Below are 72,089 nucleotides of genomic sequence, written 5' to 3' on the forward strand. Positions count from 1 at the left end.
CAAATCGAACGCTCCAACTGCTTTAAGTGATCTGAGGCCAATAAGTGTGCTGCCGGTGTTGTCAAGGGTTATGAAACGAATTTGAAACAAATAAATAGTTATGTGGAAGATAATAATATTCTATCCGTAAACCAGTCCGGTTTTAAACGTGGATTTAGTTCTACTACAGCACTAATTCACATTATCGATGATATCCTGCGGGTAGGATGACGGTACTCTGTTTGCTGGATTATTCCAAAGCATTTGACACAGTTGATCATGAAACACTCACAGCAATACTAGGTTATATTGGTTTGGAATATAATGCAAAAAAGTTATTAAATGATTTTCTAACAGGTAGAGAACAGGCAGTATCAGTGGGGGTTGATTGCTCTGATTTTTTGGAAGTAGGATAGGGGATACCGCAGGGATCGACTATTTCCCCTATTTTGTATGCATTATACACATCAAACTTTATCAAAGCCATTTCACGAACAAATGCATACAAAGGGCGTATGGGAGTTTGAAGGTTATCTACTCGAACAGACATTATTTGAACCGTAACACAAGGAAATGTCTCTGTGAGAGTCTGGTCCCGTCACTTTTTAAGTATGCTTCTGTACTCTCCTTTTTTGTCCTATGTCTTAAAAGCAAAAATTCAAAAAACGCAAAATTCCTGTATACGTTTACTGTTTGGTCTTCACCGAAGTGATTATGTAAGTGATAAGTTGCCGGAATTAAAATGGTTAAACATGCAGGGAAGAAGGGCGCTGCACTCTGTATGTCTCTACCACCAGATCCTCCATCTTTATAAGCCACCTTACCTTTATAACAAAATAAGCTTTCGCGGGGATGAACACACTGTAAATAGTAGATTTAAAGGGAGATCACCTACTTTTCATACTGCTTTTTTCAAAAATTCATTTTCCTATGAGATCGCTAATACAATGAATGAACTTCCTCTTGAGTGGACAGTGTGTGCATCATCAATAATTTTTAAAAGACACATGCTAAATTATTTGCATGGGCGGCAGTGATCTTCACGTTTGTAAAAATAGCTTTGCATCTGCATTAGGTTTTTTCTTTTTGTTGTATGTTACAGTTAATGCGCATTCTATTAATGTTTAAATTCTCTATGGTATGGTGGAAGGACACCATGAGTTGAACCATGCCATAAGATTGTTCTCATGTATGAATTTTTTTATTTTTCTTATTGGTAACGTAGAACGCTTTGATTCTACCGCTACCAAAGGTATATGAGCCTCTGGATGTTTCGGATTTTATAAGTATCCTGCCTGTGATGTCTAAGATTGTCGAAAAGGTTATGTTTAACCAACTTAATGATTTTGCATCACCAGACAATTTACTGCCCGCAATACAGTCTGGGTTTCGTGCGGGTTTTAGTTGTGTCACGGCGCTTTTGAATATTGTTGATAATATAGTTGCACAAACTGACAGAGGGAATCTCACAATTGTTTGCCTTTTAGACTTATTCTAAGGCGTTCGATCGTATTAATCACACCATTATATCAGCAATTTTAAAATATTACGGTATGGATAACACAGCTCTACAACAACAAAATTTTTTTTTGTTGCCCTGGATATCTTTGCAAATTTTTATGTTTTCAAGTGCCCAGATTACGAATATATTCATGAAAGTACTGCATGTGCTCTTGTTTTTTATGATTTTTACATATCTTATATTTTGAACAATTATCGGCTTGGTACTTAACAAGCCCATGACATAGAATAAATTCCAAAAAATTAAAAAAAAATTTCCTGCTTGTGGGCACATCGAGACAAAAAAAACCGTAAATTTCCGGTCACCAGTGATAAAGACAACGAAATAAATATTTTGTCATATTTTATTGCATTGATATTTTAAATTTATATTTTTCATCCAAATAAAATTTTTGTTTTCATTGTTTCATTTATATCTTCTTCTGTTTGTTATTTTTGTTAAATAAAAGCTAGTAATCTAAAGGATTATCAAACGTAGTAATTGTATCTTCTAATAAAAATATAACCGGTTTCCGGTATTTCCTGCATGTTTTGATAAATTTCCCAATACGAGGAAATCTACAGCAAATAGGTATAGAAAAGTTTATACATGATTTGTAGAGAATCCCTTTCTAGTAGGCTAATAAAATATGGGTCGTTGTGCAAAATCATTTAATGTTGACTATGTAATGTAAATTTAACTAATTATTTAAAATCGCAAAAATTTATATTAACTACTTCAACACATGTTTAATTATCTTTCATAATCTTTTACATTTTAAGATGTTTATGTTTTAATTCAAAAATTGTTAACGGTTTTTTCGAGATGAAATTAGTAAAGTCATTTTCGATACACCATCACCTTGGAAAACAAGGATTATCCAAACACAAAAAAAAATATATACTTTGTAAATTGTTAAACAATAGAACAAGAATAAAAAATAGATTTATTAGGTAACCAAACTATTATAAACTATTTTATCAAAACTTCATGAAAACTAACCAAACAATAGAAGATAATAGAAAAATATTCAAAAACTAAATTTATAATGTTGAATCAATTTTATATTTACATAATGAATTTAAAAATAGTAAATTGTTAACATTATTTGGCCCCAAACGATTTCTTTTCTCGGTAATTAAATTTCCCGCCATAGAAAATACTCGTTCAGAAGCAGCACTGCTCGCAGGAATAGACAAAATTTGAATTGCAATTCTAAATAAATTGGGATATTCCGTTGCATGGTTATTCCATCATTTCAGTACATCAAAATTTACATCTACACTAATTTTTGATGTGCTATAACGTTGTACTTCGTCCTCTATTACTTCTCTATTGGACAGTTTACGCTTTTCAATTTCACTTGAGAAGAAAAAATTGAAATCCTCATCTTGTCTTTTAGTATTATTTTCAGAAATTGAAGAGTTTGTATGTATAATGTTGTCATTACATAAAATTGTGTCAATGCAAAAATCTTTCACACTGTTAATTATATTTGGTTCTAAGAAAGAATTCGTTGGAGGATAAAGGAAGCAAGCTGCTTTGTGGTAGATGCTTAAATTTGGAAGCCACTTACTTTCAATCTGGTTCAAAATATTTTCTTTTAGTTTTCGTATAGGTGGGGTGTGTTCATTTACTTGTGTACATGTTTGTCTTAAACTATTCATTGAAAGGTATACATAATTAATGGTTACATAATTTACTCCTTGCAGTTTCCTATTAATTATGTCAAATTTATCAAAAAGTTCAATCAAACTGTTTAACATTGGGAAATGTATATCTGTTAATCTATACATTTCATTGTTACCAGTAAGTATTTCATTTATTTTGAACCAATTTTTAAAATTTACTTGAATAAATTGTAGTAAGAATTCCAACGTGTAGAGCAATAGTTCTTTAATGATGTGTTTAACAGATGCTGCAAATTTGATTTTTTAAAATATTTGATCAATTTTTTACAGGTCTCAAATATTGGATGTAGCTCTTCTGTATTTTGGAATGCAGCTTCCAATACATTGTTAAACAAATGATTAGCACAGTTTATGCGTTCGTGGTCCTTTAACGCTTTTATAATGTTGGAACTCCGATCACTTACAAATATCACATTTCTCATATCTTTAATTTCAAAATCCGATAAAAGTGATTTGATTTTTTTTGAAATATTTTCCGCGGTACATCTGTCCATATCCATTGTTTTGGTTCCTAGAACTAACTCTTTGAGGTGGCTATTTTCGTGAAAATGTAAAGTGGCGTATAAAAAGTTTCTTTTAACAAAATTGTCGGTCCATAGGTCACAAGTTATTGATACACCTTCGGCAATAATAGGGCGCAAATCACGAGTTATTTGTTTTTTTCTTTCCGTTGCCATGTCGTTTACATAACGTGATACTGTTGTTGAATTCGGAATCAGGTCATCAATGTTAATATTACTTCCATACTTTGCCCCAATATCGATCAATTTTTGAACTATTTTTTTGAAGCCCTTTCCATCTACCGATGAAAAAGGCCGACAATCTTCAATCACCCACTGAGAACAGGCATGCAGTACACTCTCTGTGTTTTCAGTATTTACATGTGTTATTTCTCGTTCGCCAATATTATAACTTTCAATATAACATCTATGACGAACGAGGTTTGAGGTTTGCTTGCCATTATATTTTAAAATTTGTCGCACTTTCGGCAATAAACAATTCCATCTATTATACTGTCATCTTGTTTTTTAATAAGGCCAAATAAATTCCAAATTTTACTCACACTATTTGGTTTTGCTATTATATGATAATCACCAGTATTGATTTTTATAATTATTTCAACTGTCGCCATATCCATATTGATTCACAACCAGTGATGGGCGCTGGGTAAATATCCGGCGGGTAGGTATTTCTAAAATGGGTATTTATCCGGGTATTTACCCCGGCCCAGGATAAATACTCAAACAGTGGGTATAAAAGTGATACCAGTAAAAATATATCAGATTCCAAAAAAAAATGAAGAGGAAGATGATGAGGACGTTGAAAACGAGGAATTCAACAATCAAAGACGTATTATCATTGGACGAATCTGTCGTAATTTAGATTAGATCAAGTTATTATGATTATTATCATCAAGCAGCCCTCTGCGTCCATTGTTGGATATAGACCTCCCCTATTCTGTTCCATTCGATTCTATTCTGTGCTGTCTGAATCCAATTGTTGGTCATTCTTTTGACGTCTACTTCGTCTGTTCGCTCGCGGTCTCCATTCAAGCAATCGTTTTATCCACTGCTCATTCTTCATTCGCGCGACATGACCCGCCCAGTTTCACTTAAGCTTGGCCACAATGTTGACCAGATCATTTACGCTAGTTCTTCTTCATAGGTCTTCATTTCGTATGTAGTCCCTCAGAGTTAGACCCAGGATCGACCTAGGATCGAAATCTATCTTTGTGTTACTTGGACCCTCCTGGCAGTGGCTACCGTTAATTTTAAAGTTTCGGAGCCTTATGTCATGGCCGGAAACACGTATTAATTGAAAGCCTTTCTTGGCCTTTTCTCTTGAAGATGTCTCTAAGTTTCCCGTAGGCTGCGCATACGAGTGTGATCCTTCTGTTTAATTCGTTTGTGTGATTATCTCTCGATACACGAACCTCATAGCCAAGATATACATAGCTGTCATCCTCTCAATCTCATTATCCCCAATGTTGATGTTAGAGCTGGGAACAAGACTTATCATAAATTTTAATTTCTCCTCGTTGATATTTAGCCCGACTTTTGCACACACCCCCTTTAAGTCGTTCAGCGTTAGTTTAATCTCTCTAAGGCTATCCAAAATAAGAACTATATCGGCCGCGTAGCGCAAATTACTTAAGCATTTGCAATTAATGTTTATGCCTTTTTGGGTCAAATCCAGTTGTTTAAATGCACTCTGAGGATTGTGATGAACAATTTGGGTTCAACAACGTATCGCCTTGTTTTACTCACAATCAGTGCTACTCTCTTCAGTACTTTTATGCAATTTTACCGTCATTGTAGCATTCTTGTAGATGTTATAAATAAGTTTGGTATATCGATAATTGACTCTGAATTCTTGAAGTGCTTGCAAAACTGCCATCAACTCAATTTAAATTAAATTTTATAAATACCTCTAAATACCCATCTTGGGTAAATACCCCCGGGTATATATCCAGGAAATTTTCCCTTGAAAATAAATACCCGGGTATTTAACAACACTGTTCACAACACACTCGTTTCTTGAAAAAAACTTCTTCGCTAATGACAATTTCTCGATGAGAATTTAAGGAACTTAGATAAAGTCACTACTGGTCACTACCAATTGACATTTCACAGCGTACTGATTGACACTCTTTGATTTAAATTAATAAAATAAACTACACAAATTTGTAACAAAAGTAACTAGATTTGTTAATATCATAGCCTTCTAATAGTGTCATCTATTAGATATACATTTCTTTTAAGTTCCGATTTCTTGAAAACGAATTTTTAACACTTTTTTTTGGTTAACTTTGAATAATTTTAAACAATTTCAGATAATATTGCACGTGCTTAGACAAGTTTAAATAACTATAGATATTTTGCGCGGAATTTAGATAATTTTAGACACAATAATTTCAGACATTTTTGTGTATGTTTAGCCAAATTTAGATACAATTTAATTATTTCAGGCAATTTCATAAAATTTTTCAGTTTTGAACAACTTTAGACAAATTTAAACAATTTTAGATAAATTTTGCGCTTTTAAATAATTTTGAACAAGTATACCTACATAATTTCAGTAATATTTTAAATATTTTTCACTGGTATTTTGTAAAATTTTGATAATTTTAGATATAAATAATTTAGACAATTTTGTACAAGTTTGGCCAAGTTTTGATAATAATAATAATAAATCCCTTTATTTCTATAATGCTTACATGCATAGAAAACAGTCAAAAAAACAAAAAACCTTTACAATTAAGTAAATAACATTAATTAATTAATTATAATACCAATAAATTTACAAATTCAAATACAAAAAATCTAGTACAAAATAAAAATAAAAGATGTTAATAAACATATTTCTTAGTGGGTTGAAATATTTTCGAGAAAAAAATCATCTACCCTGTAAAAAGCTTTCGCGATTAAGAATTCTTTCAATCTTTTTTTAAATACATGTGATGGTAGAAATACATGCTTTCCAATCAAACGGTAAGTAATTGTGCAGTTTTATACAAAAATATAAAACACTTTTCTGTATTTTAGAATAATTAGTCTTCGGTGGTAGTAAAAATAATCGTTCAGTGCCTCTCGTTTGATGTTGATGAGATAATTCATATTTTGAGAAAAATTCATGGTAATTAGTTATAACAAAAAGTGCACATTCTAGAATAAACAAACATGGGAACGTGAGAATATTTTGTTCTGCGAAAAGAGCTCTACATGAGTCACGCGGACCCAGACCTAAAACCGTTCGTACACACTTCTTCTGAAGGATGAAAACACGTTCCGAGGTTACTGCATTTCCCCAGAAAATAACTCCATATCTCAAACGCGATTCAACACACGCATAATAAACACTTAAAGCGACTCTCTCACCTACACATCGTGACACTGTTCGAAGCGCAAAACATGTTCTGGATAAACTAGTTGTCAACCCATCAATGTGTTGACTCCAGGAAAGGCGGCAGTCCATCTTTAAACCGAGGAACGTCACCTCCTGTTTATAGGTGAGTAGTTGTCCTCCAAACATTATTTCCATCTCAGGTGTTTTATTTGCAAAAATCATAAAAGTTGATTTTGCTATATTGAGCTGTAGATTATTTCCTAACAACCATTCGTTTAGTTTTGTTACATTCTCTCTGACCATTCCTAAGACTGCTTCTTCACTTTTTCCAGATACAACAGAAGTTGAATCATCCGCAAATAATACCAGTAAACTATCAAGTACATCAGGCAAATCATTAATGTCCAGAAGAAACAAGAAAGGTCCCAAGACTGACCCCTGAGGTACTCCCTGAAATACTTCTTTCCACTCAGACCTAACTTCTCCTCCCGAATCGCTGTATGACATAACACACTGGCTTCTGCCGTGTAAATAGGATTTTAACCAATCAAGGACAACGCCGCGGAAACCCATTTTTTCCATTTTATTCAGAAGGATTTCATGATTCACACAGTCGAATGCTTTTGTTAGGTCCATAAAAATACAACCAGTGATATCATTTTCATTGATAGCTGATGTATTTTTATCAAGTATCTGAAAAATTGCACGTGACATTGATCGTCCTTTTATATACCCATTTTGGGTATCATTTAGTACTTTGTTTTTAATTACAAAATCCATTATTCTTCTCAATGCAATTTTTTCAAATATTTTTGCAATATTTGATATCAACGCAATAGGACGATAGTTTGAAAAAACCGATCGATCTCCTTTCTTATACAATGGTTTAATTACTGTTTTGTTAAGGCTTGCTGGAAAAACGCCCATAGAAAAGGACAAATTGATAACATTACTCAATGGTTCAGAGAGAGCATCAGAAGAGAACTTCAATAAGGCCACCGAAATCTCATCAAAGCTTACCGCTTTTGTATCATTTAAAGATTGTATTGTTTTTTGAACTTCTATTGCATCACTTAAATAAAATGCGAAAGTTTTAGATATTTGAGTGCGGGAAGCTAGCCCCCCATTTTTTGATTTTTAAATTTTTAATTGTTGTTCTAGATTGTTCTAGAGTTGTTCTACATTGTTCCAAAGCGGCAAACCGAAAAAATAAAAAGTCCGCGAGAAAACCGAAAAAACGGGTTTTTTGGCTAGCCCTCCATTTTTGGAAAAATCAAATTTTCTTTGTTGTTCTGAGTTGTTCTAGTTGTTCTAGTAATTGTTCTAGAAAATCAAAATTATGGGTTACAGCGTTACGAAGTTATAACTAAAAATAGGTTTGGCCGCCGACATGTCTAGTTGATTGCTGTGACCATAGTTTTTCTATTATCAATTCCATATTACAAATATATACTTATTATAGCTAACGCAATCTGGAACAGCTATTATTTTCACTAGAACAACTCTCTAAAGGGCACTTTACTCTTTGAAAATTAAAGTTTTTGGAAGTTTCAGTCAGTAATTCTTGTGTCAGCGGTTTTATATTACACAATAAGAATTAAAAAACCTAGACCAATCTAAAATAACTCAAATTTTGCCGATTCAAATTGTTCTAGATGTGTTTTACGTTTAACAGGGACATTAATTTTGCAAAATCACATATTTTTTGTTGCTCTAAATTGTTCTTGTTCTTCTAGGTACTTAAAATGTTTATTTAATCACTGCGGCTTTAGTTCTTTTAAAGTTTCATATTAAAAATTAGTACTTATAACAATTAAAACAATTCAGAACAGCTGTTATTTTCACTAGAAAAACCTTAAATTTGAGTTGTTGTGATATCGGACAGGTTTTGTTGAATCAGCGAACCCAACCTTTAATATAATATAGTTTTAAATAATTAAAAAATATGGAATAATCTGACCATCTAATTTTCTAAAAATCACGTTTCTCTGTAAACCTATAATAATAAAACATAAGTTGCGATTTAAAGTGTATTTTATTTTGTAAAACTAAGTAATAAATAAACAAAACTAACAAACTAACAAAACAATAACTATTCTTTCACAAAAACTGTACAAAAACTTATTCTAATGTAAAGTATAACTAAATAAATTAAATCATCTAAATAGACTAATATCACGGAACTCATTTACACACATATATGCACATTTGTGCATTTATTTTTGTTGCTTCTTCAACTTGTATGGATTTTTTTCTTAAATCATTAAATAATAACCAATTGGCATTATTGGGCACAAATGCCGTGTAGTGTCCTACATCACTCAAAGAGTGAGTAACTTCTTAGCTGATGATACTTGCGAAGATATAGACTTTGTTCTGGAGTTCTAAATTGTGGGGGTAATCGAGTGCGGGAAGTTAGTTCCCTATATTTTGATTTTTAAATTTTTCATTGTTGTTCTAGATTGTTCTAGAGTTGTTCTACATCGTTCTAAAGCGGCAAATAACAAAAATAAAAACCAAAAAAACAGGTTTTTTTACTAACCCCCCATTTTTTGAAAAATCAGATTTTCTTTGTTGTTCTGGGTTGTTCTAATTGTTCTAGTTACTGTTCTAGAAAATCAAAATTATGGGATCCAGTATTACGAAGTTATAACTAAAAATAGGTTTGGCCGCCGAAATGTCTAGTTGATTGCTCTGACCATAGTTTTTCTATTTTCAGTTCTATATCACAAATGTATACTTATTATACCTAAGCAATCTGAAACAGCTAATATTTTCACTAGAACAACTATAAAGAACACTTTACTCTTTGAAAATTAAAATTTTGGGAAGTTTCAGTTAGTATTTCTTTCATAAGTTCATAAGTAAGTTTCATTAACATCTATTTCAATAAAAAATATATGCTTCAAAATACTTGTTATAGTAAACTATGTTTAGTTTACCTTAGAATAAGTTATTGTACTGATATAGTAATACTGATCGAATAGTTATTGTTTTATGTGTTAGTTTAGTTTATTTATTAATTTATTACTTAGTTTATACAAAATAAAATACACTTTAAATCGCAACTTATGTTTTACTATTATAAGCTTAAAGAGAAAGGTGAAACTTGTGATTTTTAGAAAATTAGGATGGTCAGATTATTCCATATTTTTTTAGTTTTTTAAAACTATTATTATATTAAAGGTGTCTGATATCACAACAACTCAAATTTAAGGTTTTTCTAATGAAAATAACAGCTGTTCTGATTTGTTTTAATTGTTGTAAGTACAAATTTTTAATATAATAATAATTACTATAATATATATATTGCTAAACTTAATTAATCCTTGACCAATTGGAACCGCCATCAGGTTACAATTATATGCTCCCTGTTCTTCCTGGCGGTCCGGTAAAAATTATGAGCTAATCGAACAAAAAGCAAGAAAGAAAAAAAAAACCACAAAAACAAAATTCACTAAGCAGAAAATAAAAAAAATAAAAAGAGGAAAGAACGACAAACCATCTACTTTAGTACTTTTAATCAAATAAATCTAAAATATCAATAAAAAGTAACAAAAACCCTGTACACATGTCCTTATCTATTATATGAAACTTTAAAAGAACTAAAGCCGCAGTGATTAAATAAACATTTTAAGTACCTAGAAAAACAAGAACAATTTAGAGCAACAAAAAATATGTGATTTTGCAAAATTAATGTCCGTGTTAAACGTAAAATACATCTAGAACAATTTGAATCGGCAAAGTTTGAGTTATTTTAGATTGTTCTATGTTTTGTAATTCTTATTGTGTAATATAATCTAAAGTGGCCTTTAGAGAGTTGTTCTAGTGAAAATAATAGCTATTCCAAATTGCGTTAGCTATAATAAGTATATATTTGTAATATGGAATTGATAATAGAAAAACTATGGTCACAGCAATCAACTAGACATTTCGGCGACCAAACCTATTTTTAGTTATAACTTCGTAATGCTGTATCCCATAATTTTGATTTTCTAGAACAATAACTAGAACAACTAGAACAACCCAGAACAACAAAGAAAATTTGATTTTTCCAAAAATGGGGGGCTAGCCAAAAAAACCGTTTTTTCGGTTTTCTCGCGGAGTTTTTATTTTTTCGATTTGCCGCTTTGTAACAAGGTAGAACAACTCTAACAATAAAACAATCTAGAACAACAATAAAAAATTTAAAAATCAAAAAATGGGGGGCTAACTTCCCGCACTCTAGATATTTGTAAGTTTCTTATTCTTAAGGGAACCGTATTAGAAATTTGTACACTATTTATAAAATATGTATTAGCAGCATTAAGTATATCTATATCATTTTCATACACTGGCCGAAATACGTTTAGATCAAAATAATTATTTGATTTTTTGCATCCCCTGAGTGCATTAATGGTTGTCCACGTAGCTTCAGCTTTATTTGCCGCATTTTCAGTATAGTTAGTATACGAAGCCCTTTTTGATCTTTCAATTTCTGTCTTTAGGTACTGACAGAAATTTTTATAATATTAGCTGTAGTATTATGACGACATCTAGAGGCGAAATTGTAGAACGCTCACGTGTTAACGAGTGCAACGACGATCAAGGACAGTCAACACACGACCACTAACTGAGAACCATCACCTAGCGCGATATAGTTTAAATGAAATCAAACTGTTTAAGCATTTAAGTTGTTTTATGTTAATAAACAATATAACATAGTTTTGAACATTTTTAAATTGTGCTTTATTATAATAAATAATAATACCACATAAATTGGCAACTAGAGAAAGCAAACGGAAACAAGTTATAACAGGTGGCGTGACGTCATAAGGCACATGGAAGAATCGAGAACGAAGGTGACGTAATCAAGAAACGGATTTAACGGAACAAAATGGAAACACAACAACAAGAAAAACATAAACATTTTAATTTTGAAGCTTTTAAAGAAGATCAAGAAGATTTTCATTATTACATACAACGTTTTGAAGTGGAGTTAGCAATAAACGGAATAAAAACAACGGACGCAGACGCACGAAACCTACTACTTTCAAAGGTAGGATCACAAACTTTTAAATTATTAGTAGATCACTATAGACCAGATAACGTTATAACAAAATCGTACAATGAAATAAAAGATGTTTTAAACAAATATTACGGGAAGAAATCATACGTTTTATCAGAACGAGTAACATTTGCGATGTGTATGAGAAAGGAAACGGAAACAGTAACTCAATTTATAACTAGACTTCGTGGTTTGGCAGGAAATTGCGAATTTGGTGCAAATTTAAACGAACGTCTGCGTGATCAATTCGTAATAGCAATTAATAACTCTGCGTGGCAACAAGAGATCATTCGGGAACATCCAAATAATTCTGCAACTTTGTCAGAAATTGAAGCTACAGCCGTGAAGCTTGAACAAGCAAGTATTCATTCGCAAAAATTAACGTCACTTACTCAACAAAATCAATTAGAACATGCATACCGGGTAACAAAACAAAACTTCAACAAACACAAAAACGAACAAAGGTCGGAAAGAATACCTAAATCTTTTGACAGAAAACAAAAATGTTTGTTTTGCGGTAATAAACGACACGAAAACGTACAAACTTGTCCAGCTAAGGATAAATCCTGTTCTTCGTGCGGGAAGAAAGGACATTTTGCAAAGGTTTGCATTTCTTCAGGAAAAATAAAATTAAGGGGGGAAATTCATTTAGAACCGTCAAAAAACTCAAAATTTTTTTTTCCATAAAAAGTTGCCTGAACATCTTAAGAATATGATAGCAAAATTTTAAAGCGAAATTCTAAGTACTTCCGTTAAAATAGCGTATTTTCCCGGTGCGCGTTCTTCGTGAAAATTATACATATAAACTATGTGACTCACGCGTGATTCACGTGATCATGCGTGAGTCACGTGATCAAAAAAATCGATTAATTTTATAGCAATATCTTGTTTAAGCTCATGATTCTATGAAGTTTTAATTTCAAATGATTTAAATTGTAGAAGTTATAAACCTTTAACAAGTACGTTATAGATAACAATCTACAAGTCTTCCCGGTTTTTATAACTCCGTATCTTTACTTCTGTGGGAATAAAACAACATAAAGAAAATTGCATAAAAACTCACGAGGGTCTGCCGGTAAAATGGAAGTCGATGCAATTGTAGAGATGTTTTTGAGATCCGAAGAAAAGTTTGGTGTAAAAAGATTCCAAAACGTTCAAAGCAATTTTAGAACAAAATCCATATGGCGACGATATTCCAGTAATTAAAAATGAATGTATTGGACATGTTGAAAAGAGGATGGGATCCCGACTACGAAACATAAAAAAAACATACAAACTTGGCGAAAAAGGAAAATTGACAGATACTCTAATCAGAAAACTTACGACATACTCCGGTCTTGCTATCCGTAGAAATATCATCAGTGCAGAGGACATGAAAAAAGCGATAATGGCTAGTTATTACCACATGTGCTCTACAGATGAACATCCAAATCACCAACATTGTCCGTCAGGATCCGAGAGCTAGTGCAAGTGGCAAAAAGCTAAATCAAATGGGTCGGATTCCTTGATGAAGCATCCAGTGCCATTGCATCCAGATGTTCAGACACACATATATTCAATTTATGAAGATTTATCCAGAGAAAATTTATTAATAAGATGTTTGGGGGGCCACACTCAAAATGCCAATGAAAGTTTCAACTCTACTATTTGGCGATTGGCTCCAAAGCACCTGAATTCTGGCTTAAAAATAGTGGATATTAGTACATATATTGTGGCTAGTTTATTTAATGAAGGAGACAGTAGCATATTGGAAATAATGAGTAAATTAAATCTAATTATTGGGAGGCAAGCCAACATATACGCTGAACAAATGGACGAACATCGAATTACTCGGCAGTAACGATGTAACGAATCTGTGTTTAAAGAAGCTCGAAAAGCACAAAAAGACCAGTTGGCGATCGAAAGTGAATTTTATGAAGAAGCTGAAGGTCTGATATACGGTCCGGGTATTGCAGACTAGCCAACAAGTTATTCGTGATTGAAAAAAATTTGTTTTTACGACTTGAAACTTTAACGCGCTTTTTCTCAAATCAATGTATTTACACCTTATAAGCACGATAACTAATAAACTACTTGACCGATTTTCATTAAATTTGTTACACATATAAATAGTAATATCACCTTCTATTTGAACCTCTAAGTATACATAAGTTATGTTAAAAAATTACTTTTTTATTAATTTATATATCAATATTTTCTTAAAAAGTTATAACATTATTTTAAAACACCTGTATTTTTTAAATGCTTAAATTTTTTAAACTTTTTTTTGGTTCACATAGAAGATATGAATGTTGGGAATAATTTAAATGCATTCGCAAGTAATTCTAACCACTGTAGCGAATGCTAGAATGTTTGAAACGGAACCGCTCACTCCGTAACGTTCCCCTATCTGATCACTATTTGCCGTTCGCCTATAAAAGTTTTAGAATATGTGAATACATATTTTTATAGTACAAAGCATCACTAAATAGTAGTGGGTATCAAAAAGGTTTTAAACTAATTTCAACTTCACGAAAAAATAACTTGAAAATGCGCTTATTTTATCTCGTCTAAATGTATTTCCCCCCTTAAACAAAAATCAAACTACAAACACGCGAAACGTAACAACAAAAACAAACGATGAGTCATCATCTGACAACGGAACAAGCTCAGATACTTTAACTATGTGTAACATACGAACATCAAAGAAAGTAATGTTAACAGTTAAGATTGAAAACAAGGATTGTCAAATGCTTTATGACCCAGGAGCTGCACATTCAGTAATAGGGAAAAAAGTATGGAAAAACTTGGGAAAACCTAAGTTACAACCCACGAACAATCTTGTAGCTTATACCGACATAGAAATCAAAACATTAGGAACAACCAAAGTACAAGTCACAGCATATGGAAGAACACTAACACTACCCATTTACGTGGTTGAGCAAGACGACACACCTTTATTTGGTCTCGATTGGTGCATAGCATTCAAAACACCATTACCTGAAGGAGCACGAATTTGTAACATTCAATATCAGAAAAACAACGACAAACAGATCGTATCAATTGAGAAAGTAGAAAAGCAATTAACGAAAATTTTAGAACAACATAAAGAACTATTTGATGGTAGCATTGGAACCATAAGGGGACACACAGCCCGCATACACATTTCCAGCGATGTAACACCAAAGACTTTTAGGCCTCGACCAGTACCTTTAGCCTTACAGAAGAATGTATCAAAAGAGATTGAAAGATTAGTTAAAGAAGATGTATTAGAACCAGGGACTAAAAACGAAAAGTATTTTGTTCGTTTCCGATCAGAACGAAAACGAAAAATTTCGTTTCCGTTCTTTTCGTTCACACCCAAAAAATATCGTTTTCGTTTTCGTGAACCGAAATGAAATAACGGTTAAAACCGGTTTTTTACTATTTTTCTAATAAAAGTATGCCAACATGCTTTTTTTTATTTTTTTTTGTATTTGACAAATAAGTCACTTGTCATAATTTTAATCATAGCTGGCAAAAATTACTAACATAAAATTTATGCTTTTAAAAACTTAAATGTTAAAAATTTCAATCAACTGCATTTTAAGTGGTGATGGCATTTTTGCTTTTTATAAATATTAAAAATAAAATTTAGAATGAATTGTTTGGGACCGTTTCTGTATTAGAGAGGCACGAATCTGTTTTAGTTTCTTTCATTTATTCTCATTAAATTTAGTTACTTGAAAACCATGCACAAACTGCTATGCAGTTTAGTGGTATGCCAGTGACAGATTTTTTTTGCTTCATATTTTAAATATTTGTTTCTTTTCTCTCTGATCTTGCTTTCTTTCAATTAACTTTTACTTATTTAAAAATTTTATGTCATGGTTAATTTTTGGTTATTTGTAAATAAAGTTATTATTATTATTAAAAATAAGAGAAAAAAATTGTTAACATATTTATTTTATACTAAAAATATATACAGGGTGATTTATAACATACGGAGGAGACTAAATGGGTAGGTACTTGAGGTCAAACTGAAGAGATTTTCTTAATAATGTTTTGTTAAAATCTTAATAGTTACATAGATATCGCATGTTAATTTTTTAAATAAGTTAGCGTCAACTTTTGAGAACCGCTGATATTCACTAAAGAACAATTAAAATACTTGTCAACGCCATCCTCATTTTTGAAGGAGCTGTCAAAGTAGACATTTTAATTGTTTAGTTTTAATACGTAATTTATGAAAAGAAATAATAGATGTTAATTTATGAAATGGATAAAAATAATGTTTTAAATGCAAAATTACAAAATCTCTAAAACAAGAAAATAACATAATAATAATAATCTCTTTATAACATATGTTCAAAGTGCTGTCCTTGCATTTCGACGCACAACTGCGCACGACGAATCCAATTTAACGATAATCGTGGAAATCGTGGACGTATGTCCTCTGTAGCGGCAGTGATGCGATGTCGTAGTTGGTCGATTGTATTAACCTCGGTGGCATATACTCTATCCTTCATGAATCCCCATAAAAAAAGTCCAATGGGTTAAGATCAGGACTACGTGGTGGCCATGGAATAGGTCCACCTCGACCAATCCATTTTTGCCGAAAAGCATTATCGAGGAAATCTCGTACATTACGACTAAAATGTGCAGGACAATCGTCGTGCATAAACCACATCTCACGTCGCATAAGTAGCGGAATATCTTCCAGGAGTACTGGCAGATTTTCTTGTAAAAACTGTAAATAGGAAGTTCCATTAAGAGTTCCTGGTAATTCGAAAGGTATTGTATTCCTATTAACGTATTATTCACAATTCCCGCCCATAGATTCACTCTGAATCGTTGTTGAAAAGAGCCTTGACGAATAACGTGTGGATTTTCGTCCGACCACACATGGGAATTGTGAACATTTAGAACACCATTTCTGGTACAACAGCATTCATCCGTTACCAGTATACTGTCCGCAAAATCTGCTTCTCTGTTGGTACGATTTAGTAGCCACTCGCAAAATTGCAACCGCAAAGGATAGTCAGCGGGAGTCAGTCCTTGCACTTTTTGAAAATGATAGGGGTGTAAACCGTTACTTTTCAACGTACGCCAAACAAAATTCTGGGATACCTCGAGTTGGTGAGAAATTTGACGAGTACTCGTGCTTCGATCCGCTTCCACAATTTCTAGAATTTCTTCTTCCACATTCACTCCATGTCTGTTTAGTCTACCGCCACCAAGACCTTTCTTAGGTTGCAAATTTCCTCTCTCTTGCCCGCTCGATTAACCGAAGAAAAGTATTTTCTGAAGGGATCTGTCGATTTGGATATCGTTCTAAATACAGACGTCTTGCGTGTGCAGCGTTTTCTCCAGCTGCTCCATAAATAATAAGCATATCTACGTATTCTTCGTTACTGTACATTACCATTGTATTTTTTGATTAGTAAAAATTCTAATTTTGACGTTAAATGACATTGATTATTAAAATTAAATGACATGTCCGTTGCTAGGTAACCAAGTCAACTGGATTGACAGCAATAAAAACATGGTATCAGCGGTTCTCAGAAAACAAACACCAGTTTTTGAGTGATTTAACAAATTTTTAAATAGCCGTAACTGCCATATTACAAAGATTTTATTATTGGTGCTAATCAGGCATTGCTTAAGTAACCCCGAAATATTCGCAGTTTGAATTTAAACGTAGTGTAATACCGTATATCGTAAGAAATGCTGGGCAATTAATTCAACTTTAATGCTCTATATCTTTGTGATTATTACATTGTAATCACAACATTATTAAGAAAATATCTTCAGTTTGGCCCCTAATACTTGCTCTTTTAATCTGCTCCGTATGTTATAAATCACCCTGTATACATATGTATAGAAGATATAGAATAGAAGACCCTTGCATCCCCGATATGTCTACTAGGAGTAGGTTACAAAAATATTGTGTCATTAAACCGGTTAAAACCGGTAACCGAAATTATTTATTTCGTTTTCAATCAAGAACGAAAAATAAAAATTTCGTTTTCGTTTCCGTTTTCGTTTCCGTTTTCGTTCTTATAAATTATTCGGTTAATTTCGTTCTTTCGTTCTCGTTTTCGTTCCGTTCTTAGTCCCTGATTAGAACAAATAGATACAACTACCACACCGATCGAATGGGCAACACCAGTGGTGATAGCAGTTAAATCAAATGGAAATGTTCGTCTTTGTGGAGATTACAGAGTCACAATAAATCCATTCGTTCAGGTAGACAATTATCCTCTACCGAGATGCGAGGATATGCTTAGTAAACTGAGTGGTGGAAAACATTTTTCACGAATAGACTTAAAAGACGCATATTTACAACTACCCGTTCATTCCGATTCAAGAAAATATCTAGTTATTGCAACACACAAAGGTTACTATACCTACAAACGTTTACCCTTCGGAGCCTCATTTGCTCCATCATTATTCCAACGAACGATGGACCAAATATTAAATGGATTGGAAGGTACCACATGTTATTTAGATGACATATTAATAACTGCACCAGACAAGGAAACTCATTTGAAACGAATTGAACGTGTGTTAGCACGGTTACGACAAGCTGGCATCAAAACGCAAGCATGTAAATGTGCCTGGTTACAGAGGGAAATTGTATTTCTGGGACATAAAATAGATAGAAATGGGTTACACCCAACTGAAGAACACATCCATGCAATACAGCAAATGCCACGACCTCGAAATGTCACAGAATTGCGTTCTTTTCTGGGATTAATCACATATTATGCCAAATTTATCGAAAATCTACAGATCATTTGTGAACCCCTTCATCGACACCTTAAGAAGAATACGTCATTCAATTGGACAAATCATGACTCAGAAATATTCAAATCACTGAAGAAAACTTTAACCTCAGAATCAACATTAGTACATTATAATGAAAATTTACCACTTTACGTCAGTAGTGATGCATCGGCAAGAGGAGCAGGAGCGGTGCTAGCTCACAAAATGCCCGACGATACCCTAAGACCTGTTGCATTCACATCCCGTACTTTTACAGACGTAGAAACCAGATATTCGACAATTGATAAAGAAGCATTAGCCATTGTCTATGCGGTAACAAAATTTCACCAATATCTGTACGGACGACATTTTTATCTTTTAACCGACCATAAACCGCTAGAACGTATTTTTAGTCATAAACGCGAAACACCAAAAATAGCAAGCAATCGATTGTTAAGATGGGCTATGTTATTGAACAGTTATAATTACACCATCAGATATACACCCGGAAAACAAAATCAAGCGGCGGACGCTTTGTCAAGATTACCTATCTGTGAAGATACACCAAGTAAAAATGAAGCGATTGGTCTACCAAAGCGAGGACATCTGTTACACCTCCGAGTTAAACACCTGCCGATGTCAACAAAAAAAATTACAGAAAGAAGTTTTTAAGGATCACGTGTTGTGCAAAATAATACCATATATTAAAACATATTGGCTTGATAAAGATATACTTCCAAATGAACTGATACCATATTACGAAAAAAGGGATGAGCTATCGTATGAGAAAGATATGATTCTTTGGAAGGGAAGGATATGTATTCCAGAAAAACTTCGCAAAACAATATTAAAGATGTTGCATGAGGGACACCCGGAAATCACAGGAATGCAGAATATGGCGAAATTACACGTCTACTGGCCAAATATCAACAACGATATACAAAAGTTTATAGAACATTGCGAGTATTGTTAAAGTTCGAGAAAGAGTACCCAACATCTACCTCTATATTCGTGGGCAGCACCACCAGTTCCGTGGTCACGAATCCATCGGTTATCGACGCCTACACCAAATGGATTGAAATTGAACCGATGAAATCAACGACAAGTGCCAAAACAATAAATATTTTAAGAAAAATGTTCGCGCGGTATGGACTGCCTAAAATAATAGTGACTGACAATGGACCACAATTAACATCGGAAGAGTTTGAAAGTTTCTGTGCGTTGTTAGGTATAAAGCATGTACGTACCACTCCATATCACCCGCAGACAAACGGGATCGCGGAAAGACTTGTAAAAACTTTTAAGAATCGCATGAAGTGTAGTGAAAAAGATATAGATCTAAATACGCGAGTGCAATCATTTTTAACTTCATATCGAGCAACCCCTGCTAGAACGACCGGACGAACACCGTACGAACTTATGTTTGGTCGGCTCATGAGAAATAAGTTTGATCAACTGAAACCGGATGTACACAGACGACTCGATGAGGAGAGTATAAGACAAAAGCAATGTTATGATCGACACCATGTAAAAGAGAAATCCTTCGAGATAGGAGAACCTGTTTGGGTCAACAACCCGTTAGCGGACGGATCAAAACCGGGCCAGATAGTTGAAAAAACAGCACCGTACTCTTATATAGTAGATCTGGGAAATTCTGTAAAACGAAAGCATGCAGATCAGATGAGATCGAGTAGATGAGATCGAGCAGATGAGAGATAAGACCGAGTAAAATCCCCTCTTAATGATGTACCAACTACCCCAGAAAAGCCAGAGGAAATATTTACGGAAATTGACGAATCAACCAGTACGGAACACCCAAAATGTGACACTCCAAAGAAAAAGATACCCCAACCTGAGATTATAGCAGATCGGGAGTCCGAAACGAAGCCTAGGCGGAATCCTACCCGGGATCGACGACTTCCGGCGCGTTATCAAGTTTAAGTGAGGGAGGGATGTAGTATTATGACGACATCTAGAGGCGAAATTGTAGAACGCTGACGTGTTAACGAGTGCAACGACGATCAAGGACAGTCAACACACGACCACCAACTGAGAACCATCACATAGCGTGATATAGTTTAAGTGAAATCAAACTGTTTAAGCATTTAAGTTGTTTTATGTTAATAAACAATATAACATAGTTTTGAACATTTTTAAATTGTGCTTTATTATAATAAATAATAATACCACATTAACCACATTTTGATCGTATAAAATATACGGTTTTAAACAAGTTTAAACAATTTGAGACAAATTGAACGCTTTTAAATATTTTTGTACAAGCTTACATAATTTCAGTAACATTTTGAACTATTTTGTGAAATTTTGATACGTTTTGAATATTTTAGACAATTTTGTATAAGTTTAGCCAAATTTAGATAACTTTGCATAAATTTAAATTGTGTCTTAAATTCAATTTAACATTAATTTATTTATGTTCGGTAGTAAAATAACAACGATTGTGTACAAAAGCACTATTGTGTAGGTGAGGCAATGAATTATTTGAAATGATTCGCGAATACTTTTGACGATCGCTGTTTTTCGTTACATATGAGAGAGACGCCTACTGCTTGATGTTGTAGAACGACACTACACCATATTGAGCGAATCGTGTGTTACATAGCAGCGCGCTCTTGATGTCGTCTTAGTGTTAATTCACCATTCGTTTTTTTGTGAAGGTTTCATTTGGGCGAATGAAACTATTCATGCGGGTCTCTGTTATGTATTTAGAGAAATGTGAATACAAAACTTAAACATTAATCAATTATTCAATAAAATCATGTGTAGGCGCAAGTGATACTGCTTCTATCTCCTCATAAAAACTGATTCAGCTTAATCTCTCTTAATACTAACACACATTTCCCAAAAACAAATGGATAATAAAAAACAATCCTCACCAAAAAGAAAATATTTATATAATTAGATAATAAAATACAAATAATTAAAAATAGCAACCCATTCTTTTAATTTTATATCAAATAATCTCTTTTCTCTCATTTTCATTAGAATGATTTAATATATTCAGTTGATTTTCCAGTCTTTTTAATCACTTCGAGAATTTCCTGAGCAGAAAGTGATGTTTTCACCAATACTTTTTGCTCTGCCATGTCTATATCAACCTTTTCAATGCCTTTATCTAGAAATAAAGGTTAGTGTTGAACCAAAAATTGTGTGCATTGTGATTTTAACCTTTTATTTTATTTAAAACTCTTTCCACAGCTCCGGAACAACCATCGCAAGTCATTTCCACACGATATTCGTGACTCACAACCTGAAAAAAGAGTATTAATCATTCAAAGTTACATATTTACATGCAAGTAACCTATATAAACTAGAACAGTATTTTATTTTATTATCTAATCTAAAAATGAATACATGGTGGGTTCCTGCTTTTAAAACAAAGGCTTTTATTGTTGTTAAGAAATAATTGGAGTTAGAATTTAGTCACGTTGTTTGTATAGTTAAAAAATTACCGTAAAATATTTGAAATAATTAAGAAATAGCATAAATAATAGGTTAACTGAAAGTGTTATTAATTCGAAAATCTAACCTCAATTTTATTCTATTTTGAATTTTTTTAAATAACATTGTATTTTAAGATACTTACTTTGGCCATTTTATATAATTTTTATTTTATGTAAAATAAGAAAAAAAATAAAAATATTTTAATAATTTGGGCAAGAACTGTATTCAAAAGGTGTTGGACGCGAACTGTCAAGCTGACAGTAGATTGACAGCTGTTTTATAGGAGTCCACCTCATTCATTTATTTCTTTTTAAATTAATTATTTTAAATTAAATATGATTTATATTACAACAAATAGGAGTAAATAATTGAAAATATATCATTTCATAATAAATAAAGTTTTTTTTAAATTTATTTTAATATTTTTAACGTTTAGTGTGCCTACCCGTTAGTAGATGGCATTGAATTGTTATGTCGACTCGAAAATGGCTAAAATGGCGGCTAAAGTTTGTTAATCCGAGAGACAGATTTGCAAAAACGATGGATTTTCGCGGTTTCCCGTTCGAAATACACGCGAAATAAGAATTGAATCGATTCTTGACGAGAAATATACTTTTACTGTGTCGTTAAAACTTAAAACCTCACATTACTCAAACAGTTGCCATTGATAGGTTTTTTGTTCAAAGTTATTGTGTTATGAAGACATATTTGGCAAATTTCAATTGGAAATGGACAAAATTTTCATGTTACCATCCTAGAAGATAAGGTGGACCGAAAACAACACTTAAAATAAACTGAAAAGTGACCAAAAAATGTACTTTTTACTCAATGTGTTTGTTACTGGAGCTTTGTATTGAAACCAAGTTTTTAAGGATTTTTGGTAAAAATTGTAAGTATAAGCTCAAATGAAACAAATAATTTTGATTGTTATGTTATATTGTTTAGTTTTTAGATATGAGTGATGAAAATATTTGTGAGGTTTAATACAAAATCAAGCAAAAATTCAGGGATGTAAAACTGCTTAAAAAGTTTAAAAATTGTTTAATAAGGTGGGTTTTAACAAATATCAACTCATTAAGCGGGGTTCAATGTAAAATCATGTAAAGTAATACTAATTTTCAATGATTTTAAATAATTTTCTGCAATATTTCAATCAAATTTTTAAATTTATCTTGAATTTGTTTCTGTAAAATCTATAAACAGAAATGTTATTAACATTTTTGAAAAGTATTATGATTTAAATGTTTTAAGAGGAAGGAAATTATTAAAAATCTTGAGAGAAATAAAGTACAAAAAAAGAAAAAGTTACATTGTGTAGCAAAAGTATAACAACAGTATACAGAGTGTATCAACCAATTGTTTTCATTTATTGTTGCATATAATACACAGGCATCCAAACTATGGCCCACAGGCTTAATCCAGCCTGCAACAGGCTGGCTTATTTTTGTTATGACAAGTCAGATAAAAACACAGAATATAACAACTGGGTTTTATTTACTTGCTTGATAAACCAGGTAGGTTCACCATCATTACCATACAAATACCATACAGTTGAATTTTGAATAATAATTAATGAGATGGTTAATGTTGCTTCTTCCTAACAAGATTTTTTTGTTTGGTTTACTGTCTGATAAATCATCATAAGTCATGCTCTTCACTTAGCCAATTCCTAGATTTTATTTTGATAGAAACCAAAGTTGAAAAGCCACTCTCACATTTATATGTATTCCCAAATGGAATTAGAATTCTTAAAACCCTGTCAGCTAAAATAAAATATTCACTCTACATCTTTGTCCAAAACATAGCTAGGATACAATTGTGAAATTCCAACTTTACCTGCAACATCTTCATCTTTGAAGATTTTTTCATCTGTAGAAAAGAATCTCAGTATCCAGGATGAAGCTTGATGGCCTGGGAAATATTAGTTCAACAAATTAATCAAAGAACTATTAGGGTTCGCCCGATTTAAAACACGATATTAATCAATGATTTAAATCAAGTAATCTTTTTATATTTCTTTTGATTCTGCAGTAAAAGTTGATTCTGCCTAGGTAAAGTCGACTCTTACTGGTCTTTTCAGTAAAAGTTGATTAAAAGCGAAAAGTGTTGAATTTTGATCAACATCTACTATACTTAGGGAAAATATACTCACACTGTCTTGAGTAAAAGTTGTCTTTTTACCAGGAAAGGGTCTATTATTTAGCTAATAAAAAACACATAAAAAGACAAAACCTTTATTAATACATAAAGAGATAGAAAAGTTGATCAAAAACTAATAAAAATGCAAAACCTTTATAATACATACAGATAGAAATGTTTATCATTTATTACAGCAAGGCAAAGATTTGTGACACTTTGAGTTGCAAAGCACATCTTTTTTCTTACACATGCACCTCATGGATTTGTATTTACTGTTGCAAAAGCATTTAAAAAATCCTTGTCCATTTCCAAGTGATTGTTAAGTTGCAACAATCCTCACATCTATTGTTTTATCCATAGGAACTTCATTTTCTGGGATAATACTTGTAGGACATTTACTGAATTGAGAACTGAAAAAATATTATTGAACTCTGAACAATTTAATACTATGGGCACAGAATAACCAGAAGTGACAGTGGCAGTATCCCGCTAAATCTGACGCCATATTATAGCGAGTTACCAAGGTATTTTGCTATTGGTGGTAAAGATTTGGCGGGATACCGCTAGTGTCACTTCTGGTTCACGTCTCTTAAGACGGCTAAACTCAAATGATTCTAGTTCTACTAGCGCTTAATAACAATTAAACTATAATTAACACTAGACCTAGAACTAAAATCATTTGGGTTTAGCTACACGTCTCTAAAAACGGCTAAACCTGAATGATTCTAGTTCTAGTTTTACATTAGTACTATCACTAAAAGTAACACTATACCTAGAACTAGAATCGCACGTCTCTAAAGACGGATACGTTCATATCAACAGCGTTCATAGGAAGTTGGATAACCTTATACAGTATGTTTACTCAGCGGACCTTGATTCTGTGCTTTTGGTAACTCGTGATAAGATGGCGGATTTTAAAAATCGAGGTCACAAAACGAGGTGCCACCAACATCAAACGAATCGACGTCAGTGTCATTTCTGGTTATACTGTGCTATGGGCAGGGAGAGAGAGAAAGGAGGAGAGAGAGAGATCTTTTATTTTAGTTTGGAAAAATTACATTGAGAAAAGCTGCTTTACAATTCCATTTCTTGTTCCAATTCGATAAAATCCATCATTGACAACCTCCAGTACCACGCCAAGGATAGATCGAGCATCTCCTCTTCCGCGGTCAACATCATAGACAGGAATTGGAACTGATGTTCCTTCTTCTACTAGTGGATGAATCTGATCTGAGGTTTATTTCATCGGTTTACCTTGCTGTTCTAGACAGTGGAAAGCTTCATTTCTCTGTCTTTTAATGTCACCAGTAGACTTGTCCAGTGAGGAGATAATCACTATCGTCCACGAGTTTTTCACAACTTGATAAATTTTGGTTTGTTTCATTTTCATCAGGATTTCCATTTCCGTTACATTCAATTTCGTTTTCTTGTTTTTGTTGAATTTAATCAATTGCGCATTGAAGATCCTCTTCTGTTTCTAAATTTGCCAATACCTGAGTAGGTAGTTTTGAACTAGATAAGCCATGTCTCGAGGGGCAACCGAACATTGCCTCACTCCATTTTGATGTTTTGTGGCCTCGCATCCAGGTGGTTATCATATTAGGTCCTGGTTGGCTCTTTCAACGCTACCTTGACTCTGACTATGTCGCGGTTTGCCGTGCACCATTTTGAAGTTCGGCCATATATTAATCAAGCTGGCAATAATGTTATTAACAAATTCTCTACCATTGTTTGACTGTAAAATACAAGCAGTGCCAAACAAAGTAAAAATATCAATGATATTATTACACACTTCATTCGCAGTCTTTGATTTCAGTGGTATTAGCACAACAAACTTTGTTAAATGGTCCTGGTACATCATTATAAATTTGAAGTCTTCATCAGGTTGTGATTGAAAGTGAATCAAGTCCGCATGACATCGTGAATTCATTTCTTTATGAATTCATTATGCTGTCTTGGTCTGTGACAGGATGTATTAATCTTGTGATACCGTTTACTTCAATAATGTCATATTGTCTTAAAAACCTGATATCGTTACTTTCTTTTTTAGTCGCTGTTTTTAGATTTTTCACTTTTTGAACGTAGCCATCATATTTCAATTTGGTCAATGTCAGTGAATTAACCTTGGAAGTCCACAATATATAAATAAAAACAAAAAGAAAACGTTACTCAGGAATTATAAAGTTCATATAAAAATACCAATTTTCTGGCTTTTTCAACTCATTTGTGTACAACACATTGGAGCGGACGAGCCCAAATGTTGCGAACACAAACACATTGAAGCTGAAGAACAAACAATACATAAAAATGGTTCATTCAGGAACGTTCTTTTGTGAAATCCACCATTGCGAAGCAGTAGCAATGGATATAACTTCCTTGCAGAAAATGGTTCCATTTTCGCCGCCTCTAGCTTAACTATTAGTGGTAGTAAGCCAGTATTACCGTACGTATCCCTAAAAGTGTTCATAGCTTCGTCTTGCTCTTCCATCGGCAATTTATATTTCGTTTTAGTTACATCTAAAATAAATACAATTAAATACCTGTTTGTAAAAATTCTGATAAACTTGTATTTGAGACAGTGATAATTCCAATTTTTCGTCAAATGAACTTCCTAATTTCTTCCACACTTCTACAGCATCATATAGAAAAGCACCTTTTTTGCAATTTATCAAGTCCCCGGGATATTAGCTTTAAGATATTTAAGTAATCTTCTGCAGATTGGTTAAAATCAATATTAGATACTTTTTGGTATATTGGTATATTAATTGGTATATTTTGTAGGATCAATTTCGTTTTTATTTTCTTCACATACTTTTGACAGTTTTTCCCATATTTCCAATTTGAATCACATGCTTTTTGACTATAGTTACTTCAAGATCTTTGCAAAGCAAATTTAAAAAGTAAGCTGAGCATCTATAAGTAATAACAGAACCACTAAAGTTAAGCTTCTGATCTATGTCTTGTCATACTTGTCATATTCGTAGTATATCCGTCACATATGACGTTACATTACAATTAAATTTCGCTTTACAAGATGAAATTAATCCATAAGCAATTTTTGTTAAGTAATCGCTTGTATCGGGCTTACCAGATGTATCTATTGTTTCATACAAGAATGCGTTTCCACGTTCAGTAGTTATTGTGACACACAGTATGGAGTCATTACGTAAGTACATTAGACCAACCATCAACTGATATGTTTACGTTACATACAAAGACTTCCAAAACACTTTATTTTTTCTTCCTTATTAAGTGACCCTGAATGATGCGTCCGTACTTACTTGAAAAGATCAAAACCAAGGTTAAAAAATAAAAGATACGTAAAATACTTTGATTTAAAAAAAAATCAATGATTTTTGATTAAAATAAAGTCATCGTAATTTTTTCCTACCCTCTGAACTATGGAATTAGTGAAATAGCATATTTATTCGTTGTATGCGGTTAATGTTTCAAGACAAGTGATATGTTATTAACTTGAACGCTACGTTTGTAAAGTTCTAGTTTTCGCAAAAAAACAGCAATCTTGTCTTGCGCTCATCAGAATATTGCTCATATTTTCTTGTAATGAGAGATATAATGTGTTAATTTCACTAAAAAAGTCAGTCAAATACGCCAACATAGAGATAAATGCCTTCTTTTCTGTTTTACGATTTTCAAAAAACAAAGCTATTTCTTCGCGCATCTTAAATACTCTGTTTAAAACATATCCCCTTGACAGCCAACGTACTTCGGTATCGAACACTAGTGCATCAAATTTCGTAACAAACTTCATGACATAACACCGCTCGGAATATGATTGCAAATTTTCACTAAATCATTAAACACGGTCACGAAATTTGAAGGTAGCGTGTTAACAGCCAAGGCATATCGTTGTATCATGCAGTGATAAGTTATGCGTTGTGGGGCAACTTGTTTCACGAATGCTTGAAAACCAGAACGAACACATGATGACCACTTCAGATCATTTTCCTCAATAAATTGTTTTAGAGTGAGAATTACATCTTCACCGCGCGTAGTGGTTGGAAGCGATTTAGAAAACAAATATTCTTTAACACGAAGACACGTTAGTTGACTCGTCCAACTGCAAACATGGGACATGCTTTTAGTTCAGATTAGGCTAATTCATTTCTTCAATACGACTTTGAATTGTGCTGGTGGAGAGAAATATTTGATTAATTTTAGCAACATATTGTTCGCTCACAACAAACTTTACTGCATCCACTATGCAAGGTTTTATAAGATCTCCTATGGTGTTTTTTTATTAACAGCAATGCGATGTGCAATATGGTATGAAACTTTAATGTATAAGTCGCTTGTTTTTTGTAAATTTCTTGTAGAATCCAAACGTGATAATTTCAGCATTTTTATATGCTGCCTGTGAATTCTCTCAAAATGTTCCTTTAATTTGCTAGGTTTCAAACTTTCCGCTGTGAGAACTTTATTACATAAAACGCATTCAGGTTTTTGTAGATTTCCTTCAATAATAGTAGTGAAGCCACATTGCAACAAGGCGTCCTTGTATGAGCGTTTTTTCCCAAATGAAGACGCTAGTGTGAAGTTATCCCTAAATCCCAGCCATAAACTTAAAGAATTAAATATTTTTAGTTTTGAAATCAATGTTAATAAGGAAAATTGTACAGTTTTCGATGTTCTATCACATGTAAGTACCTCATAAAAAGTTTGTGTTGAAGCGAAAGTTTCTTTTGAAGCGCCACTTTTATTTTTGTGCAATGAAAACATACTTGGCCTGGGAGTTTCACTTAAAACTCCCTGTATATCCGACCTTGGTCCTTAAAGGGTTAAATATCCGAGGAGAAAATTTAGGTTAATTTTTTCAAAGTCTTCATTTAATTTTTGCTGTTTTAACGTTGATCACATGGGGTGTTTTTATCACCTCAATAATGTGTGCAGAATGATCAGATGATAACTCACGTAAAGATTTAATTTTAACCGCGTTTTATCAAATTCATTAATTTATTTGAAAAGATTATAGAATACATCTAGGACCAACATATTTGATGGTCTTTACAGAGCACATGTAATTTTCATTGTTTGTGCATTGCATTATAATTTTTGATATGCATTATAAAGGCATATCAATTCAGTAATTTGAAGTCACTGAATTGAGTTAATTAGAGATTTATTTAGGGAACCTTGATATTAATTAAGTTCGTTTTGATACACTTTATATACATTTTGAAATAATGATTACAAAAAGAATTAATTAATCCTAAAAAATAAAAGTTTTTATTTTTTTACTTTATCTATATTAATTTGTAATATAATTTCACAGATGTCAAAGCTGCATGGCGTCTTGGTTGATGTTCCATAACACTATACCATAGATATGGATCCAGTGGGACCATGGTCTACATACCCATACAACCGGTTGGCGGCGGTTCAAGCCCCGACCACAACTGGTGACCTTCATCATTTACCAGCGGGTTCAACCGCACCTACCTCTACAACATCAGCAACTCAAATACTTCCCGCGGGTTTTCTTTCGCCTCCTCCGGTTGGCTACGAAGTCTTCAGCCCACTCTTTCACCCTGGTGGAGCTGCAAAACCTCCCTCACACTACGTTAATCAACATCGACAAGCGTTAGCTCAATCGCAATCGACAGCTAACGTTGCGAATCCCAAGCAAAATTCTGATGGGGAGTATCATCAAGGATTTTTTGATCAAAATGCTGCAGCTTGGCAACAAAGCGGACCGTTTGGGATATTACCGCATGAAACGGGTGGTGCAAAAACGGGCGGAGGTTATGAGAATTTTAACGCGCATTTTGTTCCGCAACATGTGAATAAGTGCGGACCGCGTCCGAGAAGCCCCAGTGCTGTGAATCTACCACAAACTTGTATTGTTACATCACCATCGGTAAGAAATACTACGGTAAATCGTGTAACGGTTGAGAAAAGTTCGGTCCAATCTCAAATTCAAACGAAAGCCCAAACGAAGATTTATCCCGAATTGGGATCCGGCGATCGTAGTCGCAATGAGCCTCAAGAACAGAATCAATCTTCTCCTAATAATTGGGCTGGTAATAAAAGAAATTTTGGTACTTATCGCCATTATGGAAATGAAAATGGTGCGGATACGAATCGAAAACCGAGTCCGTTACATTCTCAACCATCTCCAATGAGTCATTCTCATTCACCTAGCTCTGGATATCCACTTTACAACAGTCCATTAAGTAGTATTTCATCACCTCAACAGTCAAATCAAGTTACACCACCTTTGGATGCTTCCGTTTCAAGAACTAATCATCAACAAACTGGTCCGTCTAGCTCACAAAGTGGAAATATTGTTTATTCTTCGGTTATTACGAAAAACAACGAACGATTTCAAGGGAACAATCAAAACTGTTGGGACGAAAGAAGAAAATTTCCGCCTCAAGCGAACTACGCAAATATGGAAATACCTAATTTGCAAAATAGAAATCTTTTGAATATGGATAGGCAACAATATTATGATTCATCGAGTAATAATCAAGTTACGATGACTGATTTATCGAGTTGTCGAGGTGATCCAATGAGTATTGTTAAAAATCTTCAACAAAATTGTATCGCATCATCTGATATCAAACAAGAAGATAAACATCACAACAATCGTAGAAGAAAAAGCGGCGATAATAAACCGGAATCAAGTTCATCGTCCATGGAAAATTATTATCCTAACCCAATTCCACCTCCAGCTCACACGTCAGGGAGTAATCAACAACAAAACGGGACTTACTTCGAATTCGAACGATGGAACCAACCAAAATTATTTGCTTCTCAACCGATTCATCAACACCAACATCAAGGAATAATGGTTCATGGACCACCTCCTCCTATTCCTTATTTTCCCACTTTTCATTTACCACATCATCATACAAATGAATATCCATCTTCCGTAGATTCTATAACAAACTATGGTGAACAATCTCATCTGAATACTAATTCTAATAATAATGGAAATGGTTCGTTTACACAGCAACAGCAACAACAGCAAGAGGATCAATCGAAGGTTATTGTTCCTAATATCGAGGAAGAATTAAATTTTTTATCTGAAGTCGAACTGACTTCAGATAGAAATAACTACGGAATGAAAGCTTCAGAACCAAAATCACATACTGCTGGTTTTATGAATAGTTATTTAAAATTTTTGCAAGGTGAAAAAGAAAGTTCACCTCCTCCAACATCAAGAAATAATCGAAAACAATCATCATGGCGAAAATTAACGAATATTAACGAACTCCCAAAAGATACTAACGGAATAATTACACCTATTCAAAGTAACCATAATATACAAAACATTCAAAATATACATTTATCTCAACATCAACAAATGCCCAACCAATATTATCCAAGACCAATATCCCAAGGTGATCCACAAGATGATCCTCGTTATTTTCCATTACCAAAAGAAAGAAATAAAAATACTTTTGACAGTTCTGATGATGGTTTTAGTTCTGAAGATGATTACTTTAATCGGAAATTAGCAACTTCATTCAAACAAGAACCGATTAAAGATCGACCGAGAAAAGGAAGACCGCCGAAAGTTGGTGGTCCGGCTGATAAAAAGAAAAATAAAGAGTATAAAGATAGAACGAAAATTAAAGAGAATAGAGAGTTGAAAATAAAACCTACAGTGACTCCGCGAAGAGAAACGTGTAAACGAGCTGCTAAAGATAAGTGTACAATTAAACAATTAATAGCGAGAGATGATGAGTTTGATGAGCCTGGAGACTTTGCCGATTCTGATTCTGATCCAGCTTGGACGCCGATGGCTAAAGAAGATGTTGACGATGATGTACCCGTTAAAAAGAAACGAGGTAAGATACTTTTATCCTATGATTATGGTACTAGTACATTAAATGTTTGAGGTAAGGTTTGCTTTGATATGACAGAATTTTAGAAATTAAAATCTGATAAAGTTAAATAAGGTAATGTTTTATCCAAATTCTTCGTTCGAAATTCGAAATAAATGTTGTAGTACATATGTTTTGAGCAATAAAATTCGTTATTGCTAATCTCTCCAGGAAAGAACCCAGGGAACTTTTTCCCTTTCGATTCTTTTTTCCAATGTTTTTGCCGGACTTCAATTCGCGGGGATTTCTTTTGCGGTTCTTCCTCAAGGTGCCATTAGGTGTGTTTGTTTATCTAGCAACAAGTTTGCCAATGGTAGACTAATGTACCAATTGCCTGTGACCACGGTTCTTCCGCAATACAGCAATGGCTCCAATGGAGCACCGACGCGGTCATTGTATTTGGTCTAGTTTGTAATTTAAACCATGTAACCAGACTTTGTCGAAAGCTTGTGCAACATCCAAAAATACGGCGGAGCAGACTTCATTTTCTTCCATTGCTATTTCGATAGTATTCGTTATTCTATGCACTTGGTCTATGGTATTAGGGGTTCTTCTTCTATGACAGATTTTAGTCTTTTTAATAGTAATTTTTCAAGTAGTTTTGATAGTAACGGAAATTGCGCTAAGAGCAATCAAGAAAAAGTTAAGTTGTTTGCTCAACAACAACTATGCTAAATAGTGTTCCTAGAATAATTCAAAGTGACCAACAGAGTAATGTACCATGTGTAAGAATGAAAGAACTGTATTATGAAATACAAAAACTAAATATAAAGAAATCAGTAGGCTATGACCTGATTAATGGAGAAACATTGAAACATCTACCAAAACGGGCGATTACAAAACTATTACACATAAGTAATGCTGCTTTTACAGTCGATTCCGCATAATTGGGACACCGGTTAATCGGGACAGCCGCTTATTTGGGACAAATTTCAAAGAACGAAATCGAAACATTAATTTATGCGTACTTCACTTTATAGGGACGTGTCCCAATTAAGTGGAATCGACTTTATATGGAAAGTTGCTGAAATAATAATGGTACCAAAACCTGGTAAACCTCTCACAGATCTTACACCATATAGAACCGTAATTTAAAGTGTCAATATTAAGAAAAGAGGGAGCATTTCTAATAATAAAACCCAAAAGTCTTAAAGCTGATGCAGTTGTGACTTTAACGTGCTCATTAAATTAAATTCTTTCTTACAATGTTTTTCAATGTAACATTATCAATATGATAATTAGGGACTGCAATCCCGGGATTTAAATCCCGGGATTCCGTACATATTTAAATATCAAAGCTGACTGTAAAAGCCTTATGTTAGCGGTGTATTGCACTAGGAAAAGCAGATATAGCTTTACAATTTATGATAAATGAGATAGAAGAACAAAATATGTTTGAAAATGTCAAAACAAAGACAATCAAGCCACCTGTCCAGTTAACTAAGAATGCACTCTTCAATACGTTGATCCAGGAAATTGATATATTCACTAATGGCGGTAGTATGGATAAAAATCTTCAATTCGCTTTTGAATGTTTGAAAACTATTCCACCAACAAGTGTGGAATCGGAACGGTGCTTCTCTTCAACACAAAATTTAAATCTCGTTTAGGAGATAAAACAATTGGTTGTTTAAAACTTTAAAAATTGTGCTGTCTATGGTTGATTTTTTTTGGTTGAAATTTCTTTTATTATGGTTAGAATAAGCTGAAATTTTAGAAATACCTTGCACACCTTTTATTTATAATTACATATGTAGTCCAAAAATCCCGGGATTACCCGGAATAGAGAATTCTCATCCCGAAATCCCGGGATTGTTGACCCTTCTTGTCCTAGGTTACTTCCCTGTGGAACACCAGATTCTATTTTAAATCTCTGCGACTCATTATGCTTAAAAGTAACATAGAAGTGCCTCTTCCTTAAATAAGACACAAAAAAGTACAAAGTTGATTTAGCAAATCCGTGGGAATCCAACTTATTTAATAGCACATCATGGTTCTTCTTCGTTGAATGCCTTTGCAAAGTGTATATACTACATCTATGACCTCTTCTATCTAATTCAGAATTTACATACTCATTTAAAATGGTTAAGTTAGTTTTTACAGATCGGTGAGGAATAAAACCATGTTGGTTAATGTGTGTTGAGTAATATAACGTATGTTATAGCGCTGGTTATCACTTCTTCGTAACGAATAACAATTTCTGTTTTTTGTTGTAACGAATTATTTATTGGTAAAGGTACGACACAACTGAAATAACGCTCTTACATAAAACTTATTGATAGTGACGCGCTTGTTGTCAGCAACAACGAAAACAAAACAAAAACCTCTGATTAATATGATTCTTGACAAATAGAAAAACTAATTTACATACAAATAAAAAAAAAGGAAAAATGTGCATAAAAAAGGTACAAATTACAACAATGTGTAAAGATTTTTTGACACGATTGAATATTCTATTATAAACAATGTACTCAAAAACCTTTGCAAAGCAAGATATAACTGATATTGGTCTATAATTGGTTATCTCACTTATAGAACCTGATTTGTGAATGGGCGTCACCCTTGCCAACTTCCAGTGTGAAGGGAAGGTACTTGTTCTGATAGCCAAATTGAAAATTATGAAGAGGTAGAACAAAATATTCTTTACACTGTAACGGTCGTTGAGGGGCTAACCAAAAACTCACGTCACAGTTTTTTTTTTAATCTTATATTAATTTAGGTTCAACGTTAGATGTTTCGTATTATCGGTTACAGACAATATTTAAGGAAAACATAATAATTCGGTTTTCTTTTTAATGGAACGACTACGAAAGACTCGCACCACACCGAGGTCATCTAGCGACTTGTTCTTACTCGCACCATTTACAAACTGGTTTTCTTCTAATTATTTATACACCTAACGCCATCTAGTATCACGCTACAACACTTTTTTAACAAATATGGTGGGATATCATCTGGACCTTGCGCTTTCTTGTGCTTTAATTTCCCAATTGCCTCCAAAATTTCATTGTTTGAGATAGGATCAAGCATAAACAATTCAAGCGAGCTTTTCTCATGAATTTTATCATAATCACTAAGCATGTAGCTGGAAACATTATCAAAAACTGAGTTAAAATATTCAGCAAATGCCAGACTTACGCTTTCACCCGAAGAAAGTCTTACACCATTCCGTTCAAAATATGTTGATTCATTTAGTTTCCTTTTTTTGTTTGAAATAAAGTTCCAGAAAGCATTTGGTTCGTATTTAATATTTTCCTCCACTTTTAGCGTGTAGTTCATCGATGTCAAGCTTTAGTTTCGCTCTTAATTCTTTAAACTTATTTAAATACACAGATGTGCTTTTCAATTTGCTGTGAAAATGTTTAAGCTTAATATTGTTAATAATATCGTAACTAAACCAAATTGGATACTTTTTGAAACAGAGTCTTTTTGTCGGAGTATGGCTATCAGTTATGCCGTTCAAGATAGAATAAAAAACATTTAAAGCATCATTCATATCCAAACACAGATTCAAAATCGAAAAGTCAACAGCACCGAGAGCATGATAAATGTTTAAAAAATTTGCGTTTTGAAAATCGCGGACACATTTAGGTGTTAATAAATCCTCTTCTATAAGAGGGTGACTACATTTATGTATACACAAATTTATATTAGTTATTACTAAGTCTAATGTCTTTCGGTTCACATTGGGAATATCATTCATTGATTTACAATTGCAAAAGTTAATAAAATCGCCAAAGCTGTTGTATTTAACATTATTAACTGAATAAAAGTCAAAGTTAACGTTTGTAACTAATGGTAAATTAAAATCACCCAGAAATATAAAGTTTGCTTCGTACGTTATGAATAAGTTAGTCATTAAATTTATAAATTCCTAATACACTTCTACGTTACTAGATGGTTTGATATATGATACAACAATTATTACCTCAATGCCACCAATCCTTGCCGTAATTGCTTGAATTTAAAGCTCAGTCCGCAAAGGGATAATAGCCGCCTGATATTTAGTTTTAATACCAATAAGAACTCCACGTTCACGTACGTCCCCGCTTCACAACGATCCGCCCTGAAGATATTATATCTTTGATCCATAAATTCCACGTCGAAGACTCCCGCATTTAACCACGAAAAATTGGGATTCAAAACATTTAGTAGAAATTTGTTTGTGTTAGTTCGCAATCCTCGCATATTCTGATAGCACAGCGTAATTTGCCTCGTCATATACACAGGACAGTTGTTGCTACCTCAAAATCCTAATACTACTATATAATACATACTTTGGAAAAGAGTTGTAGAGCTAAAGAAATAGAATCAAAAACGTAGAAGCAAAAATTTATAATTAATTAAATTATAGCCATATGCCATTAAAACGCGCATATATATCTGAACACAATATAACCAAACCGAACAAAATGGTAAAACAAGCACAATAACAACTACAATAGTAAACAAATAAATCAAATCAAAATCAATTTTTAGTGTGGCTACCACAAAATAATAGTTTGTAATTCTAAGTTATCTATATAAAAATGTGCAATGACACTATCAAATGAATTAATAAATAGTGGCCACCAACACTTCTTTCCTAATACCCTCGTTTTGTAGTTGGCTGTTCCATTATCGTGTAAATCTACAACACCCATGAATTTATTGTATTCTGATATCGCATAAGGTTGATTTAACTAGTGTTTTCTTTTTTTCTTTCTCTTAACTAATCCTCTTAACTGATTGTATTGGCTCTACATTCAAACGATTACTAATTACAGTGACAACGGAGTCCATCGTACTACAGAAATTTTTGAACTAGTAAGCTGTATATAAAAATCCCCGTTCTTTCTTTGAAATACATTTTAGGTTTTCTAACGGACAATTTTTCGTTCGGTTATCGCCTATACTACCGGTAGCAAAAAACCTTTATTTTTCAATGCAGGAAACAAATCAAACGATAAAAGGGCATTGTCAAAAAATATCCGATTACCTTGAGGATTTTTTACTACAAAGAGTAATTGCATAACTACTCGACCACCCAAGTCGAATTTTGATTTTCCAGTTTCCTTTTCGGCTCCAGCGTAAGGTTCAAAGTGAAATAAATATCCGTCGGATGAACACAAACACCAAACTTTGAAACCGAATCTTACCAGTTTCCCCCTTGATAAACATTTTACACGAATGGCGCCCAAAATATGGAACAATTTGTTCATCAATAGATAAATTATGACTAAAGAAGAAGAAGATGAAGAAATGGTCGTGTTTTTGCAAATTTATCAGATGGATCTAATAGACTGTTATCTGATAAAAGGTTTCGTTTTATGTTCTGAAATGTATTACGACTCATGGTTTTTTTGACAATTTCGACCCCTTTGTCTTCTTTATTAGACCAATACATAGGACTGATTGGTAATGTGTGATATCCACAAAGTAAAACAATACCTAAAAAATTTAATAATTGTTTTTTGTCTAAACGAAAGTTTAGTCGATTATTCTCGTGTGCGTGTTTTACACAAAAGTTAATAATTAAATTTAACATTTCATCATCGAAATATAAACAAAATAATTCCAAAGGCATCTTTTCCATAAGTTTTTCCCCAAGAACATGATGATCTAAAGATTCGATTGATAATGCAGAGTGTGTGTAATCGATCTGACCTTTTTTTCATTTTATATCAAATTTATTTTCTTTTTCCTTCATTGGGTATTTGTATGTACCTCCTATGTACCTGTAAGTACCGGCGATGTCGATCTCCACCTATTCCTTATGCTTATCCTCCTTATACTCCTTATCCAAAGATTTATAATGTCGTAAAATTATTTTATAGATCTCATTAGATACCAACCCATTTGCACATTTTTCTTTCTAATAACATATGATTTCGTTCTAAGCAATTCCTTTGCGATTTTTTAGTTTAGCGGTTCCTACTATCATGGCTAATCCATTGGCATAAAAATAGCAGTGCTTTGAAGACACCTGTAACTCTGCAGGAAGTGCAACAAGTTTTAATTCCTTCTTTATCTTATAATAAGTTACCTAAACTAATGAATAAGGATGTTCTTATCTAGTGTTAAACGTTACAATAAAATGAACACTACAAATTTGAAAAACTGCATCTTCAAAAACGTTTAGTTCCAAGAGAAATCGGAACCGCATTGTTCCGCAATGTTTATAAAACTGCGTACCTGTCTTTTAACTGCATACTTAATCCGTCATTATTACCTTCTAAATCATGGTCTTAAGGCTACCTTAATTTCTTAATTTGAATGACCATAAATATCACTTAAACAAATTTTGATAGTACAGAATATTTTCTTAAAGAATATTGTATATTATATATTTTTGATAACATATATTTATTGGTTTTTAGGTCGTAAAAAAGGTTTCAAATTAGTTGTTCCACAAGCTCAAAGTACGGAAGATGACTTGAACGCGCGGCGGAAACGGAAAGAACAAAGATCAGATCACATCCTATCAGGAACGAAATCGCCGAGCGAAGAAGATGGATTTTTTAAGGTAAATTTGTACGTAAATAGTTTAAAGAAAAAGTTTGATGGTTATTCGTGTTAAATTTATTGGTTATAGTTTAACAAATTGAAGGAAAAATGTCAGGTTAGTTTACAATTTGGGTAAATGTGTTCAATAAAATGAAGTGTACATCAATCTTCGAATTCAATTGAGAAATTTAATTCTTAACCTCGACCGTATATATCGTGTAATTTAGGTTCATCTTTACCACCTCTTGACAAAAATTATCTGATAGATAAATCCATATTTTAACCAACGAGAGCGCTTAAAACAAATACTTCCTCATAGATAGTTTATTAGGAGAATGGTAAAAGTGAGCCCTAATAATTTTTTTTGTTTTATTGAATACTTGATGTATGTATCCGAATTGCTAGATTATAAGATATTTATATTTTTTAAATGATTTTGATGATTTCATTAAAAGTTGCTTATTTTTCTCTGACAGATTGGTGAATTTGTGGTTATTCAAAATGAATTGATTCAAGAGTGGCCAGCTATTTGGAGAGTTGATGGAAAAACTTTGTTGCAAAAATATGAACCTTTTGAACAGAATGGATATACATTATATAGAAATATTTCAACTGTAAGATTTTTAAAAATTATTTTTGACTTTTTAACGCACAAATTTTTGTAATTATTGTAAATTTCTGACCTGAAGAAATCGAATTTGGTTTTAAAACCAAGATAGGTATTTATCAAAGAGGAAAGGTTTTGTAACACTATTATCTATTATAATAACGAAAAACTTGAAATATTCAAATTGAAACCAAACCTCATAGGTAATGTTGTATGATAATTTTATGGGAGGTGTTAAGACATCACCATATAAAAAGAGAGGAAGATTGTATTAGTGTGAATTGTGTTCATTTTGTATTTTAAGAAGACGACCATTGAAAAGACGAATGATAGAAAAACGGATGATAAAAGAAACTGCTTTATTTTTAAGTATTTGGGTTGATTTTTCATAGAAAGAAGTTGGTGATTTGAAACCATTATAGATATTTTCATCATGCAGAATAAAATTTTTAATATTTTTATTTTTAATTCTATTAATTTGGGTTAATTTTACTGGTCAAGTAGAAAAAAGTGTTGTGATTCCTCGCATGTGTTGATTCAAAATGTGTTTAGGTTGGTTGCCTCTTCTGCTTGTTATACTTGTCCTAGGTTATTAAAAGTCGATCCAAAGGGTAAAGTTACTGTTCAGTTGTAGATTAGAGGTGCTGCGATTTTGCGACCATCTTTAAAAATGTATCTCTAAATTTTAACTGTACTCTGAGACAACAACAACATAAACGAGTTTGCGTGGCGAACATTCTTTTTTTTTTACTAAGATAATTGTTGTGAAAAGTTCTTAAAATGTTTTTGAGCAATAGAAGAGAATACGTTGAAATATGTCGTTATAAATGGAGTGCTATTAGGGATATATATGTTGTTTTTCAAAAATCTGGGGCTCCTGCTATTTGCTTTTGAAAATCATAACATTTTGAGCATCACAAAGCAACAAAAATTATAGTCCAGATCGAGCAGGTTTGCTCATTATGTAATAGTGTATTATCCTATTACATATGATTTTTGCATATTTTCCTGAAATCTTGAAAGAATTTTTTAGAGAGATGCCAATTTATCAATCTTTCTTCTTTTAGTCCGATCTCTCACATCATCAAAACTTAGACAAAGAAATCTCTTCCTGGATACACTTGAGATGAATAGAATATGCGTATTTAGATGTTGCGGATTTATTTGTAGACATTGCGGTACGTTCTAGTGGAATCTGTGGACGTATTTTTTCTATATACAGGGTCGCTTATATGTATGGAAAACGGTGGGTTATCCCCTAAAGTAAGATAGCTAGCGAAAAATGTTAAGAAATGTTAGTGTTTTTTAAAATCTATTACAATACATACAAATTAAGTATACAGGGTCAGTCAAAAAGTTATGTTATTCCTGTATATTGCTCCATATGTCGGTTTATCTCGAAATTCTAAATAAAATTCATTTGCACATCATAAACCTAAACTTAACCGTTTCCCAGATACCGAGCTTTTAAAAATTTACGAATTTACCTAATTAGTTCCGTAATTTATTTTTGAGCACAAATTATTCAAACTATTTTTGTATTCTTGACATGTGTTATGTCATTGCGTTGCTATGGAGATGAGAAACTTTCAAAGATAACTTGATGAACTGTGAACATAACTGTCTAAATTATTTTTGTGTATTTTACAAGAGTGATTTTCAAAGTTCAACATCTCTAAAACGGTTAAATATGGAATAATATACAGGATGTTCTATTAAAGAAAACGTAACTATGTTTCGTCATAACTTTTTGACTGACCCTGCCTACTTAATTTGTCTTTATTGTAATAGATTTTACAAAAACTCTATAACTTTTGTATCTTAACATTTTTTGTTTGCTATCTTAATTTAGAAGATAACCGACCGTTTCCATACATAAGGACCATTCAACTTGAGATAAGCGAATATCTCAAAAACGGTTCATTTAACATGAAAATATCCAAATAAATCTTGTCCTATACGAAGGAAAAAAGAATATGACATCAATATTTTTCACCTTGGCTTTATTTAGAAGGAATTAGAAGGTCACGACCAGTTTTTTAAATGGCCCATTTTTGATTGCAAAATCTGAATCTATGGATAAAAGTAAACTCATTTCGAAGTTATTTTATCTTTGTTCCAAACTTGAATCTTCTAGTAACGTTGATAAGGCATTTACTTCTCTTTATTCAGTACATTTTCAATAAAGTATGGACCGATCAATGTATCACCGATTATGCTACACAAAACATTAACCGACCAACAGCGCTGCGCTGATGTTCTACTTTACGTAACCATATTGGATTTTCAACGCTCCATTAGTACATGTTATGTCTATTGATTAGTCCGTGGTTTGTAAAAGTAGACACATCCGAAAATAGCACGTTACCAAAGAAAAATCTGACGTGACAACGTTTCTGAAAGAGAAATTGACGTCCAACCGCACTCGTTCTTGTGTCTATTGTTTAATATTTTTAAAATGCTGGCCTTCGATATTCCCGGGTCAATTACAAGTTGTCGAGTGCTAACTTGAGGGTTTACCTGAACGCTAGCTAATAACGTAATTTCCTCCTTCCGTACTTACAGTTTCCCGCAAAGTTCTTTTTCTTGTTGTTTTCACAACTCTCTAAAAGGTACTTGTCGAAGACGTTCGATCAGGAAAACTCCCTCGATACAAAGCTGTGCTATTAGCAGCTTTTCTGCCACTTTCTCAGTAAATAAAAATCATTTCTACTTTTTCTGGAACACCTAGACTATCCATGGTTTAATGACTTAGTTTAAATACTTTAGCTAGATGTAAAACAATGGAATGAATTCAAAATTTGTTGCCAACAAGCTTTTATGCTAATTTAGTTTTACCCAATGCATTTTAAAACAATTCAACCAACTTTACTCTTGACACCATAGAATGTGAAACTCTTTGTAAAGTCTAGCGATAGTCATATCACAGTTTAAACAGCTCCTCTCAAGATTGCCAATCTTACTGTAGTGACTTTGATATTATTCGAATATGATCTGTTCGAACTGATTGTTTTTGGTCTTCATTTAACTGATTTAATCGAATGTGGTGCTTGCCTCTTTTGTCTTTACCTGCAGGTTGAGCTTCCTGAACTTTCTTGCTGACGAGTCTATTGATCCTGCCACGATAGGATTGAAGACTATGAACGTTCTCGGTTTTACAAAACCTGATGTGTTTCTCACCAACGCTCACGAAATATTTTGAATACATTGAAGTATCTGCTAGGTTCTTGTCTAGGTTGTTTTTTACGGTAGGAACGTTTCTTAGGTGATAACTGAATACACCCAAAGAGGTAACTATTCTGCAAGTCATAGGATTCTAGGTCCCTGAATTTACTAAATATTTTTTCCGAAAACTGCTATTAAAAGTTGACTTTTGCGTAGTACTTAGCGACCATCAAAAGGATAGTTGTTTGTCAATAGGACGTAAAAGTCTTTTTGTAATTCGCGATGATAATGAAAGCTATTACAGTACTCAAATGGGTGCTGTAATGAGATTCCTTACAGCATCCGATGCTCGCTAAAGAGACAAAACTTTCGTTCTAGAATATTAACTATTTCATGACATCCTTCCAAGAGAGTTCTACATTTTTTTTTGCATCTACAAGACTCTTGCCATAAATTGCACATATCTTTCTTTTCATTCTCACATACATATCAGTGTTTCTGTGCCTCCATCTACATTTTATATGGCTTCGATATACTTTGACTGGAATATTACTTACTATCGATGAACTTGTAGCGGATTCTTCTTAAAGATGTAGCGTAACAATGTGACAAGTCTCCTTAACACGTTAAAAAAGAATCTAATGTTAGAATATGACATGCCATAACATAAATTAAAAAAACACTTACCACAAAATGTGTTGAGTCTGCATCTAGATCAAGTGATGCGTAATCTTTGTTTACTACACTATCACCACATGATTCACTAATATCACCGCTTAAATCACTATCTTTGTTACTTGTTTGCTTTTTCGCATTGCCTGTTGCAAGTATGCCGACCGTTTTAGTTGCCACGTTCTAACCTGCAGATGTTAACGATGTTAAAGCAAGAACGAGAGTATAGGACTACTGGCGCCATCTGCACAAATAATTTTGTATATATTTTTATGCTTTTCATATGTTAGTGTACATCACAATCAAATCTAATATATTATCAGTGTTCATACCAAGCGTCTATTGGCGCCAAGGAATTTTTTTACGTCTTCTCTAGGACCAGGTGTATTGGATACAAAATTATAATTCCTAGTCTTTATATTTTTGGGAGGAACATTTCTTTTCCATACTTCCTATGATAGTACCAACTAATATAAGACACCAATGGGATATCGTCATCTGATTAGTTGGTGTAGAAACTTTTATCTTGTTCACTGGCCATGTCATGATCCCTTTCAACAATACAATCATCTTTTAAATCAGAATCATTCTCTCTTTCTTCGTCGAACCAATAATCAATCACTTTCTCATTTGCCAACGCCGACGTCAAAGATCTGTTACGTACGATCGATCCTGAGCTCCCTGGTCTTGAATTCACTATGTCACTAAATAATTCACTTTGGTTACAAAAATAGTTTATATAAAACGATTCAGAATTCTACCGAACGATCTATCTCGTGTACTCATCAACGCGAGAATTGGTAAAAAGTACACCGTTTAATAGCTTTAAAGCGATTCTTATAACTGCAAAGAATAAGAACGTCCTAAATATACAAAAAGGTAATAAAGCATGGGCCGAGGAAAGTACGAAGAAGCCCAACATCGTAGTTGCTGTCGATGACATAATAAACTATCTTCAAAAGTTATCTGGGCATATTACACTCACGCGCACGTTCTTCCGTGTTATATATAGAACACAATCCTTCAAATAATAGAGTAATTCTATATTTGTTGCACCCTAAGGAACAGTCCGCAACGAGAATGCAAGTTGAAAATACGAGAAAGGAATTGATTGAGTCTAAAAATTAGATTTTTGGTACACTTATAGTTGCTTATCAAAGACTTAGATGAAAGTGTTGTCAAAAACAGCATAAGCACCAATACCTCTGACTTCTTCTTATCGAAAGTCTTATGACTTGCTATGACGCTTCGTTATTGCTGGTTCTGCTTCTCCTGGGATACTATCGGTCTTTTTTTATGTTTTGCCATCTCTTGTGCATTTTGCCTGGCACGACTGATACCTTCTTGATACATTTTCATTACATTGTCGTCGTCTCTGCCGAACCCATCTGACGATGTATCTCTTGATTCGGCCGCATACGTAAGGACGGTCTTTATGCATGCCTTCTATATTCTAACCTTGCTTGCCTCCCTATTATATTCCTCCATATTGGGTTGTAAAGTGGACCTGATATTCTTGTTGCCTTTACGACTTGTTTTGCGATGCTGCTTAATGATTTAATGCGAGATTTGAGATGACCATTCTTTTCGTTTTATTGATTGCTATCGCCATGTTTACCTCGTCACAAGCTTTGTTGAATGCGTTTAAAAGCCGTTGTAGTTCATCCTCCGACACTGCGCTGATGATGGCATCGTCTGCATAGCACACAATCTTTATTGTTATTCATCCCAGTGTATATCCGTCATTTACTCCATCTAGATAGACCCTTGCATATACTGTCCATTAGCATGTTAAACAGTTGTGGACTGAGGCTGTAACCCTGTAGGATTTCGGCTTTGGTGTTGATTTCTGGCCCTTCCCCGTTCAGGGTTTTTAGTTTTGTCTTGTTATCTGTGTTTAGTTGTTTGATTGCTCTTCTATGATATTGGGTAGAATAGCTTCACTCTGTCGAATGCTTTTTTGAGGTCCACGAAACAAAGATATGCTGTTTATTGAATTCCAGTACTTTTTCGACGATTTGACGAACGATGGGTTCCGGTTCTTCCAGAACCCTTCTTGTTCCTCTCGTATAGGCACTTGTTTGGTGTTATTGTTAGCTGAAAGCTTTGTGAAAATCTTGGTGGGATTCAATAAATCGGTAGTTGTTAGGGTCATCTAGTTTCCTCTTCTTGTGCAGGACAATACTTGTACCCTGCTTCCAATCCGTTGGCACTTACCTGGTGCTGAGCATATTGTTAAATAGTTTTCTCAGTTGATTAGCTAGCGGTCTCCCTCTATGTTTTACGAGTTCATTTCTGATGTTGTTTGGGTTCTGCGCTTTTCCGATTTAGATTTTCCTCGTCCTTTCTTCCACATCCTTTGTCGTTATGTGGTATTGGGTCTGGCTGTCTATAGTGCGGGGTTGTCTATTATTAAAATATGCCCATTTTCTGCAGTTAGATGGTATTTAGCTGTGCTGTGTCAGTCACTTCCTTGCTGAGACTCCTTAATAGCTTCCATATAAATCAGACTACGCGGATGCGCGTGGTGACTCTATTTCTTGTTGCGATGATGTTCTTCTGTGAACCAGGGTTATGAGTTTCTCTTACAGTTAGGTGCCTTACTTTCCACCTCTCTCTTTCTGGTTGACAAATTGGAAGACAAAACGTTCTTGACTTTGCAAATAATTATCGCGCCTGCAATCTAAAGGTCTATATCTACATTGGTGTTTAATAATTAATTCCGAACTTCGCATTATTAGCCATTTTATGCTTTTGCACGAACAATCCTTACGCTTGGCGCTTGATTCGCATCGTGCCAACAAGAATTGCGCACTCACTAGTTACTACTTGTCGCTATCATAGGATTTGCACGTATCATTTTCTCTGTTTATTGAAGAATAGGGAGCGATTGTGAATGAGAGGATTTGAACTTTGATAATTCACACAGTGTAAGAATTCCTAGTTCAAAACACTACATAACATTGTGCGTTAAAGGGTTAAACAAATTTTGTTTTAATTTTATATTTTTCAAATATTTATTATTTTTTAATAATAGTATACCTCTTGGACTCCGGAAAGTAAAAAACAATACATAACAGTACCAGTTCGTTATAAATCTCAAGGACAAATGGAAACAATTGTAGAATTTCTTCGAAGGGAAATGACCTTTGTTGACGAAAACTTTGTTTCGACGGTTCTGAAGGAAAATGAAGTTTATCAAGATAATTTTGAGGTTTACATCCAAACTTTAATTTCTCAGGCACTGGATAGTAACTTTTTGACAGAAATTTTCCAAGAAAAAGGTAATTTTAAAAATAAAATAATTTAAAACGCTAATTTTATTTTTTATAAAGACGATTACTTTTTGTCAAATGTGCAAACAATCGATGATATAACCAATAAAAAAACCGAAAAGTTAACTTCTCTACTAAATTGGTCCAAGCCAACAGAAGTTTCAGTTTGCACGTGGCCATGTTATAATGTGATAAAAGAGTTGGGAGTAGCGGATTCTCAATCGAAAAATTGCGCAGGATGTGGTTTTTTGGGGGTTTCTGTGAGGGTTTTGTTGTATGGACAACCATACAACTCAACCACACTTGAAGGATGCCAACCAAATCCACAAGCTGTAAATGAAAAGGTATTATTTCATTTATTGATGTTTATAAAAGTATTATTTTGCTTTTTTTTTAGGATTTTTTAATGTGTAGAATATGCGCAAACAGGGTTCAACTTTTAAATAAGATAACTCATCAAAAGTATCTTATGTATATAGAATGTGCTAAAAGAGTTGCTGATAAACGTATTTCTGATCCACAAAAAGATACTACTTGTATACTTAATGAATTGTTGGCTGATGAAGCATGGTTAAACCAAGTAAGAATTATTTTACCAACTCACCATAATGTCATTAATATTTTTTTTTCTAGTTGTTTTTTGAAGTTAGAACTGCTTGGTGTGAAGTTGAAAGTTTGGAGCACAATCATCGAACGCGCATAAGTCCTAGAGTCACAGAATGATGGTTGCCATTTGAATAAAGAAAAATTTATTTATAAAAAAAAATAATAAGAATCAAAAATGACGCGTTTGATTTACGATTAAAATAACAAAGCTAAAATAATATTTGTTGAAAATTGTATAGAAGTTTGAAATGTAAAAGAAAAAAAGATTGAAAGAATTTATACGGATGAAGAAGATGATTTTTGTGTTTTAAGATCGATTTTATTGTATTGTTTTATTTTTATTATTATCTTCATCAAAAGCTAATAACAGAGTTGATGATGCTGTTGTACATAATGTATTTCTAAAAATTCGAGGCCATTTCGTACGCCACACAAAACCGCGTTTGTAAAACGAGCACGGGAGAAATTAATCCTCAGAGGTGACACAATAAATGTCATTCCAAATCGAATATGTGTTTAATATATTCCTTTTTTTTGTGAGATTTAACTGGTATTCTCGCCGTTTGTAAATTGTAGAGTGATTTTTGGGAAAAGAACATAATCGTATTGATCCACAACAAAGGAGAAATCAGTATAGTTCAACAAAATTTTTGGGAAGTCTGTTTGGCGCTTAAACTTTATTCGAAATCTTATTATCTGCCTTTGGGTACCCTTTTCAACATGGCGGAATTAAAATCTGATTATTTTGTATCTTCATCTCGGCGTATCGCTGTCTTCTGTAGATTTTCTGCGTCTTCTTTAATTTTTTCATTTTTGTTTTGCATCACAGTATTCACTTTTTAAAAACAAAATTGTGTTTTTAGCTAATACATATTTGCACAAAAATTTTAAAATTACATTCGTTACCGCCTATTTTTTGGTTGTTTTTGCCTTAGTTCTATTTTAGTATTGTTTCTAATTTCTATTGTTTATGTTTTTAATTAAAAAATGTGTAATATTTGTTGCGTTCCTGGTTGCAAGAGTAGTTTCTCGAAAATCCATTGAATACTTTACGAGGTTCTGTTTTCCAGTAAATTAAGACTTAAAAGGTTCATGTAATCTGCACCGGTTTTACAAATTTTATATGCTCTAAAATAAAATGCGGATTACAATCTGGTGTAGATTACATTTGCAAATCAATTCTTTTTACCACCATGCATTTTTAAAAGCGAGGTGCGGATAAGATTCGAGAAAATACGGTAATTGTAAGACGATGAACTGTTGTTTGTATAAAACATTTTGAAGGGAAATGTTATAACTTTGATAAATCTCACAGACGATGCATGTTCATGAGAAATGCAGTTTCTACAGATGATATACCTATATTACATGGATAAAACAAGTTATTTCAAGTTACAATTCAAGTTTGTGAGTGAACACATGTTCTTAAACACTCTCTACTTATTGCATTGTTTTTGAGTTGTTTTTTGACATATGTATAGTGTAAGTCGACGGGAATCTGTTGGTGAAAATATTAAGTTCATTCGACTTCTGTGAATACTTGATTTTCGTGGATTTTTGTCGATGGTCTTGTCGATATTCGAGCCGTAAACAAGTTTAACGAGATGTCGACGTTTGCATCGTGTAACAAAAAAATTGTATCGGATTTTGCGGAATGTTTTGAGTGTAAACAAAAATATTACTTTGAATGTTCAATTGATTGTACAAATGAATTGTTCAAATGAAGTAGTATACCGCAAAAAATTAAATTCGAAACAACCGTGGAAATGTGGAAGCTGTGCATGTCGTCGTACTATTAAAGCTAGTGAAGCGGACGACACCGAGGGGGCTACTACATTGTCCTCAATAAAGTCTGAATTATTGGCAGAAATTAAAAGGTTGGTGAAACCATTGTATGAATCTATATCGCAACTCAAAAAAGATGTAACTGAACTCAGAAATTTCGTTCAACATGTATCTGATAATTATGATAATATTTTAACTGAGTTGAAGAGCTTTAAAAGTGAATTATCTACCGTTAAGCATAACTGCGAGGGGTTAAGTCGACAACTTGTTGAGAAAAATGGGGAAATATTAAATTTGTCTACCCACCTTAATCAGATGGAGCAATATGTTCGAAATAAAAATTTGATTATTAGTGGAATTCCATTAATGCAGAATGAAAATTGTAAAGACATTGTGATGCAGGTTGCTGCCCAACTAAATGTTGTTTTGGATCCGGACGAAGTTGATGTTGCACATCGTTTGAAAACAAACAAAAATACTACGCCCCTTATTATAGCCCAATTTACTAGAAGATCATCTAGGGATGCGTTACTTGCTAAAAAGAAACTAGTCGTGACTAATGCTTTCTACCCAGGCCTGAAAATTGGTGAGTCTATTTTTCTAAATGAACATCTTACACCACTAAACAACAAACTGCTAATGCTGGCCAAGAAAACAGCGCGTGTCAATGGCTTCAAGTTTGTATGGTTCAGGAATAAAGTTATGGTCAGGAAGGATGAAAATTCTCCAGCGCTTTCAATTGATACTGAACAGGACCTCTTGAAAAAGGTCGGTCAGTCCTCAATTTGATTGCTGATGTTTCTGTTAGATTTTCTTTGTAATAGGTTTTTTAGTTTTTAATGGATACTGAACAAGACACTGTTTATGAGAATGTGAATTGTGACACGTTTGATCGTTTTGTAGGCCGAATAAGCGACTTTTCCACATGTGGAAAATGTCTTCGCATTTTGTCTTTAAATATTAGAAGTTTGAACGCACACCTCAATGAATTGGAGTTTTTGATAGGTTCCATTAACTTTCAATTAGATGTAGTTGTTCTGACCGAGACTTGGCAGCTGGCGCATGTGAGTGAGATAAGCTTTAATAATTATAAGACATATTATAACAATAGTAATTTCAATAAAAATGATGGCGTGGTTATTCTCGTGAACGAATTTATTCAAGTTTCTGCGTATTGAGTTTAATTTGGGTTTGAGTCGGTTTGGTGTCACGGGAATTTATAAATCACCTTCATTTAACCCTAATACCTTTATTGACAATTTAAATTTATACATTAAATCCTTCTGCACTAGAGAGCATGAAGTTTTAACTGGAGATATCAATATTGACATCCATCCGGATATGCAGTTAAATCAAATACCTGCTCTTTATTTGGATGTAACGGCCGCTGCTGGCTTTGAGCCCTATATCCGTGATTATACTAGAATTTTTAATAATAGTAAAAGTTGTTTGGACCACATCTTCGTTAAAACTTCTCTCCCGCGGGAAAATTTTCTATCAATAATATCGCATTCAAAAATTACAGACCACTGTCCTGTGTTTTTGCAGCTAAATTTCCCTGATAGTTGTGATAGTAATCTGAATATTGAAACTAATAGGTACAGGAACATAATTAATTATAACAAGTTTATTGGCACTATGGGTTCACAAGATTTCACAAATCTTCCTTTGAATATTGATGATGTAATTAAATTTATATTATTAATATATTGATAAATTTCTTTAATGAAAATAGTATTCTTTCTAAGAATCAATATGGCTTCACTGAGGGTAAATCAAAAGTGATGCCATTGTGGAACTTACAACAAAAGTTAAAAATAGTTTTGAGAAATCAAGGCCTTGCCTAGCTGTTTTTTTGGATCTAGCTAAAGCTTTTGACACGGTTGATCACAGTTTTTTGTTGCGTAAGCTTGATATTTATGGGGTGAGAGGTATAACTTTGAAATTAATGTGGGACTATCTGCACGAGAGATCTCAATATGTGAGGATTGGTCAAAGTCTCAGCTGTTCGGTATCGATGAATGTCGGAGTGCCACAGGGAACAGTTTTGGGTCCGCTTTTGTTTTTAATTTATATAAATGACTTGCTTTCATTAACACTCAATGGAGACTTAATCTCTTCTGCGGATGATAACGTTCTGTTTGTGGAAGGCCGTTCTTGGGCGGATGTTGAAGATAAAGCTATAGCAGATTTGAGATTAATAAATAACTGGCTAAATAGCAGTAAACTTATTTTAAATGATAGCAAGTCATATTTTATGAGATTTACCATTAGAAAGGATACCACTAATAGCTTTTCTAGCCCTCCAATTCATGAAAATGATTGTTGTGTGGTAGATTGCAATTGTAAAAGGATTACATCTGTGCAAGTTGCTACTTATTTGGGTGTATTAATTGACAATCATTTGAGATGGAATGCTCATATTGCAAGGATGGTTGACAAGATTCGGCGTAGTACTTACATGTTCAAAAGATTACGTCATGTATGCGATTTCAAAACTATTAAGATATTTTATTTTGGAGTTATACAATCAATCCTGCAATATGGCATTTTGGCATGGGGCTCTGCAGCTGATTCTTACCTTCAGAAATTAATTACGTCTCAAAAAGGTGTTATAAAAATAATGATGCATAGGCCCCGTACTTTCCCAACTGCGTTGTTGTTTGCTGAGTGTGACTTATTTACTATTAAACAGTTATACACCTTAGCAATTATGAATAACATTTTAAAATCACCGGACCGATTGGCGACTGTCTCACATGGTTACTCTACTCGGATTGCATCCCAGAATCGTGCTATTATACCGCCCGTAAATAAGACTGTAGGTCAAAGACATAACTCTTACCATTCCATTAAAATATATAATAAGTTTAGGGAATACCTAACAGCAGAGAACCTTACGTTGGTGAAATCTAGGTGGAAATACTTTTCAAAAAGATGGGTGAAATCACTTAATGATGGCGTGATAGATGGAATTTTTTCAATTATGGTTTAGTTCTTTCAATGTTGAATTGAGTGTTGTATAATTTGTTATCTTTGTTCACAGTAAGAATAATGTTTATGTTTGAATTTTGATTATTTTTTTTTTTTCGAAAACCGCGTGCAAACTGCTGCTTGGTACTGATCATAATAGAAATTAGTTATATGGCGTGTTACGGGAGTTTTTGTTTTTGTTTACCTTATATACATAGTGTTTACTATTAATTTCTCTATAATTTCTTTCTGTAAACTGGATACAAAGACAAATAAATAATAATAACAATGAATATCGAAAATGAAACTGGGAGTAGTGGTGAATCGGAGGTTGATGAACAAGTTGATTTGGATACGACAGAGGAATCTAAAGTTGAAGCTATTGATACAGCAGATGATCAATCCGATGAACCTAATGTTGATGTGGTTTATGACAATTGCTACTACCCCTCAATAAAAGACTTTACTGGACAAGCTTGCATTATTGAAAATATTTCAATAAAAGGCGATACTCCATTAAATTATTTTGATTTTTTTTTGATTCGTTTCTCCTAGATACCATTAGAATACAAACCAATATTTATCAAGACCAGAATCCCGAAAAAAATCGTGTACATATGAAGCCGTGGAGCCCCGTGACCGAAAATGAATTACGTATTTTTTTTGCATTATCAATTAATATGGGACACGTTCGAAAAAATGCATTGAAAGACTATTGGAGCAAAGATCCTCTTCTTCTAACTTCAATATTTGGGGACTATATGTTGCGAAATAGATATCTACAAATTCTGCAATATCTTCATTTTGCTAATAATGAAGATGTAATAAATCATTCTTTGAAAAAAGTAAAACCAGTAATTGACTATCTAAAAAATAAGTTTTCTAATACCATCAATACAGGAAGAAATCTTTGTATAGATGAAAGCTTACTCTTGTGGAAAGGACGACTAAAGTTCAAGCAGTACTTACCTCTCAAAAGAAAACGTTTTGGTATCAAATTGTTTGAACTGGTGGACTGTGAAACCGGATTTTTACTTGATTTTATTGTGTATACTGGCTCAGGCACAGATTATGATAAATTTAACTTAGTAGTTTCGGGGGATATCGTGGCTCATTTCATGATACCATATCATAATAAGGGTCATATTTTATTTATTGATAAGTGGTACTCATCACCACAGCATGCAGAATTTCTGCAAAGCCGAGATACAGGGGTTTGCGGAACTGTAAAAAAAAAATCGAAAACGAATGCCCGTTTTGAAATCCAAGCTAAACCGTGGTGAAGTAGAAGTTGCCCACACCGACGTCTGGATAGTACTGAAATGAATGGATAAAAAAGAAGTTTTTGTCATAACAACAGTTCATGAAGTCGACTTTTGTGCAACTGGTAAAAAAAACTATAAAACTCAGCAAGACATTATAAAACCACGTTGTATTCATGACTACAATAAAAATCTTTGACGGAGACGGTGAGAAAATCAATGAAGTGGTACCGAAAACTATTTTTCCATCTGCTTGATTTGATATTGATGAATGCGCATGTACATTCATGATCAAAACTAAGCAAAAAGCGTCCTTTTCCAACTTTCGTTTATGTGTAGTAAAGGATTTATTGAAATTAGATTCTAATGAACCGTCGCCTTCATCATCTGGTGTCGATCTTCGACTACAGGGGCGCCATTTTCCCACAAAAATTGCAAATGAAACCTCACAACAAAAATCTTTGCAACGTAATTGTGTATTATGCGCAATGTCTAAACAAATGCGCTGAACTGCGTACCAATGTAATGTATGTCATAAAAGTTTATGTGTCGCACCATGTTTCGAAACATATCATACAAAAACTAAATTGCCATAACACATTTATATACTATAATCAGGTAATCAAAAAAAAATTAAAATATACAAAAAATAAGTCTAATATTACGGCGTTTGCTCAGAATAACGCTAAAAAAGAGTATTATATTAGGAAACATTCTACATAATACTATATTATGTTATATACAAACTATGAGACAAAAAGGTTTATTACCTAAATCTTACATTTTACATGAAAATGATATTGAAATGAAAGTCGTTCTGTACGAAGGTGGAAATAAAACGATGGTAACATTTTTTGACATTGACATTATTTTCGAAGTCATACGAAGGTCACGACCATTTTTTTTATATAGGACACTATATTTTTTATTGAAAAATCTGAATTTATGATAAAAAAGTAAAGTATTCTGTAAAAAAAAATTTTTATTGCGTTGGTATTTTGCCAGTTAATTGGGTCACCCTGTATAAAATGTCATAATGAATAAAAAATGATAATTCCATCTTATTCAGGTGGAGGTCCCTTTAAAAACCTTTCTGTTCAAATTTGAAAACTTGAAAATTTATTCTTACCTTTACGGACCGGGACCACCACTTAATCAGTACTTTGTGTATGATAAATATATCATATTTATGATATATTTGTATCGATTTTCTTCAGACAATATGTTACCTAAAATCCCGGCTCTCTAAAGGTTAAAAACAAAATTATGTTTTTAGTTAATACATATTTCCTCAAAAATTTTAAGATTGCATTCGTTACCGCCTTTTTTTTGGTTGTTTTTCCCTTAGTTCTATTTTAGTATTGTTTCTAATTTCTATTGTTTATGTTTTTAATTAAAAAATGTGTAATATTTGTTGCGTTCCTGGTTGCAAGAGTAATTTCTCGAAAATCCATTGAATACTTTACGAGGTTCTGTTTTCCAGTAAATTAAGGCTTAAAAGGTTCATGGGAAACAGCGTTTGGAAATACCGTATTTTCTCGAATGTAATCTGCACCGGTTTTACAAATTTTATATGCTCTAAAATAAAATGCGGATTACAATCGGGTGTAGATTACATTTGCAAATCAATTCGAGAAAATACGGTAATTGTAAGACGACGAACTCTTGTTTGTATAAAACATTTTGAAGGGAAGTGTTATAACTTTGATAAATCTCACAGACGATGCATGTTTATAAGAAATGCAGTTTCTACAGATGATATACCTATATTACATGGATAAACTATATTCAATTTATATAAAACCATTTTGTCAATAATCCAAAAATGTAATAACAAATATAAATTTATATGGTAAATAAAAAGACTATTTGTTTATATGTATATTTTAGATTTTCATTCAGTTCCAAATTGACAGGAAATTTACACGTAGGCACTGTTCATAAAGAAATATATTGTGAATAAAACGGATTACATGTGGTCACTTCACAGTTTTAGCTACAACTGAACTTGTTTATAACATGGTATGGCCATGGTCTTTCCGACGCTGGTAAATAAGCAACTCGACTGCTCAATACACATGGCGAATACAAATATTAACCGCGTTCACCAACGGTTCACGGTTGTGTTGATGTTTTGATGAATGGCCTGTTTCTCTTGGTTAACCTTTCTGCTACGGACTGTCTAAAATTTCACAAATCTAAAGTCTGATGTGGGATACAAATGTATCGCAAGAAATTTATTTGATGTATGACAAAATTAATAAGAAAAATCGTAAAATATTAACAACATTTATTTAATAGTTATGAACAAAGAAATTATAAACAACTAAAATTATAAACCAAAAAAGTCTTTTAAGTGAAACTAGAAAATTAAAATGTTTTAACGAACGTTTTCCTTCTTATGACAAATGCTACAAATTATTCTTTTTGACACCAGACAATGAGTGGAACAAACATATTTGTTGCATTTGTGACAAGCATTTCTTGTCCTTTTATCAGCTTTTCTTGGGCATATCGTACAACGTTTTTGATATGTCAATGAAGATGGGACTGGAATCTGTTGGTTTTGAGCTTTTTCCACAGGAATTAAGATACGGATCGCCTCCACAATTCTTTTAGATAAGTGTTTGTCCTGTAGCCTTTTAGGATTAGGCTTTATGAGTTCTTGTCCAAGTTCTAATAAAAAAGTTCTGTAGTCATTCCTTTTTAGGGTCTGTATTAACCTATACTGCCTCCCCTTTTTCGAAACTTTGGCTAATAGCTCCCCGGTCGTGATTTCGCTTTTCTGTCATCTCCTCTATTTCCATATTTTTAGTAACATTAGGCTGCAATAGATCAAAACGGGAACGCAAATGACGTCCAAACATGAATTGACTCAGCGTTCTTTTTGTTGAACGTCTTACTGTATTTCTATATGAAAAGAGGAAACTGTGCACTTTCAGATTTTGGGTTAATTTCTGACTGCTGGCCCGCATACGCTCCGTAAACGTACGAACAGCTCGCTCCGCCAAACCATTAGATTTCGGATGGTACTTTCACATGCGTTATTCCATTTATATTACAAAACTCCTCAAACTCACTCGAAACAAACTGAGGACCGTTATCAGTCACCAAAAATTTCGGAAAACCAAAACGAGCAAAAATCAACACCTGTATGGTTTTAATGGACGTCGCCGTCTTCATTAGAACTATCTCCAGCCAACGAGAATAGGAGTCCCCAAGTAGCAACCACATTAACCTCGAAAGGTCGCGCAAAATTCAAATAGAGTCGAGACCAAGGTTCGGATGACACACCCCAAGGGTGAAATGGAGAACTGTGACTGTTTTTCCTCGACTGTTGACAGGAACGGCATTTATCTACTTCGTAGTTAATATCAACATCAAGTTTAGGCCAATAGACATGGAGATTTGCCAGGAATAACATTGCTGATGTTCCAGGATGACCATCATGTAACATGTCCAGAACTCTCTCACGTAATAAGGTTGGAACGCACACACAACCATTCCAGAACAGACTCCCTCTTCCAACGAGAGCTCATCCCACTTTTCGTAAAAAGGAAGCAAATCTACCGACACATCCTTTTTGTTCTAATAACATTTGACATCACGTTCAGTCTCTTTCTTTAACTCTTGTCTTCTTATGGGTAACTTTCCCACTCGTAAATGCAATAACCGCGAGTGAAGTGGCACGTTACACGAGCCCATAGATGCAGGCAAGGGAAGTCGGGACAACGAATCTGTAGGACCATTTTCCTTTCCTGGTCAATACATGATCTCAAAATCATAACCATTTAGTGTCATGACCTTACGCAACAACCGGTTACTCACCAAAAATTCGCTTTATGATGTGTAATCAAGGTAAATCGCCTGCCATATAGATACTGGGAAAATTTAGTCACGCCATAAACCAAACACAACGCTTTCTTATCAATAGTTGAATATCGGCTTTCTACATCACTGAACGAACGCGAAGCAATCGCCACGAGCTTCAGAGTGTCATCAGGAAATCTATGAGACAGAACCGCCCCTGCACCAACTCCACTGGCATCGCTGGAAACTACCAACGGTTTGTCCGGATCGAAATGGACTAAGGTCTCGCTCGATGTCAAGCTCCGTTTCAACTCATCGAATACATGTATGTCCTCTTCTGTCCATTCTCATTTTGCATTCTTTAATAACCGATGCAACGGAACACATCTCACATGAAGGTTCTCAATAAAACTGCCATAGTAAGTTACAGCCCCCAAAAATGAACGTAATTGTGTTGTATTTTGAGGAATTGGCATGTTTCTTCTTGCTTCCACGTAATTTTCAGTGGGATGCAAGCCCTTCTCATCAATTTTGTGGCCCAAGTATGTGACGCCATTCATCAACCAGTCACATTTTCACCTTTGTGTGATACCGGTAGCTTGCAGCCGACGCAAAACTTCTCTCAATTTTCGCAAATGTAACATCATTATGGCGGTTATGAGAATGTCGTCCAAATAGCAAACAACACTACCACTTCAGAAAGAATCTGGTCCATGGTGGGTTAAAAAAGGGCTGGCGCAAAACTGATGCCAAACGGCAACCGCTTGTAAGCAAAATATCCCTTATGCGTGGCCAAATACGACCAAATATTTTCGTGACTCCGGATGAATCTTCATCTGCAGATGTGCATCTTTTAAATTAATCTGTGAAAAGTATTTACCACCTGACAATTTGTCTGTGATATCCTCAAAAGAAGGTAAGGAGTAATTCATCCATTTGTACGCAACGATGCCCATGAAATAGATTGGTTCGTGGTATCTACCGGCTCGAGGACCCCCTCCTTCACCAATCCCTGCTGCTCTGCTGCAACTTGATCCTACACTGCTAATGACACATTCCTATGACGAAATCTCTTGGGTGCAATGTTGTTCTGGATATGAATCTTCGGGTAGTGACCCCTTATAGTACCTAAGGACTCCTCGAACACCTAACAAACTCGTTCAGCAGCTTGTTAACAGTGTTGTATTCCGACACTTCGTCCTCTCCCATCAGATTCTTTTTTCCAATGTCACCCGATCTTACATGTAGAATTTTAGCACCAGTAGGTAAGGGTACATTAAAGGGTAACCACCAATCTAATCCAAACAAGGGAATGTCAGATGTAACACAAACACGATAAAAATGATTGTTTTCGCCGCATCCACTGCACGTTTTCCCGAACGCTGGACAACTTTTTCTTCGATGTCTGGAGCTGCCACAAAATAAAAAATCCTCGTTTGCGTATAATTCGCGCACAACCATTTTTTGTTCATTAGAGCTAAAGTTTTGATTATCGGCTTTTGGAAATTTGAACGTCTTGTCTTATTTACTTTCGGCACCGCACTATGTCTAGACACTCGATTTACGTGAGCATCTGATTGTAGAGACGTTAATTATCTCGCCTGTTCTAAAGTAACGGTCGGCGCCTCGACCTCTTCGTGCGTTGTATCGATCGACGGAAGTTTTTGAATTATTTTCTCATGCCAACCGCGGTTATTAAAATCAACAAAACATATCCCAGTAATCCGAAATCCAACCCATTGCTACTAGTTACAACTCTTTGAATATAATTATTTTCAAAAAGAGAATTGTAAGAGAAACGGCTTGAATTACGATGTTCAAAATTTGTGAATATGTTTCTATTCCAAATAAATCTATCTTTTTTTTAACTCTTATACAGGTGTTTTTTACATAACTAGGCTTTTTTCTCTTACAATTATTTAATATGGATATAGTAGAAATCACGAGAGCTGGCAGTGACAGATCGCTTAAAAATGGTATGAATCAAGATATGGACGTACGACTTAGATTATTTCGCCACATACATTTAAATGTAGGTTATGTTAGTAATGGAGGTTATATGTCAAAGATTGTCAAAAATATTATTTAATGATTTTCCTTTCAAAGAAAACATTTTCGGTTTGTGAAAACACTAACAGATTCATGACAACGCTCACAAGACGTTTCGATTTGAGGTTATAATTATAGAGTGACATCCCTTAGAAGAACAGACGTACTTTTTCGACGTGGCCATTTGAATTGTACAGCAGACATATTAAACTAATACTATCTCTTTCCAACACACATTACTCTCTAGCGGTTTGTGAACTACGTATGGCATTTGTAAGAGCAGAAAATGATGATTTACTGCCAGCTCTCGTGGCGTCTACTATATTAATTGTTTTTTTTTTCATTGCATTCTTAAAAAGATTGATCCATCCAAAAATTTTCATGACCTACTTTTGCTAAAATGTAGTATCTAGTTCCATTTTGCCAACACTTACTACATAAATCCCATAATACAAGAACATAGAATCTTAGAAAAGTAGACTTTGAAAATAGTTGCTGAAATTAAACTAAATCGATCTATTTTAACATCAGAAATCTCTGATAGGATGTTGTACAGTTCGTTCGTAGATACCTGTATTTAAACAGTATATTTAAACTGAAATTAATAATTTAATTACTTTTCGTTAATACATAAAAGATAACATCATGAATTTGACTGAAATACCTGACTCCGTTATCCGATAATTATTAGTGTGTGTACAATCGGTGTAAGTAAAGCAACATTTCAAAAAACCTTTATTGTGGAAACTAACAAACAATAAATAAACAAGTAAACAAACAAACAAATAAACAATTAACTATTGATAGAGGATGAGTCACTGAACTCGTCATCAGAAGAACTTGCGTTAATGTTGTGAATGTTGTGCTCACACAAGAACATCTCAATAGCTTTAGCACTAAACTGATTTAGTTTTTTGCGAGGTAATGGCCTGTAATTGGATATGATAGGATCCGAAGAAATTATTAATAAGTTTAAAATGTCTTGGTTTGTATCGATTCTTGATGTTCGTCTAGAATATGACCGTCTAAATAGTTTAAAATCTTTATTTCGTGTTTCCTGGGCTTTCTCGCTCAACTGTCCAACTGGCAATAATGAATTAGCTATTATTTCTAGTCCGTGAATTAAAATTTTATGTACCGTAGGTGGCATAGGGTACCAATCGTATTTTAAAATAAAAATTCATGCTGTTTCGTGGGCATACAGTTTAAACTTTTCCGAATCAATCTTGTACCCACTTGCTATTATTTGCATTACAATATAAAACTTTTCTATCGATCTCAGTAATTTCGGCGGAAACTTTAAAGTGTTTAAAAAAAGCCCTTGCAGTGTTTCTGTCGTTACTACTCCCATAACCTTGCTTCGGCTTGTCGATTATTAATCCTAAGTTTTCCCTAAACATGTGTTGTATTTTCTTTTTTCTGACTTCAACTATTTTCTTTGCTTCAGGTCTTCTCGCTTGCCATTTTCGAATAGTTAATCTGTATGACAGATGTACTAAACATTCAAAAAATCGAATCCATCCATGTAAAATGGATAGACCAAATTCGCAAAAATTTGATTTTAATTTTACACTTAAAACTTTTTCTATGTTTTTAAAATCTTTTGAACTCAAACCACATAAATAACACTTTTGTGTTGATGTTGTACCTGTGATTGCGTTACAAATTTTAGCGTCCACCATGGTAAACAAAAGTTTGTGTTGTGTAATCTTTACTTCAACGCCATTTAGAGTTACCTTTGAAGGTGATAATTTACATATTTCGGAATCCAAGCGTATTTTTTCCATAAGAACGATGTCTGTGGACTCATGTACGAATTGAAACCGTATAGGTCTACAGAATCTGGTCGAAGACGTTCGTGGATTTTGCCAAAGCACAGAACTATCACCTGCTATTAGTTTAATTGGGACTAGTGAAGTCATAAAAATGCAAGCATCCGTTTTATCAACTTCTATTTTTTGCTTATACTCAATTTGGCTTCCTGCACTGTCACAGCCCTATTTCAGAATAAGCATAACATTTTGAAGTGATTCAGTAGTTCAAGAAACGGGGAAGTAAGAGGTAGACAATTTCAATTGTCAGAAAGAAACCGGAACCACCAAACCAAACATACGCACAAAAAACTAGGGTAAGTTGTCTAACAAGATACAAGTCTTCGTAATCTTTGCAAATTTCATAAACTAATCCAAATTAAAATCTTAAATTCGACCGAATTCCAAAATCGACTTCTAATTCAATTCGAAACCAGTTCCTAATTGAAATCCTTATAACATGACTACAGAGTATAATCAAGAGAAAAAAAATCTATCCTGACTTGAGCAATTTATCAGGATCTACCGAACAAACTAATACAGAAAGATTGCCTCACGATTTCTTAATCAAACTAATACCGGATTCATTTGATGGCGACCGTTATAAACTTAAAAGCTTCATAAAAATGGTAGACTCTGCATTTGCAGTAGCCCATCCTAGTCATCATGCTGCCTTGACAATTTTTGTTAAATCTAAATTAACAGGTAAAGCTAGAGATCAGATTGACATTCATTTCAATTTAGATACTTGGGACGAAATATCCGAATTATTTTTAAATTTATTTCAAGATAAAAAATCGTGGGATCAACTTCTTGAGGAATTAAATAATATAAAAGAGTCTCAACACGAAAACGTTTCAGAATTCTATCAAAGACTGGAGGAATTATCCTTTAGAGTCCATGCAACCATTTATTCAATCGAAACGGATGTTAATAAATTAAAAGGTAGAATCAGTATGACAGAAGATCACACTGAACCGATTTATTCATCATTCGCGTCCGGAATTGTCACAGATGTTACGATATCGAGATTTCAAAAATATAAATTCTGCATTCACCGCAGCTATCACGGAAGAAAAGGCTCTTCGATTAAACATCACGCAAAATAAAATTTTTAATTCTAAACCAACCATCAATCAAATTTTAACGCATCAAGGTCTGGTGTTCTTTACAAAACCAAGCCACTTTTTAATGCACACCCAATGTAACATACCATCAAAAGAAATGTAATTATTGCAAACGTCTTGGTTACATAATAACCGAATGTCGAGTAAGACAATGTCATAACTCTCGAAATAATCACAAAAATTGCCAATTTTTTAATAAATCTAATAATCAACAGTCATTGAGAACTCCAGCACATCGCTAAAACTTCGCATCAAATAATCGTCAAACTCTTATTCAACAGTGAAAAATTTGCAGTATCCCAGCCCGTCTCTAAAACTGTATCTGTTATTAAAGCCAAAAGTCTCCAAGCAACTACTATCACAAATACTTTACTTCTTTCAATAAATGGAATTTCAACAAATTCACCTGTAAGTGCGTTAGGCGAACCTCACCTTAACCTAAAATTCTTTCGGCATAGTATATCAATACCATTTCATCTAATTGCATCCGGCTGATCTGATGAAAGGCTGATCTCATTGATTACGAGAAGCTCGATATGAAACTTCACTCGATCCCTCAGTTTTTTCTGCGAAGTGCCGCAAGTCAAGATAGGATACAACATACAAAATAAAAATTTGTGAAAATTTGTTGAAAATAAAAAGTGGCGACATGTCTTTATTTAAACTTTTTAAAGCTTGTAATGTCTGTAAATGAATTTATTATTTCTATTTTACTTTTTGCTTTTACTTCGTTGTGAAATTTTTAAACACTGTTGTTTTAGTGTATGAGACATATTATTAACATTCCTCTCCTTATGTGACAAAATGGAATTTAATCTGTTTGAATAATTAAAAATTAATAAGTTGACAAAGGATTCTAAGATAAGCACTTTAAGATTATCACTATGGGGACAATGGCGAAATGTGAAGGGGATATGGGAAACAACATAAGATCGAATTAAGGAAGAAAGATTTGGTTGATGAAATAATTTGGGAAATAAGAATGAACAGAGTTTATATATTTATGAGAATGTTAATGAAGTTAATATTGCAGTACTGAAGAGATTTTAAATGTTGATTGTATTCCTTTAAAATAACAATGTTATGAATAGGTAAAGGTTCATCAGATGGATTCAGTATGTTATCTCTACATATGGCACAATCTTTAAAAGATGGTAGTACTTTATTTGCAACCCATCCACTAATATATGCCACAGTGCGTTCTTCTATGGGATCTAATGTTGCAAAATTTGGAGGGATGTTAATAACAACAGGCATACGTCTACCGGATATCCTAGGTTCTGATGGTTGAGAAAGAATAAAAGCTTTTAGATTTTTGAGGAGACCTATAATCTTCCTCACAATTAAAACCCGGGGAATGTACACCTGCTAGGTTATTAACCAACAAAGTTTTATAATATACCTGAAATCCCTGACTTTGGGAATGTCTAGGCTTACCATGTACAATTTTTAAAGTTGGCCAGTACGTTTTAAGACTGCTTACAATTTGGTTTGAGAATTCTCTACCATTGTCTGATTGTAGGATCGCTGGTGCGCCAATCAATGTAAAAATATCCAGTAAATTGTAAGCTACTTCCTCTGCGCGTTTAGTTTTTAGTGCTCTTAATATTACAAACTTCGTGAGATGATCCTGATAGACCATTACAAATTTATATTCTCGATCTGGATGAGAAGAAATATTAACCTATGTTTTTGACCAACAGTTATAAAATCCGGGGTAACTTCTTATTGGCTGTTTTTGCATTTTTTATTTCTTCTAACAATTGTGCATACCGTTGATCGTCAATAAACGTGTAATTTTTAGTAGTATCTTTCTCTCATCTGAGAGACTCGTTTATCGGCCGCCATTTTAATGAATTAAATTCACTAACGAAACCACACGACACTTCCACCCATGCCGCACGCAGCGTAATGAAATGCAAGCAAAAACAAGTCGCTGCGCGTTTGTTTACTGCATGGCCACATGTCTCCCCTTTCCCTGTTCTCGCCTTTTACACACATTGCCTGCTTCGCATTCGGTATTTTATAGAATACCTAGGTAAACCAAAGTATAAAATTAATAATATTTCATACATTACCTAAACGTTTTAGGTATTCTATAAAATGCCTAGGTATTGTATAGAATACCGGATTATACAGATTGCCGGTAACAGTACTGTGGTATTGTGGGTTTACATTAAACACTGTTATGTTATGGTTTAATCACTTTATTAACAATTTATGTTTTAAAAGAAAATAACAATCTATTTGGTTAATATTTCAGTGTGCATCCGTTCACTGTAACGGTTGTAAAGGTTGTAAAGCAACTCTCCCTTGAACGTGTTTTAACCTGTTCATTTTAAAGAGTCCTGGTTCTCGCGTCCGCCTGTCGCGACGTTGACGTCATAAACACTACATTCCTCCCTCACTAAAAAAAAAAGCAAACTATCAAAATTTTTACTTTAATTTCGATACCTGGCAGGTAGTTGACGATTTCGAGGAGGATTTCTTCTAAAAACTTCGTCTTCGGGTGGTGGAGTCAAATGGTGGTCTTCAACAGTTGGTTCCACGTTGTTCACTATTTCTGTTGTCTGCATTTGTGGAGGAGAATCATAGACTGTTGTAGGTTCACTCACTTCCGGTGGTGTTTCAATTGGCTCAAAATGTGGATATACAGAGTAGTAAATAATTAATGCGGCCTTGTAAATACATAATCATCATCACACGTAATTAAAACCAAAAAGAGAAAAAGAAAAAAATATAATAATAAACAACAAAACAACATAAAGGAGAGAAGAAAAGTGTAAGAAATGCATAGAGTAACAAAGCAGAAGAGAAAGAAGGTGAATAAGGACTATAGGAAAGAAAGTAGAAAAGAAGAAGCTCAGAAAAGAAGGAAATAAATTATTATAAGATCGCAATTTGACGGGAGAAGGGGAAATGTGTAAGACAAGTCTTGAAAGATGACAGTTTTATTCTATATCTCGATACATTTTAGCTAGGGTTACCAACATTGAGGTGAGACTGACCCGCAGAAAATGGGTCGACGACCAACAAAAAAAAAGATTTTGATCAAAGTTATTATATTACACACACAACTTTGCGCAAAATATAAAATATATTCGAGAACACACAAACTAGCAACAAATGTATTTTCGAAAATTATATTTTTTTTTCACTTTGTGCAGCCAACAACAATGATTTTTGTTCCGGTTCTTTCAGATACTGCAAAAACGTCTCACAGTTCATTTCAAAGTTTATGCTTGTAACTATTTCAGCTTTCACGAGTTTCACTCCCATTCTGTTTCTGTTGTCACGTCAAATGGATTCAACGATAGAAAATACCCTTTCCACAAAGGCGTTACTAATCGGAATTGATAGAGCTTTGCAGACAACTGTCTTGATATTGGTGACATCTTCAACCGTTGTAAAAATTGAAATCCTGCTGTCAAAATCATGATATTTATTATGTACGATAAAGCACGACTATACACATCTCTAGCTTCGCTTATAAACTTTTTTTGTAAATATACATTAAGATTCTTTAGTGAATTATGAACTTTGCTGCCAAAAAAATTATCTCTTAATCGTGTTTCCAATTTTTCCATTGTTATATATATCACAACATGTAATTTCGTGGAACAGATCTCACGTTTTTCCAACAGAAGTATGGATTCGCACATAAAATTTAAAAAATGTTAAATAAAATATTAATTAATTTTTTACTGTATCTTCCAGATGAATGTATCGCAGTTTTCGTACCCTTGATTTAAAAAATATTCTTTTATGGCAGGCCGTGGTAATAATATCCAGTCTACAGCCTTGGATAAACTTAATGATAGGGTTTCTTCCAGTTTCATCGTGTTTCAGTATGAAAATAAAAGCTTAAAGCTTTGTTCAACGTTTTCAACACCATCAATAATCTAGAATTTACCATGGAAAAGGAAAATAATAACCGTATAAATTTTTTGGATCTTACTCTCATAAAAAATTATAAGGGTGGTTTTATCAATTTCGACATTTACAGAAAACCGACAACTACAGATTGTAACATTCCCAAGAACTCTTACAATTGTACTGCTCATAAAAAAGCTGCTTTTAATTTTTTGAATTAATTTTAAATCTTCAAAAACTTTTTTGTTCTCTTTAGACCAAATCCAATGTTGTCCTTTTTTTAAAAGTTCATATAGAGGTGTACATCTAACATAAAGATTTGGAATAAACTTTCCATAATATGAAATAGCTCCTAGAAACGATCGAAGTTCTGTCGTATTTGTCGGTGCAGGCATTTGTTTAATAGCTTCTACTTTCTCTTGAGTTGGATGTAAGCCCTTCTCATCAATTCGATGTCCTAAGAAAGTTACATTATTTTTAAATAAATGACATTTCGCTTTCTGAGTACGAATTCCAGCGTTTTGAAGTCTTTGTAAAACTTGATGTAAGCGTTGACTATGTTGATCTAAGTCAGGGGCGGATATTAAAATATCGTCCAAATAACATACCACGCCATCTATTCCCGAAAGAATAGCATCGGTAGGTGGTTTTATATAGGTGGTTTTTACATAGGTGGTTTTATCAATTTCGACATTTACAGAAAACCGACAACTACAGATTGTATCATTCCCAAGAACTCTTACAATTGTACTGCTCATAAAAAAGCTGCTTTTAATTTTTTGTTCAACAGATTATACAACACCCCCCTTAATAAAAATAACCTTCAAACGGAACTAAACAATATTATAAAAATAAGGATTAATAACGGTTATAACATCACCTTTATGCAGGATATCATTAACAGTATACATAACAATAATGTTAGAAAATTTGTTTACCCAAATTTCCAAACCAAAAATAATACTTAACTTTAACTTATAGCCACAACTTGAACAAACTTAACAAAAATATTAGAAAATATAACATCATCCCAGCGTTCTTATCAGGTACAAAAATCAGCCAGATAATTACCAACAATAAACATAAATTTGATGAAATACAAAAGAGCGGTGTATATCTGATACAATGTGAGGAATGCAGCTGTAGATACGTGGGACAAACGGGAAGGAATTTAGCATCCAGACTAAAAGAACATAAAACGAAACAAACTTCTAACGTGTATAAACACTTACATACACACAATCACTCAATCAGCAGTAACAATATCTCACTCCTTAAAAATATTAATAAATCAAAAAAGCTTGATCTGTATGAGAAATATTTCATAAACAAATATAAAAAGGATAATGTAGAAAACCTACTCAACGACATTTCCGAATTTAACAACCAGAGATTTTTTCTAAAAATGTTACAATAGCTATGTTTATTTTAAATAGTCAGGTTCAATTAAGGAACTACGTTTCGTATTTTCCCGCTTTTCTTAACGTTCAACTTTCCTTAACCTACAACCAGTTTCAATTACGTATCCTCAGTCCGCTCAAAGATGTCGTGAAGAAGAATGTGACTCAAGTTAAAGTTTTTGTTTTTCGTTCAATAATTTGTATCTTGTGTAATTAAGTTGATCACCCACATTTAATATTCATTCCACATCATTTCGACTTAGTTCTTTTTTAAATATCATGTTTTTCAATATATTTTTTGGCTTAACCTATTCATATATCTAAGAAAAATAACTTTGAGGTTATACAAGGCGTGAATGACTTGGAGGTAATACGTAGATAATAGTATTTTTGTTTGAGATATTTACTTTATTATTTTTACAGTTTTAACATCAATAATACAAAACAATTTGTTTCATAAATTTAAATTTGATCGTACATCGAACATTCATTTCTTCATTCGGAAGGTGTCTCTCATATGTCGACTCTCTCGTTATGTCCATCATTTGTCCGATGACGGTAATTATAGAAACTTTTTATAACAATTAGCTTCAATATTTGTTGTCCTGATCTCTCTATTTTGTTTTGTATGCCAGTCGTGCCCGTAGATGCCTCAACGGCGAAACACGTGTCGCACTGAATTTAATGAATAAAGAAAAAATACATCGTTCAAGCCAAACATAAGCTTTTATTTTCATTGGATAAACTTAACCATCTAGTAGGTACATTTCGAATCATCTGCCTTAATTCCATATATATAAAAAATCGAAACATGTTTGCAGTTCTCTTCTGGATGTTGTATTTACTGAAAACTCTCAGTATATTTTGTGAAATAATGTTTCTACATCTAATGGATCTGTTACACTGAACTTGTTCTCGAGAATAAATAATAACGTAACTTTTACTGAGGAAGCTTTGATATTGCCTAAATTGATCTCTTATCTACCACAAAGACAATCGTTAAAATTAGAATTTAATCTATACCTTTTCAAGCACAAATTGGCACTAATCAGAATCAAAATGACATTAGTCAAAATCATATTGCCAATGTCAATTTCAAATTGGCATTAGTCAAAATCAAATTGACAATAATCAAATTGAAATGGCATTAGTTAATATCAAATTGGCAATAAACAATATCATATTGGCATTAATCAACAAATTTAGCACTAATCAAAAGCAAATCGGCATTAAACAAAATCAAAATGACATTAGTCCATATCATATTGGCACTTATGAATTTTAAATTGACATGGAAATAAAATTATATATCAGCATTAAATAAAATGAAATGGGCAAAAACATTTTATTGACTTACAAACACATTAGATAACAATTATATTACTTAAGAAAGTAGGTAACGTTATGTTTTAAATAACACTCTTAAAAATTTATATCTTGCATATTCAATGCAGAAGGGATAAATCGTTGGATGTGGGCAATAAACATTGCGCAATTGGCAACAGTAATCTTGTCCATATTATTATGAACGGTGTTCTCTAATTTCTGCATTCGATATTCTGTTTGAGTCAGATGATCCCGGTCAGCACCAGCCAAGATGTTATTTACCTGTATAGCCATATCTGCTTTTACTCCTGCTTTTAATGCAGACCACGCTTGTTCAATAGGATTAAACATAGGGCTGTACGGACTTAGTCGTAAAAGTGTGTGGTGTTCAAATTCGTTTTCTGCAAAAACCTCTTCAATAGTAGAGTGGCATGGAGCATTATCAATAACTAATGCAACTCCAGTTTGGTAAAGGCCTTGCGCTCTTCTTAGGCATTGCCTCACAAATTCATTTGCTTCCGGCTTCTTGAAAGAGCCCCGACGTAGTTCGGAATGAATTAGCCCCATGTTTCCAATGCATCCTATTAGGTGAATATTCGACCCTCTGCAACCTGCAGACACTGTTGTGCAGCGAGTCCCTTTTTTTGAACGACCCTGAGTCCGCGATATGAACAAATTAAAGTTTGTCTCGTCCATGTATATGATAGGTATATTTTGTGCTTGAAGATCCAATAAATTTTCTACATAAATACTGCTGCTTGTTTTCGTTTGAATACTATTCACGCTCTCTGGTTCTCTACGAGCAGTCTTCAAAGTAAACATCAATCCATTGAGATGCTGTCGAATGCATTCAGCAATTTTCTTTAAATAAGGCATCTCGTGTGAATATAATAGTTGAAATTTCGCAATAAATTACCATAAACTTGACAATAACCGATAAGTTAACAATTGTTTAACACCAACTTATACATTTATTTTTCATGCCATCTTGATATTGTTTGGTGCCAATATGATACGGACTAATGTCATTTTGATTTTGTTTAATGCCAATTTGCTTTTGATTAGTGCTAAATTTGTTGATTAATGCCAATATGATATTGTTTATTGCCAATTTGATATTGACTAATGCCATTTTAATTTTGATTATTGTCAATTTGATTTTGACTAATGCCAATTTGATTTTGACTAATGCCATTTTGATTCTGATTAGTGCCAATTTGAGCTTGAAAAGGTATAGATTCATTAACTCTTGCCGATCCTGAATTCAACTCGCCAAATAAAATCGATTTGATTTTGGGGGTCAGTGTATATTCAAAAATAATAAAAGGCGGTATACTTAAAAGCTCAGATGAGGGTTTATTAGCTCAACAAACTACATTGGGTTGGATTATATCAGGGTCACTTTTAAACAAACAGAACCGAATTATGCTCCTTATGGATTTCAGTGCTCCATAGACCATGAATTTCTAGAATAAATGCAACGGTTTTGGAGACAAGAAACTGACGTTACCGATGCACCGTGTCTCTCAACCGAAGAACAAGACTGTGAGAATCATTTTAAAGAAACTTATTCTCGTCTTCAAAATGGAATATTCATGGTACGTACTGTTGGTACTTTTACATGACGACTCAAATAGCTACAGTCGAAGGTGATATGAAAACACCCCAACCCCAAATCCTCCTATTCTTGAACCATCAGTGTAGATTTATTAAGTTGTTCCTTATATTCACCTGTGATTATACCCATATAGGTGAGATAACTCTTCGTGACGATGTATGTCGAATTTGGATTCTTTATTATTAATATGAATAGGTTGAGGGTAATTAAATTTTGTGTTCCGGTAATTTGCAGTCGAATAGTTTTAATAGACTTAATATTTTTGTCTAATCTTTATTTTCATCAAACTTAAAAGATACAAGCAAAAATTGAAATGCGTTAAATAAGTTCATTTAAATCTTCTTTAATCCAAAACGAATTGTCCAGTCAATATTTTTCGTACCCGAAATTTCTATGATTCTTCCTGGACCTACAACAAATATCTAATAGCATCTAAAAAGAAAAACATAAAAGAAATAAATTACGTTTAGTATGATTAATATTTTTAAATATAGTTGAATTTGTTGTGTATGCGTTTAAATGTCCAAAAATGGTTTGTACTTCTATATTATAGGTATGATTTACGAAAATTGGTGTTGCTATAACGGTTTTTTCGTTCGGTGCATTTTTAAATTTCCACTCCAAAAGTTCTTTCTCATCTTTGCAATCACATCCCATACCTATTACTGTAATAATATGTTCGGTAACGAAATGAATCGGGTACAATTGATACCATTGGATTTGGAGGCTGGATTCGTTGTCTATTGTTGTGGCATCAATACGATTAATAATTGGTGAAGTTAATTGTTCTGCAAATGTAGATTGTGTTTAAAAAGTTAAAAGAATTGAGAGAAATAGTTACTTAATAAAACATTTATAGTTGAGCTATTATCTCCAAACTTTCCGTCGGGTAACTTCCATCTTGCCCAATATAAATATTCTTTATTTTCCTCCATGTTATCTAATTGGTACCAAGAATCATCACTTATCTTAAAACTTTGAACAAAATGTTGTTCGCTATCGTTGATTTTCACTAATGTGTAAATAAATTCGATTTCATTAATTGTACAAGCGTTATCTTCTTCTTGTTCGATCCAACTAACGAATGCACCCGTTTTATTTGGCCAGGTGGACACATGATTTGGAGATAGCTCTAAATCAAAAATAAAATAAAATTGGTTAAATTTAACTTAAAAATACTGACTTTTAATTGGGCCACTTTCGAATATTTTAACGGGTTCTCCCGTCCAATTCATTGATTGTGGAAAATATGTTGTTACTGAAATTGAATGGTTTTCACAAGGTATTAAGGAAATTTCGGTTTTTGTGGTGGATACTATTCTTGTGGTTGAGTCAAAACTGTCGGGAATGATTTTAACGATGTATCTTATATCGCATAATTCTGAATTGTTCGGTGCAGTCCAACTTAAATTGCTTTTATTTGTAAATTGAAGGTTTTCTATTTCTGCACTACCTGAAGAAAATATTCTTAAGAAATTGATGTGAAGTGTCGAAAAAGATTTTAACCTGTATTTCTAGTGATTATGGTTTCATGTGTCCAATGAAGTGGTTCTCCCCGTATGCCTCGCGATTGAACGCCGATTTGATGCTGTTTACAACTTTCCTTCTTCAGTATTATGGATGTTAGTCCAACAAAGGTGGATAATATATGATTTCCGTCTATCGTAAATTCAATATAAAATAGATCAGAATTGCAATCATTTCCTATAGGTGGATCCCAAAATGCCTCAAGGGTTAAATCAGTTTCAATAATTTTTAGGTTGTGAACTGGACCACAATCTAATTCTATTTTAGAAGGATAATTAAAAATTAAAATAATTATATAAATATTTAAAAAAATAACCTCTTGCAGTAGTAACCCAAATTGCCATCGAGATTACTAACACTAATATCATAGGAATAGAAAACTCCATGATCTACAAAACTTCACCCAAACTTGAATATTTCACAATGTAGTACTCACGAAGCGCTAAATTAAAAAAATATTATGTTTGACG

General features: G+C 33.4%; 5 protein-coding genes and 1 long non-coding RNA gene across 8 annotated transcripts; 3 read left to right on the top strand and 3 right to left on the bottom strand.

Moving 5' to 3' along the window:
• The first annotated feature begins 11,893 nt into the window (after positions 1-11,893).
• On the top strand, positions 11,894-12,751 carry LOC139432041 (uncharacterized). Its single transcript, XM_071200371.1, has one exon. It carries the CDS (start codon positions 11,894-11,896, stop codon positions 12,749-12,751), a length of 858 nt encoding a protein of 285 aa, XP_071056472.1.
• A 1,976-nt stretch (positions 12,752-14,727) lies between these two features.
• On the top strand, positions 14,728-15,441 carry LOC139432042 (uncharacterized). Its single transcript, XM_071200372.1, has one exon. The coding sequence runs from the start codon at positions 14,728-14,730 to the stop codon at positions 15,439-15,441; it is 714 nt and encodes a 237-aa protein (XP_071056473.1).
• A 6,242-nt stretch (positions 15,442-21,683) lies between these two features.
• LOC111418026 (Antioxidant 1 copper chaperone) lies at positions 21,684-22,515 on the bottom strand. The gene is made up of 3 exons (XM_023050460.2): positions 22,398-22,515; positions 21,980-22,061; positions 21,684-21,926 (listed from the first exon to the last, which is right to left on the bottom strand). The coding sequence occupies exons 1-3, from the start codon at positions 22,404-22,406 to the stop codon at positions 21,793-21,795; spliced, it is 225 nt and encodes a 74-aa protein (XP_022906228.2). The 5' UTR covers positions 22,407-22,515; the 3' UTR covers positions 21,684-21,792.
• A 202-nt stretch (positions 22,516-22,717) lies between these two features.
• On the top strand, positions 22,718-47,567 carry LOC111418023 (uncharacterized). 3 transcript variants are annotated; one of them, XM_023050458.2, is made up of 10 exons: positions 22,718-23,144; positions 23,201-23,304; positions 29,688-32,211; positions 38,607-38,752; positions 38,822-38,848; positions 39,210-39,347; positions 46,215-46,461; positions 46,513-46,796; positions 46,850-47,032; positions 47,086-47,567. In XM_023050458.2, the coding sequence occupies exons 3-10, from the start codon at positions 29,742-29,744 to the stop codon at positions 47,173-47,175; spliced, it is 3,585 nt and encodes a 1,194-aa protein (XP_022906226.2). In that variant the 5' UTR covers positions 22,718-23,144; positions 23,201-23,304; positions 29,688-29,741; the 3' UTR covers positions 47,176-47,567. The 3 variants fall into 3 exon arrangements, with proteins under 3 accessions (XP_022906226.2, XP_022906225.2, XP_022906227.2); XM_023050457.2 differs by lacking the exon at positions 23,201-23,304; XM_023050459.2 differs by lacking the exons at positions 23,201-23,304; positions 38,822-38,848.
• LOC139432229 (uncharacterized) lies at positions 25,168-27,939 on the bottom strand. The gene is made up of 3 exons (XR_011642093.1): positions 26,972-27,939; positions 26,187-26,911; positions 25,168-26,129 (listed from the first exon to the last, which is right to left on the bottom strand). It is a non-coding gene; the product is annotated as an uncharacterized lncRNA (long non-coding RNA).
• A 21,003-nt stretch (positions 47,568-68,570) lies between the features above and the next one.
• On the bottom strand, positions 68,571-69,350 carry LOC139432043 (uncharacterized). The gene has a single exon (XM_071200373.1). The coding sequence runs from the start codon at positions 69,348-69,350 to the stop codon at positions 68,571-68,573; it is 780 nt and encodes a 259-aa protein (XP_071056474.1).
• Positions 69,351-72,089: the final 2,739 nt, after the last annotated feature.

This window comes from Onthophagus taurus, chromosome 11 (genome assembly GCF_036711975.1).
Source record: "Onthophagus taurus isolate NC chromosome 11, IU_Otau_3.0, whole genome shotgun sequence".
NCBI classification, from domain to species: domain Eukaryota; kingdom Metazoa; phylum Arthropoda; class Insecta; order Coleoptera; family Scarabaeidae; genus Onthophagus; species Onthophagus taurus.

Coding starts and splice junctions, on each gene's coding strand:
- LOC139432041 (XM_071200371.1), top strand. CDS start 11,894: ATGGAAACACAACAACAAGAAAAACATAAACATTTTAATTTTGAAGCT.
- LOC139432042 (XM_071200372.1), top strand. CDS start 14,728: ATGTGTAACATACGAACATCAAAGAAAGTAATGTTAACAGTTAAGATT.
- LOC139432043 (XM_071200373.1), bottom strand. CDS start 69,350: ATGCCTTATTTAAAGAAAATTGCTGAATGCATTCGACAGCATCTCAAT.
- LOC111418026 (XM_023050460.2), bottom strand. Junction 21,927..21,979: donor AGTTTTAAATAAAATAAAAG/GTTAAAATCACA, acceptor CTTTATTTCTAG/ATAAAGGCATTGAAAAGGTT.
- LOC111418023 (XM_023050458.2), top strand. CDS start 29,742: ATGGATCCAGTGGGACCATGGTCTACATACCCATACAACCGGTTGGCG. Junction 39,348..46,214: donor TATATAGAAATATTTCAACT/GTAAGATTTTTA, acceptor TTTTAATAATAG/TATACCTCTTGGACTCCGGA. Junction 47,033..47,085: donor ATGAAGCATGGTTAAACCAA/GTAAGAATTATT, acceptor TTTTTTTTCTAG/TTGTTTTTTGAAGTTAGAAC.